Below are 65977 nucleotides of genomic sequence, written 5' to 3'. Positions count from 1 at the left end.
TTAGCAAGCTGTGCAGAACAAAATTTATCACTGATTTATGAGACTGTCATGCTCCAGGCCAGATTCTCATCTCCCAGTTTGTAAATTTGTGTAACCAAGCCCTGTCTTGGAGCATTTCTCCAGCATATGCTGCTGTAGCAGATGCAGTTGTCAGCACAGGATCCTTGACAAGAAACAAAAGATTTTTACCAGGTTCTCTTAATGCAGTGATTCATCTTTTTTTCTTTCTTTTCTTTTTCTGTTCAGGTTTCATCTATTATTAATTGTTACTGTTATTTTTTACAATTTGTTAAGCATTTACAAAGTATTTCTCCACACACATGACTAAATCATGGTCCCGATCATTGAGAACTGTATTTTCAGTAGACACATTTTTCTCACAGACTGCTATGAACTCGTCATAAGTTCTGCAATATTTACAGTGTGTCTTAAAGGTCTACCACCCACATCTTCAGCTTTCTTTTTATTTTTGTGGACATTTCTTCTCCTTCTGTTTGCAATGAGATGAAACAGACTTAGAAATCTAACATCTTAAAAAAAATGCCTGTAGTGTTTTCTTATTAATCATATGATTTCCCAGTCAATACCATGAATTTTCAAGAAGTACAGAAGACTCATGAGAAAACAGTGTGAAAGCAAATAGTGGTAAAATTACACTCTTACAGCATAGCAAAAAGAAACACACCATGTTTTATACTCATTATCATATTTCCTATACCACAGGTTATGCTGCGTGAGGGTATACAGAAAAATGAGCTCTGATGTCTCCTGGACTATGTGTTTGGTTCATGCATGCACAGGGTTGTCACTGACCTGGGGGTCTGGGCTTGACATGGTTCCTGCCCACACTCTCCATCTGACCACAGTTTCCCAGGGCACGAGTTGTCCCTGTGCACTACAAAACCAAAAACAATTCAGGCTTTGAGGCAAGGTGCTCACTAGGAGATGGTTTTATTTATTGCTTCACAGTTCTTGCACCAAGCACTGAAGCTTCTGATTCAGACTCTTTCAGTTATAATGAATAGAATCAAAGAACAGTTTGTGTTGAAAGGGAGTTTAAAGACCATCTAATTCTAACTCAAATACCATGGGCAGGGAACCCTTCCACTAGACCAGCATCCTGGTTTTTGGCTGGGGCAGTTAATATTTTTGCAGTAGCCATGAGAGGGTGCAGCCTGGAACCATGTGGGCATTTCTAGGTTTTTATTCTATAACACCTCATGTCATTACAGGGAGTAGGGGATGGAAGGGAGGGATTCTTGCATCCTGGAGGAAGGTGAGTGTGGCTTGTGGTGGTCAGGGAATGTGGAAAGTCTGTCCACCATTGTTTTTCTTTGTCCCAGGCGTGGTGAACATTTCTGCATGTAAATCACCCTCTCTTTTGTACAGTCTTGTTATTAGCATTGTTGCTGTTACTGTTCATTTCCTTATCTCATTGCTGCTTCCAGTAAATTGTTTTTATTTCAACCCATAATTTCTGCCTTTTTTGTCTCCTGTTGGAGGTGAACAGTGTCTGTCTTGGGGGGGGGGGAGAGGGGGGTGCTAAATTAGGGAGTGCCATTCCTAAACCACGACAATCATGTTGCCCAAAGCCCCACCCATCCTGGCCTTGAACACTTCTGGGGATGGGACATTCACAACTTCTTGATGATCTCAGAGGTCTCTTCCAACACAGCTGATTCTATGATTAGATGATTCCACAACTTCTCTGGGCAACTTGGTCCAGTGTCTTACTATCCTCACAGTAAAGAATTTTTTCCTCACATCTACCTCCCTTGACCTGCTGGTCAATCTGGAATAGAGGAAATCAATTGCATGGCCATGGACTGGGACAGTGAGTACCACACTGGGATCTGGTGTGGTAAAAGGGCTGGAGCAGAAAAGGCAGCTTGAAGCAAGGAATAAATGATGAATGTGAAAGTTCAAGTCAAAGAACGGTATTGCAGCTGCTCCATGGAGAAGCAGGATCTCTTTTTAAGTGCTAGGAGGCAGAAAAATAGTTCAGAGAGTTCCATAGTGCCTGATTCTGCTGGCCAAACAGCCTAACACAGCACCTTTTCCTCTCCCAGCTAAGAGCAATACTATATACAAGACAAGAGAGAGACTTGTGGTTATTTATTGTTTTAAAATGAACTGGGCATATTGATTATTTTTCCCCTTTTCTTTCTGAAAACAGGATTAAGCTCCGCTAATGGACTGTGTCAGTAACTGATGTCCATCTTGAGCTGAAGTTAACTGCATCCTTCTCTACTTGTTTCACCCCAGCGTTCCTTGCTCCTGCAGTGGTCCACATAGTGATTCATTAAATCTTTCCAGACCCACCTCACAGGACTGTCCTCCCAAAGTGAGTGTCATCATTTTGTTTCTAAGGGGCCATGGTGCATGAAAAGAGCAGACGTAGCTCTTCCATCTGTCATTGACTCTTCATTCCATTAAAAAAGCACAGAGTAGCCACTCTCAACCACAGGCTCTAGGGAGACCTTCATGCCCTTTTGGAATCTTTCTGCTGGGGGAGTACAGGAAGGTGACATCCCTCCTGGGGATCCCTCATACTGCTACCTCTCCTGCTCCCATACAGAAAACATGACAGGAGTGGGAGATGCCACTCACAAAGTTAAACTGGAAAGAGGATGACTGAGCACATCTAGTCACACAGACAATGCCCCAGCCACTGGCTCTCTGGGACCCTTCCCAGAAGACAGCCAGAGATGAGACTAAATATACTAAATAGAGTGAGAATGTCCCAGCAAAGCTCCTGAAGGCAAGGGAGGAGTGGCATTCCCCTTCCTGCTGTTGGATCCCCAGGTTTCCATCACCAAAGCATCACGGTGCCATGACTTCAAGGCCACTTTGGGGGTAGCACCTGTCAGGCTTCCAGCAGGCCACAGGGTGCCCTCCACACTTACAGCCAGAGCATCTGAGCAGGGCTAGAACAGCAGCAGCATTGGTTGCTGGATTGGCTTTTCACAGGACTGTGCACCGCGGCTGCCCAAAGGTCTTCTGTTGGTCCACGATGCAAGTTTGGTGGAATCAGCCACGTCTTTTAACTGAACTACAAACTGGTGGGACTGTTTGCACTCCTAAAATTTGGCACGTGATTCAAAGCACCATCAGGGAAAAGCTGAAAGCACCCACACCCCAAGCTGTTTTGGGGGATGGAAGAACCTTGTGCAGAGAAATGAGCATCAGGCTAAGCTGTCAGGCCGAGGGCATCAGTCATCTCTCTGAAAGGATTGCAGAGAGCAACCTTGCATATAAATAACTGAAATGCACAGCCTGGGACTTTCTGTCTCTGTCAGATAACCCTCGATAGGCAGTTGTGAGAAATACAGCAGCCACACTGTAATATAAAACAGGCTTACATTTGTCGCCTCATTGAATCCAGGTATAAAATATGATACATCCTTCTCCAGCAGACAACATCTTCCATATCATCTGCGGGCCAGATGCAGACCCACTGAGGCCCCTGAAGGAAGGTGGGGATTACACACACATGTATGCACAGGGGGACTTCAATGAGCACTGAGCATTTGTGAATTGTCCACTTGCCTGTAGAGGAAACTTCTGCACAGAGGATTAAATAACCTGTCCCATCTCTTCTGCCTATTTCTTTCTACTGCCTTCAGTGAGAACCAGGAAGGTGTACTCAAAGGCAGAGGTCAGCCTGTAAGTCTTCAACTCACCTGTCTAATGAAGCAAAAACCCTATAGTTTCAAACAAGTCGGCTGTCATGCGACATTGCCTTCTCATCACACTAACAGCTCAGATACTTGCAGAGCTACTGATGTGAATGAAACTATATTTGTACACAGTCACTCTGCCAGAAGAGCCATTCACTGTTTCTGCATGAACAAGGTACTACCGGGGAACTTGCACCTGTTGATAATACCATGTCTTTCAGGTATTTTTGTACCAAATTATGTGAGAAATAGGGCAGTTCTTCCAGAGCTGCAGGGGGACTGCAGAGCCACAAGAGCACAGCTCAATACCTCTACACCACCAACCACTGCGGCTGCACAAGAAAAACCCTACAAATGCAAATACTTGTCAATGAAGGCACAGTTTAGGTCCCAAATTCATCAGTGATGCTCAGAACCTAGTTTACTAGAAGAACACCTCTCCTGAATGTCCTGGATTCTGTCAGCACTGGGAATGGCTGCAGTCGTGCTTACTGGATTGAGTTGCATGGCTTCTTTACATCAGAGCAATATGTCTCCCTCAGATCACCTCTGAATTATGCTCAAGAACTTCCTCTACATGTCTAAAGCTGGTTTCATACAAGTAATGCATCATTTTGTTACCTCAGCCTGATGCTAGAGTTGCCCTCAAAAAGTACAATGGAGATGTGAAAGCAGTTTGTGGGGGACTAGGTTGCACTGCTCACCTTGTAGGTGGTTAATAGGGCTCCAAAATCTTGAGCTGAACTCTTTGAATCTGGCCCAAACAACTGTTGTAATATGTAATTGAGGGTTTTCTCTTTCTTTTTCCTTTGTTTCCTTATTTCAAAGGCAAGAAGAAGATAGAGACAAAAGCAATCTAAGAATCAATCCACTTCCACTCACAATCAGGTAGAAGTCCTCCACATACTCCCAGCTTGAATGAAAGTAAAGCTTTTCACTTTCATCACATTTTCATAGAAAATAGCTCGAATTCACTGACCATCTAATTTAGCCAAATGCAACTTCAGAGATTAGATGAAGTGCTGAGACAGGACTTAAAACTCTCTTTGAACAAAAACCCAAGGCTACCTAAGAGTACCTTGGCACTGACTGAGGACTTCGACTGCCCTCAACACACAATCCCCATACCACCAGAACCCTGGAAGTCCCCAGTGCTGTCATATCCTATGATGTGACCTGTGAGTCCTGTACCTGAGCCAGGAATCCTCCAAAGTGCCTGCTGGGGAAGGAGGAGAAAAGCAGTACTCTGGGGGAGAGAGGCATCAGCACAGGTCAAGGCCAGGAACATAGGCAGTGCCAGGCAGATATTCCTAGAAATTGTTCTGAAAGTCCAGCTCTCAGTTTGAGCAATTATTTCTGTTGGCACTAATCACAGCTGCCTTTCTCAAGTGCTCCCTGGTATTGCCTTCATTCATATTCCTCAGTACTGTTCTGTTTGTGGTTAAGATCCTCTACAGACTCCTCTGCACATACCACTAAAATGGGTTACTTCATGCTCCGGTGGATAGATGGGATTGTATTGTGTATATTTACATTTTTAAAAAAGATATTGCTAATGCATTTCAGTAATGATAATAAAAAAAAAGTCTTTCTAGCCATTACAGTAATGGCTTTGAGCTAATTGCTTGCATTTGCGCTCAAATATGGTTCTCCCCTCTCTGACTCATTTCCATTTTTATGGAAATCAGCTTGCTTTAAACTCACAGCTCTTGAGGACCAGCTGTTGTCTGACTTCCTCACTCAGGTAGGAACCTACTTCACTGATTGCAGTAGGACCACTTGTGGAAGAAGATGCTACTTTACACAGGTAAAATTTCCAGCACCTTGCTTACAGTCCCTGGGATGTGCTGGGAGTTGCTGTGTGCTTTCAGTGCCTGAGGAGCTATGCCCTGAGGGATGCGGGCAGGCAGAGCCATCTCCCTTTGGAATTAGCTTTCTTGCAGCTCTGCCTATTGCCCAGTGGCATTAGAAAACAAATAGGGGAGCTCCCAGCAACTCTTTCATGTGTTGGGCTGAACAGGCAGCTGCTACAGAAAGACTTTACAGTGTGGCAGTCCCTGTCCCCTCAGCCTCCTGGCTGCCCACTAGGGCAATAATTTCCATGTTAACAGGGGATTGTTCTCCACAAGGGTCTATGCTGTGCTTGGCACAAATCAAAAAGAGGAACCAAAGTTGCTTTCAATTCATTTGAACTTCTTGTTTTACAAGTCTTTGGACCCACAGGGAAAGACAAAGGAATAGGAAGCTGGAAACATTCTTTGTCCAACCTAACAATTAGAAAGCCCATTCCACAATGGATAAGGTGAGGCCATGGTCTGACAGAATCCACAGCAGCTGACAGTCCTGCTCTAGTAACTACAGGATGGCTTCTTTTCTCTTGAGCACCAAGAGAAGAGAAATGTGACTAGAACATGTATTTGGAGTCACCTTCAAGCATTTACTGATGAACACAGTGACTGACTCTGGTCAAGGATTGTTGCACATTTCACAGGAGAGCACAAACCTTGTCAGAAAATCTCTGCTGCCTAAATCCTGCAAAGCTCCCTCTGCTTGGAGCACGCTCAAACTAGCTTGGAACAACTGAGAACCATGAGCAACATACCCTGAACTCATAGGAAGAGAACTCCAGCTCTGAAACCTATGTTAGACACTGACTTGTAAAGGAAGGGAAGATATTCCATTGCCTCCCCAGTGTCCACATACTCTTTTTCCACATAGCCATGTAGAATCAGAAGGAAGGGAGAGATGTCTGAAAGAGGGATGTGTGCTGTGCAAGTGTCTTTTTTCTTCAGGGTGATTGAGAGAATAATTAACACCTGCTGAGCACTTCCACTTCATCCCTGCTCAGCCACTGTGAAGTCCTAGAATTCAACATGGGGAGGGCAGTTGTTCTTAAAATACCTATTTGTGTTGCTATCAGACTCAAGTTTGGGCTTAGTTCCCACATCTAAGTGACTGTACTGTACTCAGGTACAACTGTAGCATGACTTCAGTCACACTGGGTGAATTTCCCTAGGCATCCTAGTCAGAAACACAGGGTCTGTCCTGGTCATCTTCCCTTTCCATTCAGCAGCTCAGCTGTTTGGAGTACCAGTAATATATTCCCTACATCCCACTTTGCACAGATCTGTGTTCTCAGTGTTCTCCTTATTTCTTTCATATTGTTTATCTGTTCCTCCTTTTAATTCCAGACTTAGAAAAAACATTCCGATCTTTCTTCAGGCAAAGTGTCTATACATGTCCCCATGATCTTTGTCCAAAGTTTGCTGTGTCCACTTCAACACTCGACATAAATTATGTGACTGTATCCCTGAAAACTGAATGAAGTTACATTATTACTGTGCCCTGCTGCATAGATATGGCTCTTTTCTCTCACTCATGAACCAGTTGAGGGAAAAATTAAATGAGTGTGTTATAGATTCTATATTCTGAACACAGAGTTTGTTGCTTTATGTCCCTAAATCTATCTGTCAGCTTCTATCACACATTAGGGCCCTTGCTGGAACAACGGCTCCACCATTCTTAAATTAGCTTTCCTTGTTGATGTTTAAATGAAAAGAGACATCCAATTTGTGACTGAAAATGTTTGTCATTTCTTAGGGGGATCCAGACACACAAAATACAATTAACATCTCTGAAGAACGTCGCACAGAGGTTCAGCAGCAGCTGACAGAGAAAATGAAATGAAAACAAATAAAATCAGTTGTTCTAATACCATAACTCGAGTGGCAAGTGTAATCTTCTCCTTTTATCTGAGGCTGGAATTGCTTTTCTGCAACAGCTTTCATTATGAAAGTGCGGCACTTCTCAGCACCAGAATATTAAGACAACACATGCCCACAGGGGCCCAGATCATTTTAACGAGGAACAAACAATCCAGAATGCAGCTTTTATGTTTTTTTTTCTGAGCTAACACCTGCTTTGCAGCAAATGAACAATGGTAATGATAAGCATGACAACTCACACATGTCTGGGCTGAGATGTGCGTCACTGGCATCTTTTTCTTCCTACCAGCTAAAGAAGAGCCCAGTGCCCAGTGCTGCTTTTAGGACCACCAGAACCCTTGGCCACTGGCTGGGCACAAGCTTTGTGATTCCTTGAGCTGTTGATCTTGTGGGATGGTCCTGAACTGCTCAGAAGACTGTAAGATCAACCAGGCTACTGAAGGTCCCCCAGTCTCTCAAGTAATTTATTGTGGGCTGGATGGATCTTTACCCCTATTTTATTACTGTGGCTCAGGACTCCTAAGGCATTTGCTTAAAGTCACAGAGTGAATAAATGACCCAGGCAGAACAGAAACAAAAGGTCTGATCCCTGCTTTGTGGCAGCTCCCACAAGGTTCCCCAGCTGCATATTTTCTCCCCTTCAGAAAGAGATGGACAAAGCAGGAATCTGCATACCTATCTGTAGTTTCCTACAAGTAATTGTTTCAGATACCTTTCTTAAGGCCTGATTGAATGACATCAGACTCCAGAAAAAGAAAAAAAAAAAAAAGCAGCCTTATTAATTAATGTACTAATTGTTATTTATTCTCAAAATGCTCCTTTAGAGCATTTAGATATCATTTAGGTTTCAGCTGTGCCTGTGAAACTTATGTGCCAGAGCTCCCCAAAGTAGAATCTTCTACCCAGACCAGATTTGATATGCTGAGGCTGAGCCCTGCCAAAGTTTACACAGCAGCATGTTTCCCACTATATTCTTCTATATTTCTAAGAAACTATGAGGTAAGCCTGTTGCAGGATGGGTCCATTGCCGCACAGGGGATTCCAGCTGGGGCACAGGGGAAGGAGGACTACACAGTACATCCAAGACCTGGAGATGGCCAGAGGCTTGAAATCTGGAACAGCCAGGAGTACCATCAACCTGATAACAGAATCTTTACTGTAGAATCTTTACTGTAGCATAAGCCCAGTGAATTTGCCAGTAGCACCTCTGCAGAGAATCTAAGACTAACTTGACCTGAGGATTACTTTTCCTTGGAATAAGGACTGAATCACAGTTTATGTTATGACCAGTAAGATACTGTCATCGCTTAGGTAGTGACTTGCACAGGAATTGCAAGTAATGCCCAGACACTTGGAAAGACTTCATTTCCAGAGCAAACACATGTAACTGAAAAACCGGTCTGTGTCCTACCTCTCTCTCTGCATTTCCAGTCCCTAGAGCTTACAGGTCTCATACGGGCCTCCTACCTCAGCTCAGTTATAAAAGGGGTCATGGTTTTAAGTCCTGAATATTCCCTAATTCAGTCCTTGGTGTTAGCCAGCATAGCAGCCATCCCAGTCACATTGCTGCTGCATTATTTTTGCTCCGTGGATGAAAAGAGGATTAAAGTCTTCAGAGCTGCCAATCCAGATTTTTTTGGTTGCAATCCGCTCATTTAAGCAAACAAAACCTGCAAAGCTGGAAGGAGACTGACACATAAGATTTAGAGTGGAGTATGGAATAGCAATGCTGCATTTCGCCAAACAGCAAATCTGTGTACATCTCACTGGGAAACCAAGTAGAGACCTTGAAGATGGAGGGGAGCAGAAAGGATGCCGCAATTCAACCACACTCATTGAAAGAAAAAGGACAGGAAGACCCTCAGGGCCTACGACTGAGAAGACAAAGAGAGAATGTAAATAACTTCGACTGAGAATACACTTTGAAAACATATGAAATTACTTCTGTACCTTCTGGTTACTTCTGTTTCCCTTAGGGACTCCATCATAGTAGGTGGGATGGCAGTGGAAGTGAGAGAGGACAAACAACACTGTATTCTGTTGGCAGGACTCTGTTTTTCCTCCCTCATTTTCCTTGACATGAAATCATGATTCTTCTATTCTCCACAGCTTGCTCCATTTCTTCTTTCTCAAAAGAAGATTTCAAGGCTTTTTTGTTATATAAAATAAAAAACAGAACCCAATTCAGATGCAGGAACTACAGATGTCGGCTCTCCCTCTCCCTTTCTCCCTCTCCCTTGTCCTTATTGATGGGAGAAGCTCATCACTCCTTTTGGAAAAGGATAGAAAACTTTCTTTGCAGGACAAAGAACGTATTTTCACTTAGTCCTCCAAGAATTACTGCTCAAATATTGAGATCTGTTCAGGATTACATGCTGAACATCTGCATGTAAAAACAGAAGTTCTGGGACAATTAGGGATTTCTCAGAAGGGTTCTGAAAGAGAAATTTTTGTAAAAAGACCTACTCTTGCATGAGCTTTGTTCAGTCTGCCCAAAAAATTGCTAGCTTTGTCTAATCCATCATAGGATATGACACATCAGAAAGCATGATGCACCTTAAATGAAGGGTGGTATTTTGTAAAGCACCTGACCTCGTGCCAACACCCATCTGCATTCCCTCTCTGCTCATGTCCCTGTTTTGTCTTTCTTGTTTACCAGGGGCTGGAGCCTGCCCAGTTCACTGAACTGCACACACAGGCCTCCGCTGGCAGACAAATATGATGGAAAACAAACATTTACCAGTGGCCAGCATGCTTTAACTTCTGTGTGGGAAAATTCAATCTTGACAGAAAATGTTGAGAGTGATAGCCCTGGTTTTTGAAACTTCTCTGTAGGAGAGACCATGGAGCATAAAAGTGAAAGCAGAGGTTGTTATATATTCACAGATTGTTGCAGTGCCATTCTGTGGGGAGATGGGCCTTCAGTTTCCATTCAGACTTACCATGCTCCTCTGAGGATACAGCAAGGGAGCCAATTAGCACTAACGATGGCAGAGGTGATTTAGTGATATGGACACTTGTGTATAAGAAAATGACAGGTGTTGTCAGACCAGTGGAATAAAATATCATTCCTGGAGCAGCCCAGTCATGCCAGTTAGCTAGAGGTATTGGATGTCCAGAGAGATGAACTGCAGATCCTGACCTAAATTTAGAATGATGAGCTTTCTTTTCTATTTTTTAATTTTGCTCATTACTCTGCTGTACTGCCCTTATCCTGCCAAGCATTGAGGTATACCCATAACGCAAAGCACATCCACACCCTGTTCTTCATACACTTAAAATCACAGATGTGCTTATCTGAATTGCTACAGGAAAGACCAGGAGCATTACATGGTTATCTCAAGCACCCGAAACTCTTCTGGTCACACATCCACAAGACACTGATAGAAGTAACATTGGAACCATTCATAATCCTTTGGGGACTGTAAATGATATGATGGCAACTTCATAGCCACTCTGCACAAATAAATGAATATACAAATATTAAATACTTCAGTAATTCCCAAATACATGCCTACACAGATTGCCCTCTCCATCTCTTCAGCTTATCCTATGTCAATTTGAATCACTGATACCTTACAGATGCAGAAGGATTCTGAGTAGGGGAAAAGGAAGGAATAAAGACTTGCAACTTTTAACTTTTGCAGTTTCTAGAATAATTTGTCTCATCTTTCTCTCTGCCTTTCCTTTCACTTTTAAATCCTTCACCCCTGTATGAATTTCCAGTAGATGCTCCAAGAGCTCGTTTTCTCTCCTTGTGGGGCTGCTCACAGATTTTCTGCACAGACTGTCTCTTCTATCTGCGATTCCAAAAAGAAAAATCAGTTCTTTTGCAGTTCCACACTGGCCCTCACAGGTACACATCTACTTGCAGCATGACTCTGCAAAATTACCTGTATGCCTCATTAAAACACCCTAGAAATTCCCAAAAAACAGCTCTGAAGTCTGAGACTGTAGGTTCTGGACCTGCTTAAGACTCCAGAAGATGCCAGACTCATGAAGAATTTATGAAATAGAATAAATCAGAGTCTATGCATAAGGGTCTGTGCCTGGCCAACAATCTCCTTTCTAGTCCACAATTGCAAGACCAGATATCTTTAATTCACACTTGCTTCAGGAGTACTCAGTAGGACCAGGCCATTAGTTAGTACATTTTCAAGAGGTGATTCTGCCTGATTAAACACCTTATAAGATAGGTATCTTTTAGGGTATCCCCTAAGAAGTCCTTAATAAACAAGGAGAATTATATTCATTCATTATGGAAGTACACTTTGTACCCAACCCAAGAAGAGCACAATTTATCAGAACTGAGCATACAAACAGAATGGCTAGACACAGAGAGAAGAACAACAGAAATCACAGCTGAGAACTGTAGAGCTCCCCCAATCTGTTGTGAAATGCTAATTTTTTTAAAAGCTGGAAATGAGTGCAGGAAAGTCTCTGAGCTTTGAGCTAGAGAAGCTGAATACATGAAGGACCGTATCTCTTTATTCTTTTTATTTCTCTGGTTTCTTTGAAGTCATTGTGAAAGATTTGGATATACTGAGATGTAACTGGTTTGCTCAATGTTTCACGGAGAAAAATCCATTCAGTAGACAATGAATCATATTTTATCCTACCTGCCTGTTTAAAGACTCTGTTATAGAGCATCTGTAGTTAATAGGGCTGTGACATCTCAGCCATATCAGAAAAATTTAATTCAGAGATCACAATATAAATCCAACTACTTTGCTTTAAATGTGACCATCAAAGAAGCTGGGAAATGGAGGTGTGGTTTTGTTTCTTTAGAGGGTATGAAGAATTCTTAGAAGGGTTTTATATACTACAGCTTTTTAGATTAGAATTGTTTCATGTCATTTTCTTCAGGCATTCAGAGTTACCAGCAACTGGCTTCCTTGTTTCCTTTCTTAACTAGGGAAATCCAGGACTGCAGTACAACAGAAGACTTTGTATTGACTCAAATAATAGTAAAATTATGGTATTACAAGAGTCAAGAGACTGACAATGGGGGAAGATGGAGAGTGTCAAACTGGTCTGGTTATATTAAGTTTATTCACTATTGGGCATTGCAGATGAAAAAGAATGGTTTTGCTGAACATTCAGCATCACTGTCTTCAAAGGAGCTGCTGCAGCAGCAGACGTGTCATGTTCACCAAGCACATTAAATTTCCTACAGCAAAATCAGGAACATCGAAACCAACATTGTGGCTGCTTCATGCTTAAAAAAAGTAATGAAAAGGGAAAAAAAAAAAAAAAGGGAAAAAAAAGTCGGATTTTCTTGGTTTTTTTGTATTACTATTGGCAAATACTATCATTTTCTCAGCCTTTCTCACAATACTCTGAAACTGATAAACAGAAAAGGAAAGGAACAGTAGTTCACGAAGTCTTTCACGGGATTACTTTTTAACAAATGCCAGCTTTGGCAAAGCAGGGCAACACAGACCCCAGAGCGTGTGCCATGCTCAGCCCAGGATGCTGCAGTGATCCCCTGCCTCATCTTCTCCTGTTGTACAAGTCCTGCCTGTCCCCATTCTTGAGCCTGAAGGTATCAGGGATGCAGGAGTTTTATGCCAGAGCTGGAATTCAGCACACCTTCCATCCTGGGCAGTTTGTCCAGCAGAAACAAGATGGGACAACTGGGAAGAGCAATCAGCATTTTCAACTATTATATTTACAGCAATTCCTTTCCTCCACCAAAAAAAAAGAGGAAAACTTTGGCTAAACTAAGACATTTAACCTTATCAGATTTTTTTTTTCCTCTGAGAAAAATAGGTTGCTTCCTAAATCTGCTTTGCAGCTCAAAGCAGACAGCAACAACGTGCCACAAGAAGTTGGGTGGTGAGGGCACAGAAATGATGTCAGGAGCTCGAGAGGAGAATGAGTGATGTTGGTCATGGGAGAGATGGGGAAAACCTGCATGAAGAGCCAGGAGCAGCACAGGATGAGCAGAGGCAGCAGCGTGTTTGGATGGGCACAAAGCTGAGAGTGAGGCAAACCTAGAAGTTTGGGCTCAGAGGTGGCAGCCCAGACTTGAGGGAAAAGCACACAGGGTGGGTGCCAGGGCCCTGACAGGCACCAGAAACAAAAAAGAACCCTTACAACACCCAAGCCTGTTATCCAGCTCACTGTCAGGTTCCACTGCCTATTGCGAGGACACCTGACACACCCTGAATCGAGAGCACGTGCTGTCCAGGTGCAGGCACGACTCCTGAGCTGATTCCCAAAGGGAAAGAAGCTTCGGGAGCAAGGGCTGTTTCTAGCCTGCTGAGCCTGGAGAGAAAGACCCACGAGCTCTGCAAACCACTGAGCATCACTGCAAAAGGGGAGATCCCACCCTGCCACAGACCCCACAGCCCCATTCTCCCCACTACAAGGGTGCCGGGTGCCGAGCCCACCCCAAAGGACGTTTCTTCACAACTCATAATGAGGTCGACTTCTCTCACGCAGCGTTTCCATAGCAACAAAGAGGCGATTCTAATCTCCGACATAAAAGACGCAGCGAAAATGACATGGTTTGGAGTTTTGGGGGTTGGTTGTTTTTTTTGGGTTTTTTTTTGGGGGGGCGGGGGGGAGGTAAGGCTGTCGCTGCAGCCGCAAGCGGCCCTCCCCGGGCTGCAGCATCCCCCCCGGCCGGCAGCCCCGGCAGCGGCGTGTGTCCAGCACCACCACGCGGCCCCAGCCGCACCCGCACCGGGCAGGGGGCGAGAGCCTGGGCACGGCGAGCCCAGGAACCGGGGGGTCGGCCCCCTCCCCCAGATCATCTGCCAACAAGGCACCCGGCTGCCGCAGCACCGGGGCTGCCGCAGCGCGGACAACCGAGGTTGTTAAGAGCAGAGGGAGGCAGAAGTGGGATGCAAGCGGGATCAGGCTTTAACCCGGTGGGATGCAATGGGAAGGGGTGATTGCTGGCCTCTGTCCCAAGTGGAAAGCACAGCCCAAGACGCACCCGCGGATCGGGAAATGAATTCAGCAGTATAGGCTTGGGAGGGCAGCAGCCGTGCGGCGGGAGGAATGCTCTCAGGTACAAGGGTGATGGGAAACACAATGTTTATTATTCCCTCTCTCCTGGCAAGCAGCACAAGCCAATATCCTAATTCATGGCGTGCTATTTGCAATTGCTTAGCAGGGCTATCAGGCACCAGACATTCCTTCCTCAGCCCTGCCATGACGGACAGAGCAGAGGGGAAAATACGCTGTGCTTCATTCACTGCAGTCTAACGCAGTCCCCCAGAAAAAAAGAGCAGAATGTAAAATAAGTACACCAGCACATAAAAGAGCAAAGCACACGGCTTGGAGCAGGGCTCCTAGGCAGTCTGTTAATATAAGGAGTAGAAGTATATATAAGCAGTTGCTCCAGAAACAGCACTTGCTTATGTTAGATGAATACCAATGCTCGCACTGTGGTTCTAATATCACTTCAGGGGCTCACTAACACCGGCACCTGTGAAAAATAAGACTTGCATTTTCTCTGGCCACTTCCTGGAATAATATCTCTTGTCTTCCTGGTTGTGACATTAACACTGATATATCATCTCAGCCCTTTATTTAGGCCTGCAAAAGGTCTACTCAGATCCCACGTCAGGGTAGACAGAACCCCAAGAGCAGCCTTTGCATTCACAGCACCATTCTTCAAAACAAACCAAAAAATCCACACAACAATTTCAGGATTTTTATTTCTGAGTAGTTTTATTTATTTTATTTTATTAGAAATTACAAAGAAACTCTCTCCAGGAGAGCAAGGAAAAAAACCAACCCTGAAATATTATGAAGCAATTTCGTTCCATATAAACACAAGCAAAGTTACATATTTCGTTCACATGCATGTACAAAAACATTTTAAGTAAAACATCCTTCACACATAACACCTGCATTAGTCTCAGAACTGAGCACATAATCAGATTGGCCTCACCTCCCCTACCTAATCTTATTTTCCTGTTTTCTTTTTAAATTGTAAATTTCTATGCAGCAAACATCTCTTTTTCTGCACATCATTATGAATATTGAAATTAGCATGGATGGCCTCAGAATTAAATCACTAGGTAGCAGAGTCTGACATAGAGCTGTATACTACAGTTGTTACGCTGCCATTTATACAGACAACTTTTTTGGATAACAGGCAAAACTCTTCAAAAGGAATAGAAAGGTATTGCTAGAGGGAAAAAGGAATATGATGCACAGTGCTCTCTCAACTACAATTCTGTATGATTCCTATGCAAAACACTTCAAAAGCCAAGTAATTCACAGATCTTGGTCTCCAAATTGATATCAAAGTTCCCACCAATTTCAATCATGGCAAACTAAATCACTAAAAGACATCAATGCTACTGGATATGGACGTGGCCAATACTCAATATTCCAATTTTTCATCCACCCACCTTTGGAAAGGGAAGGGAGAAAAGATGAAAGAACTATCAAAACTGCCGACTGCTGAAGCAGGTGGGTCAGCAGAGTGCTTTACCAGCGATCAGCAAAAAACAACTGCAAGAGCAGAGCTTCATTCCAACCCACTGCATATTCTCACAGTGGCTTAAAATGTGGGGATTACACGGTCAATGAACACCTCACTAGTTGCCCTAGGCTGCATTAACACCTAGCAAAATCTTATTTGATTCATCAAAAGAGCATATTGTCTGTATCTGACTTGGTGAGCTAGATTTTGAATTTCACTATTTCATGCATGATGAACACTACTGTAAATCTAAAAACCATTAATGTTCAGAGGGGAAGGGCTCACCCAGAAGGTGAAGATTCCACATGCATAAGAGGAAACTTCAAGCACACAAATATCAGCAGCAACCCTTAGCGTAGTGTGGGAACAGGAGGTACAGCTATTACTCTGCCTTCATTTTTTAAGTATGTGAGCGATGCCGATGGATTTCTCACCTCTGCATAAACACGCATCCCAAAGAGAATCAATGACACTTCTTCCTTACACTGCAATGACACAGCCGAATCAAAGGAGGGTGAATTTCCACTGTATTTAAATACTCTCGAAGCACTCAGGCTTGGCTTGTTGCAGTGTGTGTTATAGAGTGAAACGGGTGTGGAAAAGGGATATGAAATGAAAAATCACAAAAGTAAGAAAGAACATCTGCACATACAGAGAAAGCACTTAAGATTAACACTTAGGAGGTTTAACCAAAGCCCTGGAGAACACTAGATTTTCATTTTTAGCCCACTTGAAATCTTGCAAATGAGTAAGCGATGCTGGCAGCAGTCACTCTGTCATCCAGCTCCTGAAAATAGTGCAACAGACTTTGCATAAGCACCCTGGCCTCAAGAATACTTTAATACACCTGTTTGCAAAGCATCTACAGAGAAAAGCCCAAATACAGGTGTTCTCACACAGTATCAGACACAAGGGCCAAATCAAGGTGAGCCTCGAGGCCCCAGCCTAGTACATTCTACATTCTGTGTGTGTTTTGGAGAACACTGGGTCTACTGGTTTAGCTGAGACGGGCAGCCTGCTCTTAGCCCAGGACAACCATTTGAATGGCAAACTCTGCTAAATGTGCAGAAAAGAAAAGCACGGGCATAGCAGGAGGAAGCCTCCTCTGATTCCCACACAGGAAGGGCTAAAGCCACATCACTTAGGTCAGATGTTGACGGTGTGGATGTCTTCAGCTGAGGTAGTAAAGCTGAACTCACTTTTTGAGCACACAAAGGAAAAACACACATTTCTAAAAATGCCGTTCATTTGACCCACTCTATATTTCTGTTTCAAGGCCAAAAGAACAGTGACTATTTCAGTCAGAATGAATATTTCTTTTCAGCTGCAAATGGAGCCCAGAGGAAAAAATTTAGATGCAGACATCTAAAGCTGTGAAGATACCACCTGGAATACCTGGGCAGCTGAACGGCAGAGTTGTGTTGTACTTCTTTGTGATCAGCAGTTTTGCTTAAAATCTGTATCATATAGGACTGTAACATTTCAGTGACCATCTAAACATCCTTCAGCCAGCAACAGTCCTACCAAGATGGAATAAAAGCCCAAGACTCTCTCAAAACTCTCTGAATGATCACTGTGCCTTTTTTTGCATAGTAACTAAATCTCAAACATACTTCTGAAAGGCAAATATTACTATTCTTTTTTTACAGCTGAGAAAACAGCGACATAGCAGCTTGCCTAATGGTGACTCAGGGGGAATCAAAATAAAGACTTCCTGGTATGCTCTTCTACTACTGACTAGGCTTAAAGGAGTGAGAATTTACCTCCTAGGAGAAAAACTTTAAAACTGTGATGGACAATTTTAACTCCATTGTCCATAAAAGCCTGTGGTCACACATTCTTATTAGACATTGAGGAATTTTATGTTTGGCTTCCACTTCTATAAAGTGGAAGAGAAATACAGTTAGGAAAAAAGAATTAAGGCCAGGCATGTTATACAGAAACAAAAATACTACGCCTGAAGCTCATTCTTTCAAAAGATAAACCTGCAATTGTAAGGATAAATGGGAGGTTTGGTAAATTTCCCTCAAACACCCCAAGGGGTTACAGGTATAAAGCCAGTTTAAGTGGCTGTTCATTCTTGATTCACGTTCATTCTAGCTTTTTTGAGAGAGAGACACACTGAATCAAGTTAAAGACTGAGCTGATCAACTGAGGATTGTGCAGAACAAAAAAAATGCCATCAGTCAGCTGAGCCATAAAAGCAAGCAGCAAAATAGATTCTGTTTCAGACTAAGTTGTCAAGATAACAACTTTGACTATGAAGCCTCACCCAGTCTGAAGTTGCTGCACTCAATCCAATGACAGCAAAGGAAAAGTTTGCATTGCAAGTACTGGCTCACACCAATACTAAAAGCTGCTTCCTCCTCTCCAAAAAAAATGCATCAACTTCCCTGACTACGTGATCATGAAATCAATAAGAGAATAAGCTCTGCTTGACTTGTTTCTAACAAGGAAGAATTAGTGGAGAATGTGAACGTCTTGGCTGCAGAAGACACGGAATTGTGGCATCTAAAATCCTGAGAAATGTTTCCAAGACAGAGTCCTACCTTCAGGTCAACAAATTTTGGTTTATTCAAGGAATGCCTTGGCAGGATTTCATGAGGGACTGCCCTGGCTGCCCAAAGGAACCCAAGTGTGCTACCTTATCTTCAAAGGCAGCTTTCTGAAAGTAGAAAAACAGTCCTATCTGACAAACAGAAATTAAAGCAGGCATAACAGAAGGCCAGCAAAGACAACCAGGGAACTCCTTACCGAGCTCAAACACAAACAAAAAGGTACACAGAAGTGGAAGTGAGAATGGGCTGGCCAGCAGGGATATAGAGACACAGCCTAAGTATGCAGGAAGAATTAGGAAAGCAAAAGCTCAGCTGGAGTTGCAACTGGTAAGTGATGTGAAGAAAGGCTTCTACAAGTACATTGGAAGCAAAAGAAAATATAAGAAAATATGGGTTAACTGTTCAGCAATGCAGGAAATATGGTGACAAAGGATGTTCTTTGTACTTTGAGGCTGATGTACACAACACCTTTTTTGCCTCTTTTTATTGATAAGTTCTGCCTTAAGGCCTGTCAGGTCCCCAAGCCTTCAGGTAGTATGTGGGAATAAAGCATCACCTATGGCAAGGAAGACTGAGTTGGCAAGAACTTAAGCCAGTTGGAACCGACAGGATTAATCTGAAGGCACTGAGTGAGCTGGCACTGTGAGATCACGCTACAGCATCTTTGCTAGGTCATCATAATCATCAGCGATTGCTCTCCAACTTAAAATACCCTACCTTAAGACTCTCTTGCTACTCCCAACAGTCAGCAAGCATGAGGGAAACAAGTACATTGAGGGAAATTATTATTCCTCTTTATTCAGCGCTTATGAGACTGTACCTGGTGGGCTGCATTCACTTTTGTGCTCCCCTTTACAAGGGCACTGCAGCAATTTCAGTGGAAGGCCACAGAACTGGTTAAGGAGTTGGGGCACAGGACAAGCAAGAAGGGCTCAGGGAACATGGTTTCTTCACACTTAAAAGGAGAAAAGGCTAAAGAGAGATCTCACTGTATATAGTCACTTAATACCCAGGTTGGAGAAGCCAAACTCTTCTCAGAGATGAACAGTGACAGAACAAGAGACAATGAAGACAAACTGGAACATGGGAAATTCCAACTAGATGCAAGAACGTATTTTTCCTTACTATGAGGGTTGTCAAATGTAGGAAAATGTTGCTCAACGAAGTTTGGCATCACTATCCCTGTAGGTACTCAAAACTCAAATGGACAAAGCCCTTAGCAACCTGCTCTAAATGGCTGTGTTCTGAGCAGGGGGCTGGAGCAGAAACATCATGAGGTACCTTCAAACCAAACTATTCAATGGTTCTGTGACTTAGCAAACCTCCTCACAACTACTTTTCACTGGTATGTTCCTGATAATTCTGCCAAAGCAAGCCATGCCACCATCAGATGTAATGGGTGATCTTCAGTCTCATGAGTCAGGATGGAGTACAGAAGCCAGCAAAGAGGAGAGCTGAAGTGCACTGCACATCAAACCTCTCACAGTAACTTTATGCAGGTCCCTCATACACCAGGGCCAGCCCTGTGTTAGGATCATAGCCATCACAGTACTCTCCTAGTTCATCTCCAGTCTATTAAATATCCTCGGGACTAAATAAAAAGGCTGTTCCTCTTCACATCTTCTTCATCTTTTTCTTGCAGCGTTGGTTGAAGACAGGTGAGGATCCCATCAGACTGTCAGCAGAATGAGAACCGTAGCTGCTCTCAGAGCCATTGGGGCTTTGTGGCATCCCAGCCTCACTCATGCCTGACATCGGTTCCTCAAAGACATCACTGCCTAGGACCCCATGGCCATGTACATTACCCTCCTCATTTTCCTGTGGCTCCATTTTCACCTGTGCCAAGTTCCAGAGTGGGGAAGCATTCACCTCAGCCCCTAGAGAAAGAAAAAGCACATAGTAATAACTAAGTAAAAAGATAAATCATAAACAGCATGCAGATACAAGGGACAGCAGCACTGATAAAGATGGAGCAAAAGCAAAGCCACAGGTGACCTAGGTTGGGTGGGAAACAAAATGCAACAAGCACTGTGATTAATTAAAAAAAAAAAAAAAACAACTTATTGGTTTTTTTGTTTTAACAGCCCAGCAACTGCCACTCTAAAAAACATGCTGTCCTTTCACTGCAAGCCTCCATGTGATTTTATCCATGAGAAGCAACTTCATATGACTCTCCAGGAGCACCTAAGCAGCAGTGAGTATACTAACAGCACATGGACTAGACCCTGCATAAGCAGTGCTTTGAGGCAGTCCAGAAGTCATTATGAGGTCCTTGCAACTGTCAGACATACTGGACTTCTGCAGGGCAGGTGAAGTGAGAGGGCAGAGGAGTATTTGGATGAACAGTCTCAAACACCACTTTCAGCACTGAAATGCAGGGACATCAGAGCTGCAGTCAGCCACCTGCCTGCCTCCTCGTATTTAACGCCCACAGGTCTCATCCCACACTTAAGCACAAAAGAAAGAAATCCTCTTGGCTCAACCTCACAGACACCCTGATGGGAAATAGCTCTCCCCCATCCCCCTTTTTTTATAAAAAACTCTTTCGGACTAGTGTGCAGTCTGAGCAGATTGAGGACTTTCTGTACAAGATTACGAAACCATATTGCTTGATAACAGCAAACGTTTTCTCCCCAAGAGTAGTAATTACAGATTGCATTATTTCTCTTTATTTACTGTTTTAAAATCCTATTAAAAATACACTAATTGGGCTCCTTGCTGAGATGGGCATAAACAGCCCAAAACCAAACCATGAAATCTTCTCACATTTAAATCTGGTCCCTCTTGTGTGGCATTAAATTCATATGGAAAATAAAATAAAATAATTAAAAATTAAAAAGAAAAAACAACAAATCACCCAAACCTGCCAAGCAAAACAGGAAACCAGTTTTAATGAGTCTTCCAAACCTTGTGTCTCAAGGAACATGGCTACATTTTGAAAGCACAACCTAACCTCTTGTACTGAGCCAAATGCACTATTATTCCCTATTATCAATACACTAGTAACAATAGTCCCTTATTAGTAGCAATTACAGAGAGAACAAATCTCCCAGCACATCTGTACTGACAACTCTCCTTACGAAGAAGTCAGGAATCTTTTCCAGAGCAGCTAACCCAAAGCAGGGTTTATGAGACCTCTGTGGCAACACAGCCCACATTAGCTCAGTTGCCTTAATGAAAAGTCCTTTTTATGTTAATCATAAGTAAATGCATCCCTCTCAACAACAATGGACACATCATTAAAATGCTATCAGTTCCACAGTTACAGCTCCAGTCTAGACAATAATCAGAGATGCTCACTGAACTAAACTGTGTCTTTCCACCATCAATTGCTCTTTCTCCATTCAGCTCTGTCACCTGTCACCAAGAGTGTCACTAATGACTGAAAGTACTTAAACTTATCAACACAGGATGTTTCATCTTCAAAGCGCTTTAACTTCAAAGTACTTTACAAATAAGCTAATCTCCATGTTATCCTGAGAGGTGGAGGAATGAGGTTCCCAATTTTGCACCCATTCTCCAACTGCAGTGAAATTAAGCAACTAGCCCACAACTGCAACATCAGGCATAAGCAGAAACGCAAAAAGGACAGGGAAGGCTGTAACGAGAGCTTTGCCCTCCGACACTGAAGCCTTACTGCCCTACCTCTGGGCCTCACACCTGTATTTTTGAGAGGGTGGGGTCCTAATTGCAGCAGCTTTTTCTCGCTCCTTATGGTATTACACTCTCCAGCCTGCCCAGCCCTAGACTGGGACTTCTTACAGTGATGAGATTTACAAAGGCTCTTATGAAGTGAAGAGGGATTTTCAGGAAGGAACAGAGCACTTGTATTCTTAATTAGAAAACATCAATTCGGTATCAGAGAGGCAAGAGGCATTTAATATACAGCTAGCATGCTAACCTCTGGGTCTCAAGTGGTAAATGCTAATACAAAACTTTCCAGATGAATCACTCACAATCCCGGATGGGCCAGAGGAGTCTGCTGTTCCCTCTCCCACAAAAATGCAAACAATTCACATATCAGAGGTGCTATGGAAAACAGCAGGAGCTTTCAGAAAAACATCAGATAGATTTGTGCTTTTTTAAAGCTCAGCACAATGTAAAAAAACTAATGGACTCAGAGGTATACTCTACCTTCACTATATATGCTATTTAGTTTAGGGTTAATAGGACAGGCTTAATTGTTTTTTAAGCAGATTTTTAAGTGAAACAGTTATTATTGCAGGGATTTCCAGAGTTCAGAAGGTTCTATACAAAATTAAAACTGCCTTTCTTTGGAAGATGAATGTCTTCTTCATTTCCCAGGAAGCTTAGCTTTACTAAACAGAGAACAGAATGAAACTTGTATACAGATATGCAAAAAGCACAGCAGCACCAGTATGCTTCAATGCCAACATCAAGGAATTGCACTTTGGGGAAGAGTGCAGTCTCCATAACCCCACTATGTCACACACCATTTCACTTTCCATGGCCTCAGCTAACTATGGCAGGCTTTGGGGTAGAGATGCTGGGAGGGACTCCCATGAGCCTATTTCACATAAGTCACTGATAAGCTTTCATAACACAATGACTGTCACTACCAGGGTGACTTCTGAACATGGAGAACAGCAGCAAGTATCATTTGTGTTTCCAGAACTCATTTGGTGCCCAAACTACTTAAGGAACATGACCTTCAACCTTTCTCTGAATGTGAATCTCTGAATGTGAATCTAAAACTACCCATAGGAAACAAGATCACAAGGAATTGCTGATGGACTGTTTCCAGGAGCAGCAAGAAATCCCTACCTGAAGTCTGTGGGGAAGCTTCTACTTCCAAGTTGGCCGAGAAGCGCTCACTTTGAGCTCCAAGGACTCCAACAGGCAAAGACTGGTCACCAGAAGCCAGATCTCCTTCCAGCTCCTCACTTATGGGGAAAGTAATATCACTCACAGGTTCCTCCTTAATCTTCACAGGCTTTGTGTCCTCTGCTGCCTTTTCAGGGTTGACAATCTTCTCGTATTCTTCAGAGAGCTGCTTGCTAACCTGTCCAAGATTAGTGGGTAAAGAAGAGGCCAGAAAGGTGAGAGCGACTTCAGAGACTCTGATGGCAATTACACTGCAGTGCACTCTGTTCCCAGAATGTTATTAACATCTGACCCGAACGAACAAGTAAACAGCTTACCAGCTACACAGGAAAGATTTTTTTTTTTCCCCTTTAAGTGCACCTTCTGTCCTGTAATCCTGTAACAAGGGGCTTTAATAAGAGGTTTAATCCAGACATCCCAGACAGGGACGATGAGATGATGAGGCCCAGAAACTTAAACAGAGCAGGGAACAAAAGCAAAGTGTCTGTCTTACTCTTTGTTTTTACCTATAACATTGTCCCCCATCCTCGAGTAACAAATTTACCCCAGCATTAAAAACCAAGCACCTCAGATCTTCAATAGCTCTGTAGTCAGCACTGGGCAAAGTCTGAGTACCTTCTGTCAAATGCACAGCAAAAAAACCAGAAGTTTTCTCCAGTTAAAGAAGTGGAACAAATATAGGAATGAGATTTAGAATTGCCCTGTACTTCCAGAAAGTTAACAAGAGTAGGCAATTAAACTTAAAAATTTCAGGTTTCGTCTGCTTCTAACAAACACTTGTTTATACAACTGAATCCCAACAGTCAGTGAACTGTGCTCAGGAAAATCCCAAGGCTTTAAACAGCAGAAGCAAGCAGGAAAAAGAATAGCAAAGCCTATTTCCCCCTTCTAGATATAGTTCCAAATACCAAGGCTACTGTGGACCTCAGCTCTGTATAAAGAACAAAACCAGTAAGACAGTGACCTGCTGCAGGATGAGAGAAAACTGCATCAGCAGAACGATAATTCCAAAAAGACACAACATCTGAACAAAAACGTTTGAACAAAAATGAACACAACTGGTTTTCTGAACAGGAATGTTTTAATGAAGACAGATCTTGATGATGTTATTTTTAAGCACAAACCTCAGAATCCATCACAACTTACTTACTACCCGTACTTACATGTGTCTCTGATTTACGCTGCCTCTGTAAGCCACAAGGTGTCAGCCCTGGGAAAAGCAGGGGCACAAGGCAGCTGCTCCAAAATGAGTCAACTGGCACTCATAAGGAAGAAGGAATGGCAGGTTTTGGTCTTGTTTTTGATAAGTAGGAGCAAGATTCCCACTTCAAACCCTTGCATTTCTCTAATTCCACAACAGGCAGCTTTATATCATTCAAATAAAATGCTTGTTTAATTTCTTAGAATACTTGGACCGAGAGAGAAACCATACCCTTATTCTTACAACCTACATTTATTGATGCCTCTTATTTAACAATTCTTCTTCTTTCTCCACAGAAGCACAGTCCCCTCTAGAGTGGAATGTAGCACCTGTGTGAGAAGTCAGATCAGCACAATACTACCCTATACTCCTACTAAAGCTTAAGGAAGTCACCCCTTGCTTAAGCAAACATAAGCCTCTGCACAGCTTAGTAATTTTTGTCTCCTTACTTGTTTTCTGAAATATTAACCAGCCAAATATCCCAATAAAGCAGAAAATTCAGTTCATCAGTCAGTTCTGATTTTACCTCTACTTGATATTTTTGTCTGGGCCATTCAAGAGCTGGGTGACTCTTCTCAAACTCAGGTAAGCCATCAGTAGAACATCCTTAGCCTCAGTAGGGACACAAATAAGGGGCTCTGTCTTCTAGTCAAAAAAAATCCTGTTTCTTTTTCCCTTGATGACTCCCCTCCACATCCAGTAGGTTTTTGTAATTGGATCTCACCACAGTAAGACTCAGGACTTGCCACAGGAATAAGCAATTGCACTGGGGGTACATTTCTTGGTGCTGTCAGGTCCCTAACAATCTTCTCACCTGAAGCATGTAGCTGTGATAATCCTTAATGCGGTGCTGCCAGAACTTCTGCAGAGAGAGCACGCTGCCAATGCCCACTTCATGGAAGACCTGCTCCATGACATCAGGAAAAGGGGTGTGCCCAAGTCGAGCTTCTCGATCCACAGCGAAGCGCAGCAGTTTGGTGAACTTCAAGCAGTACTCATGGGCAATGTCTGTCAGGGTCTCCAGAACACTCTCATTGGCACACTCAAAGCCTGTGTGAGCCAGGATGGTGGCCATTGACTGGTAGAGAAGTTGCCGGCAGGAGGACCAACTCAGTTCAGTCACTGGCTCCCCTTTTCCTCTAAAAACCAGAGAAGACAAAAATAGCACATTTTCAAAAATTGAAAGGAGTAGGTAAGTTGAAAAGATACTATCAATAACAAGTGATGGACAAAGGCAGAGCAGAGGGTTTGGGGTTCTTCACAGCTTCTCCATTGCACGTGAACACTACCTAGTAAAGGTTTATCTGCTTTTCCTTCTTCCCCCTCCTCTCCAAATCAGCATTTGCAATTTTCATTTCCCCTTTTAATGCTGCAAGATTCCTTGGGTGATGATGAATGTGGGATGCAAATCTTCTGAAATCTTAAGTAACTCCCTTCCCACCAAAGAGCTTTTTTCCTGGAGAAGTGAATTAAATGGGTCTTGGACGCAAACAAAAAAGGCTTTGTAAATAACTTGAATGCAAATCATTTCCCCTCTCAGTTAATTACATTTCTTTTTCTTATTACCTCTGATGTCACAGGCCTAATACTCAGATACAAAGGCTTCTGGGGTAGATAAGATTGGAATTTCTAATGCAAAAGACACACATAAAAAAGCAGGAAATGGGATATGCATATATTTTATACAGATACATTGTAGCCAAAGAGACTGTTTCCCTGTCCTCATTCCCAGCAGTCACTAAGAACAACGCTGAAAGAAGTAACCCCCTATGTAACCAAAGATGCAAACGCAAGACCCTGTGAGAAGGCCTGGAGAGGTTCTGCCATAAAGCAGCATTCCCTGGCCTTGGGTTTGAGACCTCTCTTCTCCCCTCTGTGTTGCTAAGTGGGAAGGAGTGACCATGAAGGATGGAGGACATGGAGAACAACTGATATGACCACTTCAACCAACATTTACAGTCACCCACCCAAACTATTCATCAACATGAGTTAACAGACAGAAGTTTTACACAGGAAAAAGAGGAGTCAAGACAAGGCCTCTGATAGGGAAGCATGTATCTACTAGATTTCTCAACTCATAACTGAGTGCATGTAATTGCCATATCAGTAACATGGACTTAAACACTGACACCAAAAAATCAAATTCCCTTTCTGCCGAGTATGGTATTTATATACTTTATTTTTACACTTCATTCACCACCAAAGGCATAATTAAGCTAAGAATTTCACTCTTCATTTGCTTCTGATCAATTTGCCCACCTTGAGGTTCTCCTCGTTCTCACCCTACATCACTTGTGCATCACCAGACACTCTTTCCAGTAACAGGACCTGATCAAACAGTACGCAGGCGGTACTGATGACTTGATAAAAGTGGCACTACTCTGACTCTCCAGCAACTGCCCTAGGCACCCTTCAGTCTCACTGAGAAGCTGGGCCACAGACCCTCAGGTTCTCTTGACCCTCAGAACTGACCCATAGAAAACCACTGAAACACAGTAGTAAAAAGATAACATTTCAGAGGAGTGAAAATGGAAGGTGGCACTTGGAGAGCTATCAGGAACAAAATCATTCATTTTCAAGAACACTAGCTCAGCACTTTCTGATTATTCAAATAAAGGGAGGAACTACACTATATTAAAAGCTGCATATAATAATATTTCTAAGTAGATATTAAGAACAGCATGTGGATCTCAGGTCATGGATTCATCCCAGCTATTAATTGATGGAAAATGACTCACATCCCAATTCCTTCTCAATTATGTAACTACTTTGCTAAGAATACGGCAGGCACCCTGACAAGATGAATTGGAAGATCAACAGTTCCTTTATAAATCAACTGTCATCCATACTGTTTTCACATCTCCCTCAATCCCCCTTCCACCTCAGTGACAGATTTCTGAAGTTCAGAAGCAGCCATATGTCTCACACAACACTGGGACTGGGAGGTTACAACAGAAATAAACAAGTATCGAAGAAAACAACCCTCAAAATTTATGCCTATAAAAAAGAATCTCTTTAGTGCATATAAAGGACATACCCAGCTGTACAGCAGCCATCAGTTGAGAGCACCTTACACTACCAAACCCACTGAACAAACAGGCTACTGTTAATATAGACACATTCACTCAAAACACTACGGGCAAAAAAAAAAAATCAGACAGAGATTTCGGCAAGCACAAGCAGGATGCTTAGCCACTTGCAAAGTAGAATACAACAACCATTTGGCAATGCATATCCCTGCTCAGAAGCAGCAGAGAATATTATATCTCTTTTAAACTCCCGGAGGAAAAGAAACCAATTGTGAGCATTAAAATGCAACAAGGTCACTATGCTGAAGGGCATATAATCAACCTGAAATCCAATCAATTAAAGACACAGAGAAAAGAAATTTCAGGTACTGTACTCAAATTCAAATCTCCACCTCTTGCTTTTGGAAAGGTCAATCAATTTTGGTTTGCTTTTCTTATTTTTTCTTCTCTTGTTTTCCTGTTTCCCACAATAAACAATAGAGGTATATGATTAAAGGCCAGAACAGAGAGTAGTGATTGAAATGTAGATGTTAACAGAAACCAACAAATGAGAAAATAATTTTTCTTCATCTCCTTTAACTTCCAGGTACTCTTGGGTAAGAATGCACATGAACAAAAACAGCCATATAGACGCATTTATGTTGAGAACAGCTATCTAATGTCAAGTCTTCCCAAAAAGGACAAGCAAACTTCTTCTTTTCCCTGATGATCATAGCTAAAGAGCCTTGGTTTTAGATCTCATCCATAAACTCAGCGCCTACAAAAGCACCCTTCCAGGTACTATCATTATGCAGAATGCCACCCTCCGCAGCACTTAGTTCTTTTCTAAAAGGCTCTCCATTCAGCAACCATCCAAAGCCATCCTACTTAACAAATTAGCCAGGTCATATAGCTACAAATAAACAGAAGTGTTTTAATACCTCAAGCTTCATCACCATAGATTAATAGGACAGGAAATCAGGTCGACGACTTGGAGATGATCTCTACAGAAAGTATAGTATGAAACTTCTCACAAATACTGGCCAACTTCCCACTCTTCAGTTTTGCACTTCTAAGAGTTCTATATTTTTATATATGGATCACCAACACTAGACAAAAATCTCCCTGCCAAGCTATGAATTCATTAGACCCAAAGCCCAACCTTCTCCCACTTCTACCAGCAACATGCAGAAAATCACAACAGAAGACAGGAAAATAGCGTCCATTTATACCAACCAGACTTATTTTCAGAATTTGTAAGTTTCCAAAACTCACAAAAGGCCCATTTTCTGTGTCAGTCAGTTAAATGACAACAAGCCACCCCACAAAGGCAGCAGAATCCATTCACGCAAGCCCTTCTCCTGTAAGGCTGTTTTTCTTAGAGGGAAGGGGAGCTCATGGTTCATTTCCCACACAACTATCTTCAGGGGACAGTGTTTGGGCTAAGGCAAGGATTGCCAGCCGATGTTCACTCAACTGCAGTAACGAATTGAAGTGCTCTGCTCCCTCCTAGGTGAGCATACGCCAGCAGCAGATGGAGGGAGGGACTGTTTTTCCTATGAACACGACAATTTCATGAAACATTACCCTGTGGGGTTGGATTTATACCAAATGAGGTGCAATAAGGCCACTTCAGAGCCATTCTCTCCAAAGCAGTAAAACGAAGGAGAACTTTGGAAAAACAAGACTATATTAGGCAGAAAGTGCATCAAAGAACACAGCACACTAACTTAAATGAGGAAGCTGTTTGCTTTTGGAAAAGAGCCTCGTTACACCTCATCCTGACTAAGTCTCTTTTTAAATACCTATGCTACATCTACAGGAAACTGCACAGGTATGAAAAGAAACTGCTCAATAGATAATGTCAAAAATAAATTGTATCCCAGTGGCATAACCAGAACACCAGTTGGTTTAGAAACAGGCTAAGCCAAAGTGCTTAGTTCGTGAGGGGAAGTGTGTTCTGCCTGGTTTTATTTCCACTGCTTCAAATCCTTCCCAACATTAAACCTGCTATCCCACTGACACATGCTCCTTTACTTCTGTACAGATATTTCTTAACTGCAAGTCCTTCAGTCATGAACTGCCTCCACACTGCAAGTTGCCAATTTTGTTTACAGATTACTTTTCAATGCAAAGCACACATCCAATGTGGTCAGGAGTGCAAAGGACAGATTGACTGAGAAATCTGTTACAAAACCAACCATGTACACACAAGAAAAAGCATCTGAAGAGGCACACGAGTAGGTTAGGTTTCTTTTAAAGGTGGATCCGTGCTAATCTGAGGAAGCTGAACAGAGAAGAAGGAAAAGCTAGCAGCTGTATTATGGTAAAAGTCTCATATTGAAATGACAGTTTCAAGTCTACAGTTCCTTACTCACTCTTCATCAATTATGCTTTAAGCTTACCTTCTGTTTCTACACCAACCAAAGCCAAACATCAATCCCTTATTGTGCATTCTAAGAAATGTAACATCAACACTTGCAAATCACCAGGACCAGATGGTAATTCATCCAGGAATACTAAAGGAATTCCAAGGATGAAATAGATGAATAGCTGTGGTGAGTCACCTCTTGCTTCAAACTGCATTGGTCCTTGAGGACCAGAAGACAGGAAATGTGAAAACATTTTCTTTTAATAGCCTCAGAGGAGATGTGAAGAACTGCAGGCTGGGAAGCCAAATATTTTTGGTGCATCAGGAAAATTCAAAGAATCAGAGGACACACAGGTAAATATGTTATGCTCAGAAAGAATTCAGAGAGCTTTTGTAGCTGGAAAACCTGCTTCACAAACCCAGAGTCCTCCAAATCAATCAACAAGCAAGTATGTCCACTCCACTGTGGAGTCCAGATCTTCCCTTCAAGATCTGTGCCAGAATCAAAGTTTGTTTCAACACATTTATAAACAGGCTAGAAAACTGTAGGAGAGGAATAGCATTGTGATTATAAAAATGCTGGTAGTACAGATTTTGGAGGGTTGAAAAGACCAAACCAACTGAAAAATAGCAGTAAATTAGGTTCTGCCTCTTCCTCATGACAGGAGGAGATAGGGGGTTACACATATGGGGCGGGGCAGAGGAAAACCAAAATTAACCCCAGGCATAACAAAATAAAAGACAAAGGGGCAGCATATCAAAGGATGAAAATGAATAACAAGGAAATAGAAGAGGACACACCTATACTAAAGAAACTTGCACTCTGATTCAGGCTGGCTACTCTTATCTTCCTTTCTTCCTGTGTCTGTACCTATATATTGCTTCTCAGTCCCAGGTGCCAAAAAAAATGAAATTAAAATATGGATTTAGTTGAATACAGTAATTCTGACAACTGCACCTCAGAAAGCAGCATAAAATTAAGTGCTACCATGTTTTATTGGGGGAAGAATGTTCTTCCTTAATTTGATTTTACACACTAAAAAGCATCAGCAAATCACAGAACTTCATTTTTGCTTCTAGAACAGCACCTGCTGTTCTTAATTTATGTGTCTTAAAACAGTTAAGAACAAACATGCAACGACAAACTCAAAGCTTTCCTTCTGGAAAAGCACAAATGTGTTTGGTTAAGCAAGCACACAATTAAAATCTACAATAGACTGCAGCTCATTATAAATTCACTCTCTGTCAGCCACAAAACATTTCTACCTCCAGTTTTCACAACGTAGTCCTTAAACTCCCCCACGTGGCTGACCACTAAATAACATTTCTTTACCCAGACTCCAGAGACTAGAAAGGAACAACAAAAAGACAAAGCAACCTCCAAAACAGGGACAGAGACACAGAAAACTGAACTTCAAGCTGAACTTCAAGCTGAAGGCACCGGGGAGGACAGAACAAACTGCTCAGTTTTACCAACCACGGGACCATAGAGCAGGAGTCACAGGGCCCTAACGTTATTCCCACAGGACTTTATTTCGCTTCAACCCTCTCAGCTAATTACTTTGTATCTTCCCACAAGGATGATGGTATTCCTCCACAAACAGTATTAACAATCTACCGTCCAGAGGGACTATGTTACCAAATAGAACATCTGTCAATAAAACGCATTTTTTACAACCTCAGGCCATAATATATCTCAGTGGCATTTAACTGATAAATTGTATTTTGTTGATGCACATTTACCCATCCCAAAAACTAATGTACTCTAAAATCCTCTAAAATCCTATCCCACATCATGTTCATTAGTGCACAGTTTTTCATTTAAGAACAGAAAGTTATAGTTGTGAGGATTAATTCCATAATTTAAATGCACATAACCCACAAAGTGTTATGAGACCCTGCAAGAAATGCAACACTTCCTTGTGAATTTAGTGTTTGTCAGAGGGGTAGACAGGGAGATGGTAGCAACACTACTTAATCAAAGACTTGCTGCAGAGAAAGAAGCAACACAACTGTCCTTTACATTTCCTCCAGCCCTTGGCTGGCGGAGCAAGTACAAGAGGCAAGAATTCCCTTCACCCATTCTCATTTCCACCTCCGATTGGAAGACCACTAACAAGCAAGGTGAAATGTTATAGTTACTATGTCACAGGTCCTTAGCCACTGAAATCTTCCAAATATGCTACCAGGTCATTTTTGCAAAGCCTACAGCTAAACAGCCAAAACCTCCTCATGTGTCTTCTGGGTTTTCAATTACACTAACACAACTTAGTTGAAAGCGACCTAAGTAGAAGAGACTTCACATCCTGTAACTAAACTTGTCAAAATACCACTGAAGATAGCAACACCATTCATAAACATTTAGTGTAGCAGGACGGAAATCAGCACTACACATCCACATCTTACTGACAGGGAACAAAAGCACATTTGTTTTAAATAACGTATGTTTTACTCACACAGGAAAACGCTAAATATTTCCTTTCTGAAGCCTGTTTTATACTTTACATACAACTGTTTGACTCTTCAGCCTACAGGAATCAACACAACTGCATATATATTCAAAAACACTCAGCTTTCCTTCAGCCAAAAACTAACCCAAAGAAACACCAACCCACCTGTAGAAATCACTCTCTGGGTCACTGTGCCTCAGTTGAAATGGCATTCTGGGGGTTTTGCTATCCAGAGGAAGCAGGTCATCCGGGAGAGGTGGAGAGGCTGGACAGGATGGCAGAGGTTCGTTCTCCTCAGTTTTTATGCCCTCTGCCTGCTGCTGGTTCTGAGCCTGAGCGGTGGCGATGAGGCTGCGCAGCCGCCGGTTGTGCTGGATGAGCTGGATGGTGTGGATGGTGAGGCTGCAGGGCTCAGAGGGGATGTCCAGCATGGTGGTGGGCCGGGGCTTGTTTGCAGATGGCTGGTGCAGTGGAGGATCCTGGACTTCCACCGTACGGAACTCGCGCTGCAGCAGGTCAAAGGAGCTGCGGTTGGCCTGGTTGGAGGAAACCGGGATCTCACCCCAGTATCGCAGCATTTCTGCACAGGTCACGCGTCGTCCTCAGAGCCCAGACACTGTCGTATAAAGGAGCCTTGTTGCAGGCAAAAGCACTTTGGGCACAAACAGGACCTGGAGCTGGGATGGCACTCCTGAACAGATCACGGCTGTCAGGCAGGCTGTCGCTCAGCGCCTCGCCGAGCAGCGCGGTGTCCTCGACGGCATCAGATCACCACTCTGGCATTGAATAAGTCGGACTATCGCCTGCCCTGAGGGGGCAACAAACAAACGCACCCGTGAGGCGGGAATTATATCTGTCTTTAACACCTGGGCCTCGCCGAGCGGGACCCGCGGCGTGCGCTGGTTTGCGTGGAGAAACTCTGAGGGTCGCACTCGGCTCGCCCGCCCGCCCGCCCCCCTTCCCCGAGCCCAGCTCCGAGCCCGCGGCTCCCCCGCACCCCCAGGCCGTGTCTCGCCGCCCCCCGCGCTCCCTCCGCACCCCTCAGCTCCGCTCGGCTCCCGGCCGTCCCGCCGGAACTGCGTCCCGGTCCGGCACCGGGAGCGGCTCCCCCGTCCCCAGCGCTCCCCCGCGCCGGGCGGAGGGCAGCGCCCGCCGCCGTCTCCGCCTCGCCCGCCGCCGCCGCCTCCCCCGACTCGCCCCCTACGCTGCCCCGGCCCGCGCTGAGGCCGCGGCGCGACCCCCAGGGCTGCGCCTACCCCCGGCACTGCAGCGCCGCGGAGCTCGTCCCCGGAGGACTCCATTCGGGAGCGGACCCGGGAAGATGGCGGAGCCCGCGGCGACAGAGACGGCGGCGGAGCCGTCGGAGCCCACCGAGCCTGACGCCTTCAAGCGGCCGAGCCGCCCGCTGCCCGCCGCCCCCGGGCCCGCCGACCCGGGGCCCAGCCCGCCGGGGCCCGCCCGCCCCGCCGCCGCGCCGCCCGCGCCGCGCTACGAGGAGCCGGCGTGGGGAAGCCGCCCGCCGGCCGGCTCCGGGTACGGGCTGGAGGTGCTGAAGGGCGGCGTGGCGCTGGGCTCGGTGCGGCTGGAGGACGGCAGCTGGTTCCTGGTGGGGCGGCTGCCCGGCTGCGCGCTGTCCCTGGAGCACCCCTCGGTGTCGCGGCACCACGCCGTGCTGCAGTACCGCGGTGCCGGCGCCGACCCCGATGCCGCCGGGTTCTACGTGTACGACCTGGGCAGCACCCACGGCACCTTCCTCAACAAGGCGCGGGTGCCGCCCCGCACCTACTGCCGGGTGCGGGTGGGCCACGGGCTGCGCTTCGGCGGCAGCTCCCGCCTCTTCCTCCTGCAGGTGCGTCCGGGCTCCGGCTGGGGCGGTCCCGGGGCGGTGTGTCGGGGGTGGTGAAGGCTCAGAAATGTACCCGGCTCCCCGTGCGTGTCGGGGTAAGAGTTTCTTCTGAGGTGTGAGGAGGTCTGGGAACAGCCCAGTGCTGCCCTGGTGGTTTTACTGGGAGAAGAGTAGCTGGTTGCGGGTATCCGCTGCCGCCCTGGGGCACCGGGCACGGGGCAGTGCCCCCGAGGGCTCGCCATGAGACCAGGCTGGGCGGCTTCCCTGATGTGCAGTGAGCGCAAAAGGCATTCCTCTCCAACAGCGAGGTGTATTAGCAGCGTCTTTCCGACAGTATGATGCCCCAGTAAAGTAGAGAACAAACACGTCTTTGTGAACAAGAGAAGCTTTTATTAGTAGGAACTTTGACAGCACTTCACGTGCTCTACGTGCACTTCAGAAGCTGCTCATTCTTTAAATTCACCCATGTAGCACTGACAGGAATTTTTGCCTTCAGCCTTTAAAATAGTCATATTTGACATCGACAACGTTTGGTTGGCATTGACAACATCATATCTGACAAGTACACGATAATGCTGGTTCCCCCATTCCCCCTTTGAAAACTAATATATTTTGGAATGCAAGCCATAACAAATGGTCTAATAATTCCACTTCCTGAAGAACGCGGTAATAATTTGTTCATGTTGTAGTACATAATCTGCATGTGTGTTGAAAATTCTTTTTTTTTTTTTTTGCTTTTAAAAAACACTTCTGCTAAGTTACTATTTGTGGTGTAGGGACCCAAAGAAGACCAGGAGTCTGAGTCAGAACTAACTGTGACTGAACTGAAGGCACTGCGTAAGCAGCAGCAAGCAAAACTAGAAAAGACAATGTTGGGAGAGGACTCTGATGAGGAAGATGAAAAAGAGGAGAAAAGTGAAAGGAGTCAGAACAGTGATATGAGCTGCTCGTGGGGAATGGGTAAGTGATGATGTATAAATTGACTGATATGCATTAGGTGGTCTTTAAGCCAGTTCTCAGTGAATTTCCAGCTGGCTGCCAAGAGATACAATCCAGTCAAAGTTTTTAAGTACATATTAAGCCTTTTCATTTTAAAAAGAAGGATGTGTGACAAATTAAGCTTATATTTGGTGAGAAGTATGCAAGAACTCCTTTTAAACAGGAGAAGGTAGTTCACCTATGCCTATAAAAGGCCACAAAACTGAAAGTTTAGTTAATGCTATTTAGTTAATGCTCCTAATTAAGGATGTGTTGGGCATGTCCACACTTTTGATTGAGAGGTGAAATTTAATTGCTTAAGACTTCTATGCCACATAGCTGTCCGTACCTTTAAACAGGAAGTCCACATCTTAAAGCTAGATAGATTGCTAAATTAATCTGCTTTTTGGAACAAAGTGAGTTGGGTTTTTTTGAATTGAAATGTATAAGCACATAAACCTTTGAAAGTACCAAAACTGCAGGGTCACTCATCTGCAAAACTATATCTTAAGTTGGAATAACTAACAGCAAAAAAAAGAAGTGGGATTTTTTTTTTTTTTTAGATTACGTGCAGAAATAAATTTAAGGGAAGTATTTTTAGGATGACGTAGCTGCTACTTTTTTCAAACTAATGAAAGTTGGAATATACTGGTGCTCTCTTTCTAATGTTTCACTTCTTTTTTTTTTTTTTTTTTTGCACTTTGTATGTCTTCTAGGTGAGGATGCTGAGGAGGATGAGGTTGAAGAAAATCCTATTGCTGTTGATTTTCAGGATGTTCAAGATGCTTTCTATATGAAAGATCCTAGGAAGGCCTTACAGGGCTTTTTTGATAGAGAAGGTACCTTCATTTTATTAAACAGGATTTTTTTCAATTTAATAAAATTTTACATTTGTGCTTATTTTGAGGGCGTGGGGATTAAGGTGTGGTGCAGGAGCTCAACTTTTTTGCTAATGGGGTAATTCTAGGTGCCTTTTTTTTTTTGTCAGGTTTTGGTGGGGGTTGGTAGTGGTTCAGTTTGGAGTTTTTGTATTAAAATTTGGCTCACCATTATATATCTGAGATTTAGGTACTAACTCCTAAGCAGGGAGTTGCACTGAGCACCTTGTATTCCTCTGGAGTGACACTCAGACCTCACCTATGCTTTGAAGCTGTGTTGAAAAATTGAAACCCATCAAATCCGAGATTGTTCAATTTGGAGATAGCTATAATTGTGAGACAGAACTGGAAAGTATAAAAAAGACAAAAGGCAATAATTAAAGTAGTCTAAAGTTTCAGTGGTTGCTAGTGAAATGTAACGATTGCTCTCTTACTTGCTAAAATGAAAAATCAATCTGTTGAACAATATCTGCAAATTCAGATTGCAAACAGTCATTACTTCAGTGTCATTTTCTTTAATACATACAGAGACAAGATTGTTTTTAATTTGAACTACATGTTCCTTAACAGGCCACTAGAGATTTTTTTTAATATGAAAAAGCCTTGGTTTTGGAAAAAAAAATTAGCATAATACCAACTGAAGATTCCATGGCTTTTAAAAAAAAAAGAGTAAGGCAAAATCAGCCCTTTGATATGTGACAAGGGCATTTTATCCCTTTTGTTTAAACATGACATTCTTCTCTGCTGTAGTTTATTCCTGCTTATTTCAATTTTGATTGCTATATTAACTTTCTTTTCCTTTCTAGGAGAAGAGTTAGAATATGAATATGATGATCGTGGACACAATAGCTGGCTATGCAGGATCAAGTATGTTATGTCTTCAAATTGACTTTGTTGAATTCATGAACAAAAGCTTTTTTACTTCTCATGTCACTCTCATGTCACATGCAAGCTAGAATTAGACCTAACCCCTGATTCTGAAACAGAAGGTCAAGGATCAGTGCCTAGTTCAGTGTTTCCTTTCTATTCTGACAGCATTTAGTTTTCCTTAGAGATGAAAATTGGGAAAGCAAGAGTCTAGGTTCTTTCAGCGCTCCTTGTTTTGAGAAATACGTGAAAGTGAAATACAAGAGAAACCGCCTCTTTCAATTCCTAATGGGACAGAGAAAAAAAAAAAACACATTAATTCTACTGTGTGCCCAATTTCAGTTCTTTTACGGTATAAGGCAGTTCTTGATGGGTTCCTTCTAGAGGCCACTAATGTAATTCTCTTATAAGACAGGGGAAGATGAGGTGGAAATTAAGTCAATAAAATAAGTCTCAAGTGGATAAGGTACAACATTGCAATGAGTGTACTGCTTAAAAATCCTTTGCTTCAGCATGGAAAATATTTGTTACTGGTGTTGAAATGGATGCAAGATACTGGTGTTTAAAATGATCAGGGATTGACACTTAACCTTTTAACTTCTTGTATTCCCAATGGAATAAATATAGGAAGAATTATTGTTTGGACTAGCGAAATACAAATTTAATTGCATGCTTTAAGAAATCCATGCTAATGTTTTGATGGGTTCTGTATGAAATGAAAAGTGGAAATATTTAATCCACAGAAAAAGATTAGAATGAAATGGGAAGAACAATGCCAGCGTGATAAATAAAATATCTGAGTAGCATTGCTGAAAAGCTGTTTGTGTCTGAGCTGTTCTCTGATCCTTCAAACTGAATAGGTTGCCTGTGGACGATGCATCAGGGAAGCAGCTGGTGGCAGAGGTTCTCCACTCAGGAAAGAAGAAGGAAGCAATGATACAGTGCGCACTGGAAGCTTGCAGGCTACTTGATGCCCGGGGAGTACTGAGGCAAGAAGCAGGTAAATAACTAGTCAAATTCTGTGATCATTCTAAAAGCCCTAAACTAGGGATTTGAGATTGCTGTCTTGAATTTGGTTTATTGCTGACTGGTATGCATATCATATTGTTTCTTGCCTTCTCCCTTACCTTTCCCAGTATCTCGAAAAAGGAAATCAAAGAACTGGGAAGATGAGGATTTTTATGACAGTGATGATGACACCTTCCTCGATCGAACTGGTGCTGTGGAAAAGAAACGACTGAACAGAATGAGAAAAGCTGGTAAAATAGAAGAAAAACCAGAGACTTATGACTCCTTGGTAAGAAGAATATTTATGACATGTCAGGGTTACTTTTCCATGCCTGTATTATGACTAAGAAGGAATCTTAGTGGATCACAGCAGTGGGTGAATGAAATGCCGAAACAGGATACTTTTGAAATAGTTTTAAATCATCAGAAAATAATTGCGAGCTTTCAAGTTTGTGCAGGACACATCCCAGAGAAGAATCTTATTCCACTTCGAAGAGTAAGCATCCTGGATTGACAGGCATATGACCACTAAAAATCATACACAGACAATAGGATGTGAGGGGTAGGGTGGGTTGGAGTGGTATAACACTGCTGCAGAAGAATTATAAATAATTTTGTGTTTCAGAAAGAAAATTATTTAAACAATGTGTCAAAGGAAGGATAATTTTTTAGGAGCACTCTAGACTATATTTTTTTTCAGCCCAGGAAATCCTGGTAAAAGATCAGAAGTAGTAAAGTAATTTGGTAGGTTATTTGAGTAACTCTTAAAAGAGGATTTTAAGATGATAGAAAAGTCTTCTAAGCGTGTTGTTCTCTCATAGGTCACAAAGCTAAAGGAAGCTGAAAATGAGCTTTCTGAGATAACAGAGAAGCTGAAGGCTTCAGGGAAAGGTAAGGCATGAAGTTTGTTTGATTGTAGTACTCTCCATAAAGAAAAGATATTAAAATTATCTTACAGATTTCTTGCTTCAGTGCTTTCTTTTTTTAGTGTTCACTTCTTACAAAGGGATTGGAAGTTTTGCAGGTCACTGAGTTGGTTGGAGAGAATATTTAAGCTCTTCATCCAATGATTTATGTATTCTGTGTATGGTCACTTGCTAATGAAAGCAACTTTTTCCAAAGCAAGCAGCATCTAAGTTGAAGTAGGGTGGCAAGTGTACAAGCTTCTGGATTTTAAGAGGGTGAGTATTATTACTGTTTATCTGCCAGTACTGGTGGAACTGACCCAGTTTTCAAAGTGAGGAGCAGTGTCTTTTCCACTCCCTTCAAAAGCATTTACAAGGGAAGGGGAAAAAACTGACAGAAAGGATAGTATCTTTTATTTCACTTCTCTCATTGTAGATGCACCTTAAAAAGGAAAGGTGGGAAAAGAAAAATGTAGAGTCAGAGCAGTTGGCACTTAACCCATATGTTCAGTGAATCTGCTAGCTAATGAGGGTGCCATTCAGGTTCTAGGATTATGCCTTTGTGTACAAAGGCAGAGCCTTTCCAGGCTAGTGATTGTGTCTGTTAGTGAGCTAGATTTAAAAGCATACTATACAAATAACTGCATTTTGCTTTCTGTTACTGATGATGTCTTGTGGAGTAAAAGGAAGGCAGAAAGAAAATGTGTTTAGGCTGGCTCTTCATAGAAAAAGCTTTTTAACAGAGTTGGCATTAATAAAGGTTGCAACATTAGTCAGAAGAGTTTCTCTCCAAGGACCCTAACAGCAGTGTGGCAGCTGGGCTGTGTTTTGTGCATTACATTGCCATGTTTCTTTCTGGTAATTCAGCTCCACACGAAAACTCACTTGTATCAACATTTTTGTTGTTGATTGATTTTACTGGGTCCCTGTTCAAAAAGCAGTACCGTTCCACCAAGCATTCTAACTCACGTTCAGTGTGTTTGAAGGAATTGTTTTCAGCATGACTGTTTTGATGAGTAGTTAGTGATTGACTAGCAAAAGGAACTGATGCTTATGTTGTCTGAGACGTGTAATTCCAAGCTTTTATATGTTCTGATGCCTTTGTTTCTGCTGATGCTGTTTCTCAACAAGACTGTTAAATCATATTGTAGTAGAGGCTGGGAGAAGGAAGAGCCATTTCATTTTTACACTTCTACTAACACCATATAATGCTGATTTATGTTATCATGTTTTTTAAGTTGCAAGTGGTTGCACAACTCCTTTAGAGCCTTGAAAAAAAAGTGCAGTCCTTGTATTGCAGTACAATATAATTCCATATTGGATGGGAATTTCATTTGCTAAATTGCAACAACTTTTACCAAGCACTTGGAGAAATGAAGTAGTTGTCTAAAAAAATCTCAGTATAAGTTCAAAAATTGTTTCCTGTGGTTCTTCAGAACTAGTTACTGACAGACTGACTTGGTATCTCTCATTCACTGATGCAGCTGAATGCAGATCTGAACAGGTTGCCTGTTCAGAAGAAAATAATCGATAAGTTGATGGTGCAGTAAATAGCCCTATAGCTTTTCTTCGCTGGGATATAGAGCATAATAGACATGATTGGTTCACCTCCTAATAATGTTAGATTTTACTTCAGTAGTGTAGAAAACTGCTGCAACAGATAGCGAATGCTAACTGTGAGCCTGTACTGTTGGTGGAATCAGGCAAAGAATCCGATTTGCAGGAGGGGGTGATCTGGCCCCCTGAAGATCACTCACTGGCTGAAGCACTTAGACTGTTCTGCAGCTAAAGCAGCGAGCTGTGGCTTTAACTGTGCAGCTTTAATTGTTCTGAATTACATGACTAGTCACTAAACCGTATTTTTGTAATTTGATGTTTGAATTTGATGTTTGAATCAATCATTCTGCTCCGCTCCTGCCTGCTATGAGTTTCAGACTGATTGTTAACAATACTTTTCCGTTGCTGCTTTTTGTCTTGGTTCAAATAAACAGTTACAAGGAAAAGGAGGAGTATTTCTATCAGAATGTCATTTATGACATTTTGTCATCATTTGTGCTTGTGTGGAGGTCAATGCTACAACTCTTTCTAATCTTTTTGTGCCTCTTAATTCTGTGTATCTTTGAACAGTTACTGCTATGGCTTTCTTATATTTTCAAATGGTAAAGTTTGTTCTGTTTTAGATCAGAAATACCCTTTTCAGCTGAGTCCATTTTTAGGCATGAGTCTTATTAGACTTTCCTCTAAATATCTAAGTCATGTAAAAACTGCTCAAATATGTGCTCTTTAGCATAACTTGGACTGTTTTATTTGTATGCATTTAAAATTTCAAGTGCTACTTAATTAGCTCAAGATGAACTGAAAATAACTCATTGATCACATAATTATGCTTGTGCATATACAGAAGGACACTTGCAAGGCAGCAAATACATACTGGATTTGCCACTTTTCATATGATATTAAAAGACAGAAAACTGACTGTCAAAAGACTTGTTAAGATTCCAGCAAAAACGTTTTTCCTTGTTTGCCTCCAACTTATTTTTGAACACCATATAAAAACTTACGAAGCACTGTTCAAGCCCAAGAAAGGAGTTTTCCTGGGTCTTTTGTTTGAAATTTGAAATTCATGTGCTAGAATTCTGTATTTATCTTCCTTAGTCATTTAGAGATTTAGTACAGAGCAGTGTTTTCTTGTTAGAAAATCCAGTCAAAGCAAAGGTAGAGTTTGTGATGTATGAAATCTTCATCTGCATTTTTGTAGATGTATGATATTGGTTTTGTATGCACTCTTTCAGGGATAGGAGGCAGCACCATGCATTGATTCATTTTGAGCTTTCCAAATGTTACTACTTAAATATTCCAGGAAAACCAAAATGGTATTCCCCATGCAGTGGTGTAGGTTTCCTTGTAGCTGGGATTATTTTAGTCTGTGATTACAAAAAGAACCCTAAGCCACCTTTTGAGGGAGAGCAGATCTTGGAGGGAAATGGACAATCTAGAACAGAGACACTTTCTCACAGGGAAACATGCAGTTTTAGGAGAGGCTTTGTTATGTAAGTGGATTAAAGTTTACTTTCAGGCTTTTGTTAGGAGAAATGCTTTCACATTTCCAGCGCTAACAATCGCCAGTGTTCCAACAGAAACTCTGCGGAAAGGGTAGTTGTTCCTACTGTGCCTTATTCTCTAAAGGCTGCACCTCACGAGTACAGCTTTCATCTCCCCACCATAACAATATGTATCTTCCCTTTATCTTTCCTAGTCCAGTCCCAGCCAGCAGCTCAAGATTCCTTGGATGAATTCATGACTGAAATAAAATCAGGATGCACCTTAGACAGTGTGGCACGAAAAAAGCTTCACTTGCGGTCATTTGAACTGAAGAAAGAGCAACAGAGACTGAAAGGGTTAATAAAGCTTGTCAAGCCTGCAGAGCTACCTGAGCTGAAGCCCCCGTAAGTCAGCTAAAATATAAACCATATATAAAAAACATAAAATTTTCCTCTTGTTGTTATCCATGGGCAGTTGTGCACGCCCAGTAAATGGACAGCTTTCCAAACACAAAAGCAAGACAGCTTTCCAAACTACCTGGCTCATCTCTTTAAAGAGTCGCTGTGCCTTCAGGATATTGCAGCATCTGTGGTTCAGGCAGAACCTGAACTGAAAACTGGAATAAGATGAGCCCAGGCTGGCAGAATGAGGTGGGAAAGGGATTGGAAGCATAGTGTCAGCTTCTTTAATTTTTTTCCCAACCTGCATCTAAAAGGAACTGAAGAATTTTACAGATACTGTGTACAATATGAAGCACACTTTCACTCTCTGAAATGTGTCTGGAAGTCAGATGTAGTGTCTGTCTAACTACTGCCCAGCAGCACTACTGCAATTCAAGAGGTTGTGTGCTGGGTTCATCATTTATTAGTAGCAGCTTGATTAGAGATTTAATTAATTAATTGACTTAAATTGAGGTTTGCCCTCCAAGTATGTTTTTATATATACATATATGTTATATACATATGTAAGTATTTACGCAATTGAACTTGAGGAGGAGTCATCTCCTGCAGCTTCCTCCTTGGATGCTTCAAGTGGGAGAGAAATAAAAGGATTTTTATATATCCACTTCTAATTTGCAGTTTTTATTTTTTTGATTTTTATATAGAAGACTTGTTTGATACTTTGTACACTGTTTTTCTTTGTATCTAATTTTTTTATTAGGGGTGGGAGTTACAGCCTGAACACAGAGAACAAACCTAAAAAGATGAACCTGCCTCTCTTCGGTGCAATGAAAGGGGGGAGCAAATTCAAACTGAAAACTGGAAGCCTAGGGGTAAGTTGGACTCAAGTGCTGCAAGTCAGTGGCTGTTTCTCAGACACCTCCTCAGGCTGTGGCGACTGTAGGAGGCAACCGTGTCTTTTCACATGCATGGAAACAGCCTGGAGGTGCAGCCTGTAGCAGTGAAAGGTGCATGAGCAGCAAGCAGTGGCTGTTGGATGTTGTTTGCTGCCAGCAGTGGCCGTTCTGTGCCCTTGTCCTGCAGTCACACAGCTGTGGGCAAAAGGCAATGAATGGATCAAGTGGAGGCAGTGTGGGGACATGGGGCTGAACCACTGCTATATCTCAGCAGCTGGTCCTTTTTTTTCCTTTTGTTTTGCTTGATCTTATAGTCAAGGTCATATCCAGGACTGATTCAGTTTCCAGTGTTGCTCTTATGAAAAGACTGCACTCCTTGTTTATGGACTGGACATATTTTTTCATATTCCATCTCTACTAATAACTTTGCCTTAAAACTTAACTATTTTTTCATTCTGAGAGTGTTTCCTTATCAGCTGTCTCTGACAATAGTGTGTGTGCTTTCTCCTGTAATGAGTATCTGTGGCATCTACCTCTAGTCTTTGTCTTGCAGAAGTTGCCTGTTAAGCGTCCAGACATCCCTGAAAGCTTGTTAAAAATGAAAGATGAGGGACCAGAAGAGGAGGAGGAGGAAGAGGAAGAGGAAGAAATGGAAGTGCAGCAAGAAGGAGATGCAGTAAACAGCAGAGCGTCAAACCTGGAAATGAAAATGACAACAGAGGAAGAAACAGGAAAAGAAACTAATGCTCCTGATAGTTCTCCTTGCAATAATAAGAATCTAGAATCCCTTCAGGATGGTAAAACACTGGTTTTGATTTTTTCCAGTAATGAAGTTGAGTCTGTTACTGCTGGTTTTTTTTTTCTCCTGATGTTCCATTTCTTTTCCATAGTTTTTTTGCTATGAATCCAGAGTCTGTGTGGCAGCAGCTAAGTTTCACATGATTCCAGTTGAAACTCTGTTTGGCAGTTGGCATGAAACTCTGTTTTCTTGCATTTTGGTGAAATAGAATAAATCTCCTGGATGCAAGAAAGGTCCTATTTTGATAAACCCCATTTCCATTAGATTGATTGTCCATATGAAAACTACTACAATGTGTTGTTGGCAGTGGAAGTGACAGTAAAAAACAAATGTCTGTGCAAAGCTTCAGATCCATTTGTAAGGAGGAAAAATAATTTTAAAAGTGGTAATGGAGAGATAAATTCCCGTGTCTTTGTATATTCCTTTTTTTTCTAGATCAGCTTGATGCCTTTGAAAGCTCAGTAATGATGTTTCTCAGTAAACAGTATGTTTGATAACAGAAAGCAAATTCTAACTTCTTGGCTTAATGCTGGACAGGTTGCTCTTGGAAAGTGTTTTAAGTGGTCACAGGTTTTTCTTTAATGTATTGCAATGGACTTGGTGGATGAAATAATTTGGAGGACTTCTGAGAGAAGGGTTCTTCCCAAGACAAATGTAGCTAAGAGTTCTCTGTTGTACATTGTCTGGGATGTTAGTGCTCTGCTCACGAGTTACTGCAGAGTGCCTACCTTCCTCTTCCGTTTTGCTTTCACAGGGGTTGATTTTCGGCCTGAGCCAAAGGTACTGAGGAGTGAATCTCAGATGGGACCTTCACAAGAGAAATCTCAAGGTAAGCAATATAATTTAGACTCTTTTGTATAGGAGCATGTGGGTTTAGATACTGACTAAAGGGCTTACTGTCTTATGTGGGTCAAAGGAAACTAAGCTTAATGCAGAGCCCAAAGAATCTAGACTTGAAATAAAGGATAGTGTTTTGCTTGGGAAATGATAAATGTATGGTGGAGACAGGTCACTTCCACTATATTTCAGTTCTCCTTGCTTTTCATAGTCTTTGAGATCCTTTGTTTTAAAAAAAATAGCATGGGAATAAAAACTATTTTAATTTAGGAGAGGAAGATAGTGCTTTTGCTTCCCTTATTCTTTTGCAGTAGCTCTTATAGAACTTTCTTTTATAAAGTGTCAAGTACTACATAACATTAGGTGATAATCTGTTAATGACCTAGATTACCCTTCTGCATGTACATCCAAAAAGTCAGATCCTCAAAATGAAGACTGCTAGGTGTACTGAACGTGGAGGAGATCTGTATGACTCTTCTATGTTTTCATAACTCTAGACTCCTAAGAATGTTGTCCTGTCCTCTTCATCTCACCCATAGACTTAAACGATAAGAGTCTCAATATTTCACAGACTAAGTGGTAGAAAACCAAGGAATTCTTATCAGTCATGTTATTTTAATGTTTGGGTGAGGTTTTTTTTTTTAAAAAAGCGTATTGGTCCTGCACATTTCCTACCCTTTCCTTTCTAAATTATCACTGCAGTGATTACAGATAGTAAGTGTCTTTTAGAAAAGAAACATCTGCCATTAACTAAAGAATCACACTAAAGAGGACCTTATTAAACCACAGTCTGGTGGGTCACTGTGTTTAACATAATTTAAACGTTTGAAAACAGTAAGATGTTCAGCAGTATTATTCTTAAGTATGAATTGTGTTGCAGTGAGCTGTCTTGGATTTCCTTACAGATGTATTAATTTTTTTGTGAACTTCCTGTTAATTTCTGGTAGAACTGACCATTTGTGATGTGTTATAAAACAAATCTTCTTTCTTCCCAGTATCCAAGGCAGTAAATAATGAACCTGAAGAGGCATCTGAGAAAGTTAAGAAAACCAATAACTCAAGGAAGGTCAGTTACCACACCATGACTCCTGCAGTTTAAAACTTTCAGGAAATCATGTAGTAGGATCTTTTTTTACTGAAATACTAACAAATTGATGGAGTATTGCTCTGTGATAGTAGTGCTTTTCTACTGATAAGACCCAAACGCAGAACTATACACTGCCATTCGACACAGACTTTGGAGTCTCCGAAGAAAAGGTAAAGCACAGCATTTCAGGCATGCTAGAGGCTCTCTTCAATCACAAAATTATTTTTTTCACCTTTTCTCTTGGCAGTTAATAAGTGCTGCTTCTCCTGTATCACAAGTGTTGTAGAACACGGGTGCTTTGGAATATCATTACAAAATTTCCCTTGGAGAGTAGCCTGGGAAACATGTATTGGCTGTCTCAGAATATGCTGTACTGAAGTTGTAATGAGTGTATATCAAACCTCATCCTTCTCTGTATGATGTGGGAAGAGATGAGTCGAAGAGATGATTGTTTGTTGCAACCAAATTATCACTAAATTTGGGTGGATATACCAGACATTGTTTGTCCTGTGCATGAGATCTGTATTAATATGTAAAGTATATGCGCTTTGCATATTTTGGGACTCAGGCAATTGTTGCCTTCCTAGAGCTGGGAAGGATCTTCTCTGATAGGATGCTCTCAGCCTAATGGTTATTGTGAGGGTCTTCCCTTCAGAGTGAATGCCACTCTTGTACTGGCTGCAGTCAGAGGAGATGACTGTACGTGGTGGGCCATGAGTTCTGACCATTATGACAGTTTCTTTGTGGTGACCATCTGATTTTAGCCCTGCAGCCCTTAACTCACTGCACTGAAAGAAACTGAACTCTCAGCAGACTGCATGTGCTAAATGCTGCCTTGTTAGTCCTGGCAGAGGACCCAGGGCTTGGGTAGGCACAATCTTCAGAATTGTCCTTTGTTGCTGGCCTTGCTAAAGATGCTAAAGAAATCAAGAGTGTATTTATACTGTTAAAGGCCAAGTTATACCACTTTTAAGAATATGGGAGGACAAGGCAGTTTTTCATGCTGAGACAGTCAAGTCAGCATTTCTCATCAGCAGAGAGTTCACTCTAACACTGAGCATTCTCCAGATGCCACATGGCTTAAATGTCTTCTTTCTCCCATCACAAATCACTTTTTCCACATGCTGTCTCTGCCTTTGGGCTCAGATCTTGCATGGAAAATATCAACCAGAAGTCAGCTTTTTCTTTTTTTTCTTTTAGTATTTCAGTAACTTTGAATCATGTGAAACTGGAAAAACAATTTTCAAGTGATTGTTCACAAGCCATATTTAAAAACTGTTCAACCCTGCAGTCTAACGTTTTGGAAAACAGTAGTCTTCCAAAATAACTGTTTTAGAGGTTACTTTGGGGAAGGAAAGTTTTTGAGGGAATGAAAACTTCAACTGCATGACTTAAGACTGTGTCATGATAATACAAAGTAATGCAAATCAGTGCTGAGTAACTTGGATATATTTTGAGCTCTTAAGTCTTGCCTTCTGCACTTGTATGTTTTTTTTTTATATGGCTATATGCAGTTGTTGAAAACAGAAGTTGTTGAGAAAATGATGCTGATGTGGCAAAACTTAAAAATCTAGGGACAAAGAGATACTGCTCTGTCAACAATTGCATTGGAAGTAACCTGTATTGGTTTGCTTTAAACATTTCAGTATACCAGTGAGACCTGAAAAAAATGAGTATTCTTTCTGAAAACTTAAGTTGTCCTTATGTAACAAATGAACTTTTACATACTGCAGTTTGAAAGTCACCTTAAGCCCAAACTTTTCAGTGGGATTGTGCACTGAAATCAGGAAAACACATCTTGAAAATCCTACTCTAAAGCTTTTCCCTGCATAAAGAAATCCTGTGTCAAACAACACTGCCAAACACGAGGATGATAAGATTAAATTGTCCAGAAGTGAACAGGTTCTTCTTTTGAGGGGGAAATTGGGCTGGATGACCTCCAGAGGTCCCCTCTAACTAGCATTTCTATTAGTCTGTGACTCTACTGGGAATAAACTGAATCTATTTGAGGGTTTGATCTTTCTTCTATGTTATTGTTTTTATCCCTGACTCTTGTGGAAATAACCCTTACCTTTCAGTATTTGTCTCTGCATGAGTGAGGATTTAGTGGCTGTGACACATTGGTGGAAGGGTGCAGCACCTTAAAAATCTTTTCACCTTTTGCAGGTCCAACAACCCTTTTTTTCCTCACAGTACCCAGATGATGACCCAGATTACTGCATATGGATTCCTCCTGCAGGTATCAACCATTTCCTTACCAATTTTAGTCTTGTAACTCAGGAATATACCTAGTACATAGTCAGGGTGTCCTTGTAAGTCTGCGAGAAAAAGCTAATTCAGGAATACTTTACTCAGAACCTGATGTTTTCTGCCATGTTACGCTCCATGTTTGCTCTATGGCCACACAGGTCTTGCAGTGAAATACAGACCATATCTGTAGTATTTTCATCTCAATGGACAGATACACCTGAAGTTTGTTTTTCAGATTTGTAACACCTGAGAACACTAAGTCCATTCACACATGGTGGTATGATAATCTAGTTGAAAGACATGCTCAAGCTTTCGCTAGGGCTAAATGCTCCAGCAATGTTAGTATTCTCAGTTTTCATAAAGGTCAGTGAAATCCAAAAATCTTCTTTGCAGATTTTTGCAAAAATAGTCGGAATGCAAACATTGGGTCGAGTTTTTGCAGAGAAGTTTTGATAATGCTTTGGTGAAGGCACTGAATAATGGATGCATCCAACATATGTTAAAGTTGAACGATTTTTTTACTTTAGTTTCAGGGTGTTTTTATCTTATGTTATTCTTAAACAGTGTAATGAATTTTCAGTCTTTCAAAAATAGAAAATTTATTTTCATGCGTTGAGATTTTTATAGTAAGTTCAAAGTTGAGTCTTCACTTGGTAGATTCATTACTATAATTTTTGTAAGGCTGTTGTAGGCTTATAATATAGGCAGGCTCCATAGGGAATAAGAAAAATTAGAATAAATTTTGCTGAAGAAAGCTATAATCTGGTGAATCACCCTTCAATGAAAAGACTGCACATCTCTGGCATATGAATCCACTGGAACAAAATACTGGATTCAGTAACTCAGAGGTCTGTCTGGGATAGCCAAGTGAACTGTGTCCATAAGAGGGAGCTCCATTTTCTGGCTCCGCCTGCTAGTAGCAGAACTTACCTTCTGAACTTACCAACTTACTGAGGACACCAAAAAAACCCAAGAAACCAGCCACAAAAACAGGGATACATGATGTAATCTTAGCACTATCAGTAAGGTTAAAATGAAATATAAATGTAAATCAAAAGACACATTGAATTGCAATATGCAGTCTGACTTTTTATCCTCTTTGCGCTTGCATGGCTGGTGTTACCTAGAGACTGTTTCGTACTTGGATACACATTTCTCTTAGGTGAGAGGGGAAAAGGGATAATGCACTTCTTCCTCTTTGTCCCTTAGGTCAAAGCGGTGATGGCAAGACTCATCTCAACGAGAAGTACGGCTACTAAGCTTCAAGTGCGCCAAAGGACATCTGAGGTTTGAAAGGCCGCTTTGGACTCTTTCACTACATGTAAAGTGAGGGATAAGAGAGTTGGTTTCTCAGCTGCCATTTCAAAGTCAAGGGTATCAGCAGCTGCTCTGGCTCCTAGCTCTCCCCGTGTGTCCTCCATTTGTCTTTCAGATACTTCCTTAAAGAAAAATCCCACATGTTGTTCTGCCTCTTTTTCCACTTTTTAGCCTTGTATTTTTTATTTGGCTTGAAACTGTAGGATCGTTTTTTTTCTTTTGTAAATAAAAGTATACAAAAAATATTAAAAGAATACACCTCAGTATACTTACAGGCTTGACAAAAATTGTTCATGTTGGGTTTATGCAATTAAAATAAGAAACGCTACTGGTTTGCTTCTGTGGTTGCTGTTTGAGAATACTGACATGGTAAACACAACCTAAAACTCAAGTGTTTTTACTTTCCTTTCCTGTTGTTTTCACTTCTCCCTCATGCAGTTGCTGAAATACTTAGTATGGAGTGGACAGGAAATGTTGAGTGTACAATGTTACAAAGGTGCAGAAATGCTGGAGAACTGAAGAGGCTGGCACTGCTTATCTTGAATCAGGAGTTAACTGATGAAACCATGGAAGGATATCCTGGAAGAGCTTATAATGAAGCTTGTGTCACAACATGAACAAAGTTCCATCCTAATGCAGTTTAAGGCATGCCTGCTCTTAATTTATCACTAAAATCAGTTTTGAATATTTATGTGTTTAGACTATGAAATTCTTTGCCATCAAAAGTTGTTAGAACTACAAATAAAGTCAGGTTCAAAGAGCAAACAGGCATCATTATAGAGAGGGGACAGTGCTGCAGGTGTTTATTGGAAGGACCTAATATTTGCTCCGTACCCCAGGATCAGAGCAGGCATTCCCCTCCTGCTTCAGGAAGGGATACCTCCTCATGTCAGTGAGAAAGTAAGTAATTAAACAAAAGCAAAGGGCAAGTACATGTCCTCTGACTTGCAGAGGCTGCAGACCAAGTCCTCTGGTATGGTGGTGGGGAGCTAAAGAGGGCAGGGGAGTGGGAGCAAGCTGGAATGTGCCTCAGGGCTACAGAGTCCTCCAGGGGACTGCCAGGACCTGCCTGTCCCTGCCCAGCCCCTCTGGACTCTCACAGAAAGATGAATCTTTTCTGTTTGTTGCACTTGAAGTGCAGCCTTGAACTTTTAAGGAGCACTTGGGACCTGAAACCCCCAAGGTGGTTACATGGTCATCACCCATCAGCTCATCTAAATAGTCCCTGACAGGGAGGATCCCCTGGATGACTCACAGTTGTCCCAGAGCCTGTGTTGTGGTAAAGGCAAGGTCATGCAGGGTTTCTGAGGGTTTGTGTAGCTCTAGGCACAACCATACTGGGGCAAGGAAAGCTGTAGAAATGGTAGTCTTGCATTCCTGGGTCACATCCTTTGGTGTGGTTCCACTGGACAGTGGCTGCATCCATATGGATAAATCAGAGGAGGGTGTGTCAGAAGCTGGGGTAAAGGGATAACCATACAATTCTCACAATGCTAAGTGTTAGAGCCATGGAGCCCACTCCACTTTTACCCCCACAGACTGCTAAACAAGCTTTGGCAGCTTGGCATTTTGTAGAGTTTCACTTAATAGGCTCAAGCTGCAAAACAGCATCTTCTTTCTGCCTGTAATCTTCACCATATTTAGCAGGTTTTTGTTTGCATCTGCACACCAGGCTGGGCAGTCCAAAGCTTCCTGCTTCTGGCAGAGGCCTATCTTTATTTAATGCAAGGAAAGGCTATTGCCTCTGTTCAAAATGCCAGACCTCATGGGTTTCACAGCTGTAGCCCTTCCCCAGAGCCTTGTCTAGTTCCAGGCAACTGCAAGGGACTTCTCTTCATCAGCAGCAGGCCTGGCAGGTTTCAGACAGGGAAAGCAATAATTTGCCACTTAGACTCATGAGAAGCACTGGGAAAAAGAGCCTGTGAGGTTAAGTGCACCTTTATTTTTACCATCCTAAAGTAGGTGGTCAGTGTACCTTTTCGTCAGAGGCTGCTTTGTAGTACAGACAAATGATATTGACCTGCTGCCAAAAAGCACATCTCTGGGGATCAGGGACTGGGCAGTTTGGTCCTGGCTAAGACTGTGAGCTCCCCATCTGTTTTGTTTTCATAGCAGTTCTCTGGTGATCCCATATGGACATGATGGCAAAACCTTCTTTCTTTAGGCAGTTCATCTTTTGTTTCACTGTGAAACAGGAACACTCAAAGGTGTTGGTGTTCAAAGGTGTTCCAGTCATTTTCAGGGTAGCATTCAATAAAACCATAGAAAAAACACCCATTATATTTGAAAGTTGTTGTCTTCCCACTGGTAATCACTGTGCCATCCCAGAAGCAGATTCCTACTTGATACCCAGTGTCTGTGTAACACGTGATAGGTGTGAGTATTTTCATTTTTGGCCATGTATATATGTCACTGATCAAACGTGTCTTTTTCCTCCCATAGTAGCTATAAATCAGTTTGTGGACGTGAAAGTTGAGGTCAACGTATTACACAGAAAGGGATCTGCACAGCAATAAACCTTCACCTCCTCACCGCTTTCTTTCTCATACACCGTGTGACAGGCCGTCACCATAATCTTCTCTCTGTATGATCTGCAGGCCTTTTTGTATCTTGCTGTCAATAGAAACTCAGTTTTTATTGCAAGTTAAAGCCTCCTGATGGTCTGTGTACATGTCAAGAAGTGCTTTTTTTTCCTTAAGCACCATGTTGTGCACCCTGTCATAATCCTCTTGTGAAAGAGGGCCGATATAACTTTGATTTTCAGCGGTGTTAAAAAAAATGGAGGAAATACCTTTTGCAGCCCTTGATACCCAGCACTTGGGGAAGACTGCTTAGTTTCATGGGTAAAAATAATATAAAGAGTCTATAAAAATGAAAACTCTGCTTGCACATCAGTTTAGCACCTTGGGTGATTAATTTAATGTTTTTTTCCTTTCAGAAATGTTCAGAAGCTGGCTGATAACTGAGCAGCCCTCGTAGCCTCTGACATTAAGAGAAATGTAGCCCTGAAACTGTGTCATTAAGCAGCTGACTAAAGTACATGGGTCCCCTTAAGCTCTCATCCTTCAGCTCTCATTTCCACTTCGTCTTCATCCCACAAGGCATCTGGCAGTAACTCCATGGCTAAAATGTGGTTTGGCCTTTGTGCCCAGCTTCCTGCATGTGTCCCATCTCTAGGGGAGTGCCCTGTCCTCCACCTGGGCTCTTGATGACAAGCACGGGCCTGTTGGTGGCACAGACTGCACTCCAGCCTCTGTGTCTGAGATGCTTTTCCACACAGATCTTGCACTTTCCCACATAAAATCAGAACCAAACAATCTGGGTTCCCCATCCCCGTGATGGGGCAGCAGTCTGCAGCTGGAGCACCCACTTATCGCAGTGGTGTTTAGTGCACGGTCACACAGCAAGCAAGAGTTGGCAGTAATATTTACAGCTGTGGGTTTGATATATGGCAAATCTCACAGATATTTCTCACCCCAAATACTTTTCCTGACTTTCCTAACACTACAATGTTCACTGTGTCGGAAGAGGAAAGGGCTCTGGGGATACCTAGGACTGTTCCTTGGCTTAAGAATCCCCCAGCATTTTTTCCGTTCAGATAGGAGGACAATGAGAGTATTAACATGCAGCAGGTCCTCGAACAAAGAGACCCCACTCAAGATGACCTTTCTATGGACAGAACACTGTTTTTTCATGGAGTTCTCTTGCTCTGCTCCACAGTTCCATATCAGTCCAACCCCTCGCTGCTGCAAGCACTGTGAGGCCTCTGGCAAAACAAAAATAACAATCACGGGTGGGTTTTAGCTTATCCATGCAGCACTGACTTTTATCTCTAACATTAGAATGGAGATAGGCTGCAGGGTGGTCCTGTGTACCCCACTCCCAATGGCTTTTACTGTAGTTGGGCAGAAAGTCTGATCACATCTCTCAGCTCTCTCTGACTTCGAACAAGCATGAAACTTTCTTCCGAATTCATGGTATTTAAGTTAACCTTGGAAGATTGTGGTTGAAGCTGTGCATGCTTCAACATGCACATCTTTGGGACAGAGGTGAGCAGAACCACTGAGACTGGATACCTGGTATGACTCACCAGAAATTTGCTCTACAGGGGTTATGTGAGCTTCATGCAGCAATATATACCTCATCCAAATTACCAGACCTCTACCTTTCTGCATGCTGCCTACTCCTGAACCCCTGGAATAACCATTTCCACTGCTGTGTGGAAACCACAGATTGAGCTGGTGTCTCTTCCCCAACCCCCTTTACCTTTGAATGTGAGGGTGAAGACAGACTTTCAAATGTGCATCCTGGGGACTTGGGAGGGCCATCAACACTTCCACCATAAACAGTCTAGCAGGAAAATCTTGACTATGTGCTGAAATTTCTGCCTCACGTCTGCTGCACTGACCAATGGATAAGGAAACAGCAAAGCTGCATCTCAGGCATAGCTGTAAGATCCTCCTTACCATGGGCAAATGGAGCTCATCTCACCACCCACCATTCTCTGCATGACACCTCCACATCAGCCAGTTCCTTTGGTTTGCAAGGTCATTTTTTTCCAGATGACCCTGGGTCTTGGTGACTGACACAGCACTGCTGCGTTTTCTCTCCGTTTCTTCCAAAACCACAGATTAGAGCAAACAACCTCCAGATGGAGCTCACAATGCACAGACCTCACCACATCTGAGGTTTCTTCCAACCCAAGGAGGGAATCCTGGCTGTACCTGTGGTTATGGTTCCCTGAAGGATACTTCCTCTTACTTACCTAAGTGAAGCTACATGTAGCACTCCACTTTTGGGAATGGAAAGGAGCATTCATAAGGTCCTTCGAAGCATTCAGAGGAGCAGAACATCTATTTGGTTATACCTGCTTGTCAAACTGAGTTTACAGTGCTAAAAAGCTAGAGGACACAGAGATGTCATAAACAAGCAGCCCATCCTGCAGCAGCTCACAGGCCTTACTCCAGCATTCACAAAGTGATTGTTTAAAGCTGCTGTTTCCTGCACAGAGTGCATGATTAGTTCGTATTTTCTTCGGAACATGTGTTTACCTCATTATCATACTTACTTTCCACTGCCTCCAAACTTCCAGTTCTGTATTCACCTAATAAATACTCTTAAATTTATGAGGCATCAATGCCCTAAGGCCCTTGAGCACCTAATATTTGGGCAGCTGGCTGCAAGATATTTTGCTTTGCCTTCTATGCATAAAGAATACATATTTTAATACCTGTATAGCATCACATTCTGCTGTTCTGGGGCACAGAATTGTACATCCACACTCAGCATAGCTGTAGACATCATTGGAGGGGGCATTTCTGAGTTTATTTTTTTACATTCTGAAACTGAAATGCTGTCTTAGGAACTCTCGGTTTCATTTTCAAAGGGAGTATGAGGTAAGATGTGAAAAATGTTCTTAAAGGAAAGATCTATATATCAGCTTGATTCGCTTAATTATGCTTTTAAATTGTAGGGAAGTGTTTTGTTGATTGTGCAGCTGTATGGATGTATATGCAGGTGTATGCACACTTTCAACCATGAATATATTACTTTGTTCCCCTGCTTTGACCTGTTAAACCGCTTGAAACTCAAGTTTATTCTTTTGCTGGACGCAGCCTGCTGAAACTGCAGTCTGGGCATTTCGAGTTGCTCGCCTGTTTATGCTGAGTACCTGTTTCAAACCCATTTTCTTGTAACACCTAGAAATCAGATATGTAGGCTAGGAATAGCATATGATATCAATCCACCTGCAGGTGATTGCTCAAGGGAAGTTTAGTGGAGATTAGGCTCATGAAACACCAGATCAAAACACATCTGTGCTGGTCCAAGCGATGAGGGTACTTGGATTCACATTAGAAGGCTCATCAGTTCCGCCAGACTCAAGGAAAAGAGCTACTCTTTTTTGTATGGAGATGTTTATATCATGTATATCAAGATGCACTTGCTGAAGCCTTTGACCATATGGTCAGTAGGCAGTGTGTGCAGTACTTCGGTTTAAATTCAACACATGGACTCTGACAAAAACTGATGTTCATGTGAACTGCAAAAATCTTCATACATAAGGAAGTTTTTAGTGCTGTCATGTGTAATACAAACGGAGCAGAGTTTGCTCCAAAAGGGAAAGATTTATCCAGTGGTTCCTTACACTCTCTTCTGTTTGGCAAGCGATTATTTTCTTCTCATGCAGAAGCCATGAACCAGCAGACACCTTTAGAAGCCACCCCTTGACAACAGTTTTTCCTGATTTAATTTGATCTTTTATCTTTTCTCACAGTTGGTTGCATCTGTTTTGCTGCTGCTGCTGCTGTTCCTCTGTGCTGCTGCTGCTTGTCCTGTACATTGAATCCCGTTCAAGTTTCATTGTTCCCCATGGGACAGAACATCGTTGTGCTGAGCCTCTTCCTTTACTCATATTCATCCTCGGGACAACTCCACTTATCCATATGGCAAAACATCCCTTTCATACTTATGTTCTGCTCCTGAGTTGCTCAAGTGGTTCTGCTGGGAGTTGAACTTAAACAGAAACCAGCCTGAACCATGATTTTTTCCACCCCCCAGGCAGAAACTGAATCTGAATTTGTATTTCAAAGTTTTGAGTGGAGCTTCCAGTCCCAGTGGAACCTGAACCAAATATATATTTTTTTGGTTAGGTACCTGTCCCTAGCTGCTCCTTTTCTTTGGGATCCATCTCATCAGGGCAGAACAAAGTGGGCAGTACTTTTGGCTAACCCAGGCTAGCTCCATCCACAATCTGAGTCTGTAGGCTGTGCCCTTACCTCTACCAGGAGTCATCCCAAAGGGTCAGCTCCCAAAGTGACTGCTGTCCTGGGCAGGAGTCAGGTGTGTCGCTCAAGCAGAGCTGATCAGGCTGCTGGGTTATGAGCTGGCAGTATGAAGTGGCACAACACTGGGCAGCCAGTGCCAAACCCTTCTTGTTCTCTCTAATCAGAGAGGATTCAGAGACGGTCTGAGATTTGCTCTTATAAATTTTAGGTGGGAAATTGCAGAGTCATCAGCTCATGATGGGGTGGGATGACACTTCTTTGCAAAAAGCCAGAGGAATATCGATCTGAAATCTCATTACTTACTCATTCATATCATTATTCCCCAACCAGAAATAATCACCCCGCTCCCATTTCACCTCTTCAAGAAACAGCAATTCAGGCTGCTCCATGACAGCAAGGCAGTAACACCCTAATTGCTCTTACATGTGAGGGTAACTATAATGGGGTCTGTGGTGGAAAGATGATTTATTTTCCAGTGTTGAAAGCACAGCTGTAAGTACACAGACCTTCTCTGTGTTTTCTCCTGAAACAGCTCCCTTAGCCTCTCAGGTGTCTCGCCGCAAGACAGATGAAACCATTTTCTCTCTCCAAATTAGCAGATTTGCCCGAGAACTGTCATCTGCTCTTGTGAAGCAGTCAGACAAAGAGACGTGTTGAGAAGTACGGATGCTCTGCACATTCTCCTCTGCTGCTCAAAACACACAGACAAGTACTGAACAGTTCAGGCTCCAGCGCAAGCAGAATCGACCTCTGAGATTGCACCCTGACCCACTGACTTTCCTATGGCATTTGCCTCTTGCTGCCCGTCAGTATAATGTGGCTGATTTCACAGAAATGAAGCTGTACTCATTGAGTAAAACCTTGATCTCTCTGAAAGACACTGGCTGTACGTGTAGGGCTTTTGTGAAGAGCTCCGTTAGCCAGGATTGAAAGGTGCAATCAAGTGTCTCCTGCCCCTGGAGATGGGGTTGGTGTTTGGGGTGGGAGGGAGAGAGGGGAGAGCAATGGGATCTCTCTTGTGTAGGAAGTGGTAGATTTCAAGTTATGTTTGAAATTACTTATAGAAAAGCTTTCTACATACTTGGATGGGCTGCTGAGAGCAAACATACAATTTTATTTCACAAAAAAAATTACCCTGGTTGGCTGTTGTGGAACCACGGTAAGTTAAATCCTCTCAGAACAGGGCCTTGTTCCCCAAGGACAAATGTGAAGATGCACTTTCCTCAGAGTACAACTTAATGGTTAGAGGTTACAGTTCTGACTGTATGATTGCTTTCATCTTATAAAATGAGAAAAGTGTGAATGAAAAAACCTCTAACATCCATTAGAGAGAAAATTGGCTGTGGTCCACAGCCAATACAGGTACAGATAGATTAATGTCTATTTTACTCTATCAGAAATAGATTCCATGCCTGTGAACACTGCCCATGCATTTCTCTCTAATCTTCCTTTCACAGGCTCAGTCACACCAGCTATGGGGACAGAACGACTATGAAACCTGGAGCAGCTTCCCTAGCAAGAGGATTGATTTACAGTCAACCAGCTTCATCATTTTTGCCTCTATGCTGGGGGATAGCTTGGCTTCATTCTTCTTATGGCTCTAAGCCCAAGACATATGCAGCTATGCCCAAGCAAGTCCTGTGTCCAGCAGCATTTTATGGTAACTTGTCTCCAGTCCTGTAGAGCTGATCTGTGGTGGTTCGATGCAGAGAGAGATGCAGAATATGACTCCGCAGAATATTCTGAGTTGGAAGGCACCCACAAGGGATCATCAACTCCAACTCTTAAGTGACTCTACAAACAATATTGGGTATCTAAAAACAACATTGTTATCTCGTTTAAAAATTATATAAAATCTACAGAAATTGGATTTCATTTTTGTATCCTGCCTCCTCTTTATCTGGGAATTGCTGCAGTGTGTCACTCATGACAGTAGGGTTAACCCAAACCAGTAAAACTCTTTTAATAAAGACTCATCTTTGTCTCTAATAACTGCAAAGCCTTGTTTAATGTTCTGTTTTGTTTTTTAACAAGCATCCACTGTCAATGGGACTTTATTAAAGAGGAGGTTTTAACTATAGTTCTTGATCCAATTTGTATTTTGTAATAATCATGTTTAAAGAGGAAAAAAATGTCATGTCTCAAGCCACGAGGGGGGCATGTGTCTAAATAATACAAAGGAACTAGAGCTGTGCAACAGCAGGAGAAGGAAGAAAATGCCAGATCCTCCTCACAGGCACTTGGAGTTTACTAGAAATAGAAATAGCTGCACTGGGCCAGACCAAGGCTCCACTTGCTTGTTATCTCTTGGATGCACAGAGGAAGGACGATAAGAAACTCTATGTGTGTCTGTGTGTATGTTTTTATACGCATCTATGTGTGTTTGCAGATGTACAGTCACACATGTATATGTCAGACCGTCCCCAGGGGTGCACAGTGACAGGGCAAAGGCAACAGTCACAAGGTACAGGAAAGAAAATTCCAATTAGATATTAGGAAAAATTTTTCACACCTGGAGGGGCTCAGCACTTAACTGGACAAGGGCCTGAATGATCTGACCCAGGCTGGGCTGGCTTTCGGGTTAAACATGATCACCTCCAGAGGTGTTTTCCAGCCTGAATTATTCTAATCCATATATGTGTATATACATACACGTGCACATACACATATACACTTCTAAAATATATGAACATGCACATATGCATGTATGTGATACACTCCCTCTTCATATTCCATGTGGAAAAGGGTGACTTGCCCTGTTGGCTAGTCTTTTCAGTGAAAGAAGAGAGAAGACCTTTTGGACAGGACCTTCCAGACACGTGTTCAGCAGTTTTATCCATGCAAATTTCCTCCTGAACTGAGTAGTGTTCCTGGCATGGGCCATTCTCATGAAAGGGTGTACAAGACCCAATTTAGAATTATAATTTAAAGTCAAACTAGAGAAATCATGCTACAGAACAGATTTCCGTAGCCAGCTAAGCTGCTGGACCTTTCTTTTGTAAGTCTGAGCAAGTGTTTGGCCAATGGATAAGGATGGTTGTTGTGGAACTGGAAGATCAGACACTGGGAAAAATGACGACCTTTCTTCTGTAAGAAATGATAGTATGAAATGAGCTCTGTGCATAAGGGATTGAAGGGGCTATTGTCTCTTAAGCTCTGGTTTTAGTTCTTCATTTGGATCCTATTACCTTTTGCACGGAAACTTCATTTATTTCTACATTCCCTTCAGCCTAAAGCAATTTATAGGTCATCTTCTTCCCCCTGTAAGTGGGTGGGAAGCTTTTATTTCAGAATCCTTCAAATAACAAGATTCAATTTCACCCTCATAAATTTGATCTCCTACACACAGCCCCTTACTAAATAAGCAAATATTTTTCCTAAAACCAGTTTGGCTTATTTCTAGGTTGACCTTTTGTCAACAAAACATGAAGATATTATCATGATTGGAAACACTTCTCTAAGGCCCATAAACCAGGCAAAGAAAAAGGAGAGAGAGGAAGGGAGACAGGCTGGGGCTTAAAAACCTCATTTTGGAAATGTCAACTGGAAAACCAAACAGCATGGATCATAAAAAACAGGGAAAGAGGGAGAGAAACAATGTGTGAACAGCTATTGCAGCGAAAGAGCCGGTAAATCATTGTATACTTAACAATCTATCTGTTAAGCTGGGAAACAATATTTCACTTAGTCCCATGGCACAGCCAAGGGTTTTCCGGGCAGCAGGCTGGGTTGAGCTGGCACAGTCTCCTTGGGCCAGCCAGGGCAAAGGGATGCCACCAGGGTACTTTGCAGAGGTCCTTGGCTTGTGTACCATCAGAACAGCTCATGCCAGCTTTGCCAAGAGGGACACCAGGGATGCACGGGGTTCCTCCTCCAACCCAGCTGTAGCTGCCAGCCTGGTGAGCAATTTTCATGTGCCACAGGTGAGGTAGAAGCTTCTCCAAGATACCCGTCACCTTTTTTTTCCCAGTGAAATGAAAGGTAGGGGGTATTTGCTCTTCAGTTCCCTGACAGGAATTATCTTGGCCACGGATGCCAGTTCTGCTGCCTTCTCCAGAGGTCTTCCAGAGGATCTACAGAACTCTCCTGCCTCTGCTGGTCCCCAGAGATCCAAGCACATGGGTTTCACCCATGCAGCGGCAGGATGACCCGAAGCAACCAAGGGCACAAGCTGATCTCTGTTTTTCTTTTCCCTGTCCAAGGCCAGACAAAGGTGAAGTGAGGTGAGTGGTTGGGCACAGCCTGTTCAAACAAGCTGCTTCATAAACCTAAATAAGAGTCTTCCCAGAAGCTGAGAAACACTATTCCCATGACAGTTTGGCAGTTTAAGTGTTATTGAGAGAAAAGCCTGGGGCAGTACAGGAGAAATGGTTCAGTAAACTCTAGAGTGGTATAATTTCTGTTAGGGAAAGCTTGCTACTCCTCATACAGGTCCTCAGCAGCAGCGGGAAGGTATGACCTAACTCAGTGTCCTCTCTTGGATGTGCTCTTCCAGCTGACTCAAACCCCTCTCATCACAGCAGCACAGACTGAGAAATATTTGGTGTTGGGGAACCAGGAAGGACATTTCCCATCATCAAAAGAAGTGCCTTTTCAAGGGATGGGGAGATAGTTAGATGCTGATAGAACTTTTCCTCGCCAACCACCAACACAGAAACCTTCTAGACCAACCACCAGCTATTGATCTCTCCTTTTCCTTATGATACTGAATGAGTTGAATAAACCAAAGACAAAGGTTTACTGAAGAGGAGAGTCCAGTCTGGGCTATGATGTCCTGGAGAAGCCTGGGTGTCATGTCTGTTCAGGGAATCATCCTCTCCTGACTTTTGCTTGTGACTTGTTCCTTCCCTTCTGGTGGCACAGGCTTGCATTGACACATGCACATAAGAGGCATGATGGGCCAGAGCACGGCAAGTGAAGGAGAAGAAATGTGCTGAAATTTGTTGTGGAGTCAGTTAAGGTTTCTTTCACTTGCAGAAGTTGCTCACTTGTAGCAAAGCATCGCAAGAAGGAGGCATCTAGGCAGCCATGGGGGCAGGCAAATTGGTGGCTGTTTGAGCTGAGCACTCAGGAAGCTACTCTGACCTGCTCCCATCTTCTCTTCCTTGCCTTAGACAAGCTGCATTCTGGGCTGGCTGCTGTGCATCATCACCATCAGTTAAATCATCAACTCCAAAATGACATAGAGAGTTGCTGGGAGAACAAAATGGTTAGTGCACGATGCTGCACCAGAGGCTCAAGATATCACAAGAAATACACACAGGATCGGGTGCAGGGCAGACAGTGCCTGTTACCTGCTGTGGTCAGTGGAGTGACAGGAGTCTGCCTCTGCTTAGGCATCCACGCTGTTTCCTGGACACCAGCTTTCTATGCTGTTACTGGATACCCTCTGCCATCACAGGGATAGAGGAGGGGGAGATGAGAACACAGTTCTTAACAGATTTAGGGAAATACTGAAGCTGTAAATCAAGATCTTCAATGCATTTCATCTCCTTCTCTTTCAGTATTTATCAAAAAACCAAATGCATACCCAGGAAATAAGGAACAGATGCGCAAGCCCATCTTGGGACAAATAAATTAACGTGCAAGTAAGCAGCCAGGCGAGGGTAGCAATAAAGGGTGATTAGACCACACAGACACTATCAACATGAGACTGTATCTCCAAATATTGCCAGTGCCCAAAAGGTCCACAGCAAAGTGAACTCCTCTATTTTTAGTTGTGATGGTCCCTGACCAGGATTTTGACTATGAGTGCCTGATGCTTTGATGATTGGATGAGTAGTGATGCTCCCCCAGAATAAACAATCACTGAGGGATACAAAATAGAACTAGAGAGAAATCTCTGGTTCCATCCTTTTGGGCAAAGTTCCCTCTTTCCACAGCAACTAAGCAAACCAGAAAGAAATTTGGGCAGATATTGGAAAGCCATTGTAACCTTTAGCTGCTCTTTGGTTTGACTGTGGCCAGCACCTTTCATCTTCCAGTCTTTATACAGAAAGGTGAATCTATTGAGACATTCTTCCCTTGTCTCCAATGCTCCATAAATCCTTACCCAGCAGTGTCCCAGGGCAATGCTGTGCAGAACACAACCCTGTGGTGCCTGCAGAAATGCAGTATGGCCTTGATGAACTCCTCAAAGGCCAACATCAGTCCTTAGGTCCTGTAGAGTCCTGAATGGCAGCCCTGCTTATCAAGCTCTACAGGAGAGCCTCTTGGCTCAGCAGCTCCTGAAGTGTCCTCACTCTCCACTGGGCTGTGCTGGCCCCTCCATACTCAACCCTCCAGGCAGCTCCTTTCCAGCCATACTGGAGGACCTCTGGGATGGTATTTCTTTATCCAGAACCATTTGCAAAGTTTCCCCAAGGTGGTGTTTCACAAAGGCTTTTGCCTAAGGCCTAGGAGGTCCCTGCTCCTGCTCCCCTCTGACCTCTGTGGTGCCTCTGGGGATTCAGGGAAGCCAGACAGCAATGTCCCCTGGTACCTGTGAATTAGAGAACTGGCAAAAAATACTTATGTCAGGCCTGTGACTGGCCCACCTCCCACTGCAGCAGGGAAGGGGAGCCTGCTGCTCCTGCCTCACTTGCTACAGATAACTGCATGGTTCTTTCCAGCAAGAGCAAAGAACTTTGTTTGCTTAACACCTTAATTCCTATGTTCCCCAGATAGGGAAAAGATCAGGTGCTTGGAATAAAATGTCTGAGCAAGGCTTGTCCCAGATTACAAATTACACAAGCATGCTCTTTCTTTCACCCCATCCCTCCAACCACAAGTTGTTCCTCCTTTATCTGTCATCTACCTCCCCTGGCCCTTGCTTTTCATGTCCTAGTGTCATTCTTTCCTCCTGATCCTCCCTCCTCAGCAATTCTGATGTACATTGCACAGATCACTTGATCCCATTCTTGGCAGGAGCCAGACTTCACTAGGTCTCTAGAGTTACGCTTTTTCATGGCCTGCCTGGAGACATTCTGGAAGCACATTGCAGGACACCCTTTCACGGTCAAGGATTTTGGTGGGGTATTGGCATGAAGTCAAGTCAGCAGGAGAAGTCCAAAATATAAGTAGCACTGAATCATAGAATGTTGGGGTTGTCAGACACCTTTAAAGGTCACCTAGTCCAACACTCTGCAGTGAGCAGGGGCATCTTCAACTAGATCAGGTTGCTCAGAGCCTGATCTGGTGCTGAGCCTGATGGGATGATGCTGGCCATCTTCAGCACAGCATGCAGGCAAGAGGGAGGTATGATGTTGTCAGAAGATGCATTTTCCTCCAGGTCCTCCAGCCTTTTGCCAATGGAAATATTTATTCTTTCCTCCATGTCTCCAGGTCAAGAGGCCTGTTGCCCCCTCCTGCCAAACAGACCATCTTAATGCACGTGCATGTGCTCTCACAAGCTCACTCCCCTGAGCAGCCTGCTCTGGGGGGTCTCCCTCTTTAACAACAGGCAACATGAATGGACGGGATGTGATGGGCTGTACCTCATCCTTTGCTGTCACAGACAACTAGCTCACAATCTCCTCTGCAGAGACTTACCCTCAGCTCCATGGAACTATTCTGGGGAATGTGTGGTTAGCAAGAGGAATATTTATGTTAAGCATGAATGAGAATCAAACATCAAGTGCAGGTTTCAGTTCTAGTTTGGCATTTCCTGAGCCAAATCCCAGCAACATATGAAATCTTTAAGCCTTCAGGTTTGCATTTCACACTCAGTCTCGTGTAAGTGTGTGCCTCCAACCAGGCTATTTTGGAATTCTGCTGTGTAGGAATAACAAGTTTGCATTTAGCTGAAAGACACTGCCCAGGTCTCCCACGAGACACACTGAGTGGGTCCAAGGGTGCACGACTGGCTATGGAAAGATTTCTAGAAACCACTTGGGGTCCTGTTGAGAAGCAGCCACCTCCGAACACACTGCAGCACTCACTGAAAGGCTTCCAACAATGTGAGCGCTTCATTTGTGAGACTCCTAAGGAAATTGCATCCAGTTGTCATTGCAAAAGGGGGAATTTAAGGCATGCACAATGTAATTATTCCCACTGGGAACTGCCAAAACCAACAGGGGTGTCACTCCATTGCTGTGAAGGCAAAAAAAGAGAAAACAAAAAAAAACCAAAAAACACGTGCTGTAGAACATCTCCTGCTCTGTGTGGCCAGGACTTTGATGTCCCATCTCCTCGGAGCACAGCCCATCCCCACAGCCTCCCAGGCCCTCCCAGTGCCACACAAGAGCACCATCTGGGCTGGAGGCAGAGGCAAGCGTCACCAAGACGCCACAAGCTGCTTGGCTGCCTGGTGTGGGAGCAGGGACCTGTACGCTGGCAGAAAAAGATGCCTTGGGGCTTGGGCACCAGCAAAAGGTTTGGAAGGTCAAAATTTCATTAACAACATTATATCAGCAAATCACTTAGATCCAGCTAGGCATTTAGGTACTGAATTCTCTTGATTTAACTGGAAATTGGATGTCTAAGCACTTTTGAGGATCTACATGTAAAATATAGCACCTCAAATTTTAACAAAGGTATTTTTGAGGAGACAGAAGCTCCACCTGGTGAGGTGGGCAGCACTAGCAGACACAGAAAAGTATGCCTGAGGGGTGTTGCTCTCCTTCACTGGGAGACCAGCTAGGACCAGCATAGGAGGCTCTGTGCCACCACACCGCTGCTGTTCTGCCATCCAGAGCACTGCTTGTCATTGTTCACAAGCTGCAAGGCTTCTGACTTGGGTAGTTCATTCCTTTTGCAGAGGTCCTGCTGCAATGAGCCAAAGATAGCCATCATTAGGCTGTCAGACTGGAAAGGCCAGGGAAATCACACATCTGTAAGCTGTCCCAAGCCTTCTCACCACCCTCTGGGCTCTGCAAAACATCTTCAATTGTCACCACCACTTGAAAAGACCCGGGAAGCAACACCTGGATCAGATCTAGGCTTAATTAATCTGTAAAATGTCCTTTTTTTCTCTACCCAAGCTCTTCTTCTCCCAGCGTACAAAGCAAAACACAGCAAAGAGCTCTGGGGGAGGCTGGCCCTGGAAGAGGCTCAAAAGAACCTAATCTTGTCCTTCTGTGTATGTTTTTGCTTTGGAAAGTCTTTTGTATACGTTTTTGCTCCAGATGTCAGCAGTAGAACAGAGCAGGCGCCGGAGCAGCCAGAGGAGAGCTGGTAAGGGCTGTCAGGGGCACTCTGACCAGCCGGTGGGCACCCCGCACAAAGGTGGCATCGCCCGCACTGCCCCCATGGCAGCACCCAGCCTCACTGGCATCTGCAAGGCTGTTCCCAGTGCTGACCCTTTTGGTATGAAAGACAGCCTGGCCACTGGCTGTTAAGAGCAGCTATGCCTCATCTGATCTCCCATGAGGAGGACAGCTCAAGTGAAACCATTGGATAGGTCTGAGCGATGGACGTCACAGGCACGACACAGTCCGCTCAGCTGCCAAAATGCAGGAAGTGTCCCACAAATATCAGTTGCACAGTGAAATAGCCAAAACCCACATTGATTAATCTCCAGCACCAGCTCTAGATTTCAGTAGTTGTTTTGATCTGTGTGTTAAATAATACCAGTGTCTTACTAAAAGTACATTTGCAGAGGTTTAACAGCAATTAAATGCATATGTATTTCTTGCATGGTAGCTCAGCTTCACTGAATATGGTTTCAATAATCAAGTGGTATTTTGTTTACATGCTGTAATTATGATATTAAAATCTACCCATAAAACTCACTGTAGACAACGATATTTTAATGTATGGCAGTCTTTGGAATGAACAGCAGGATGCAGAGGTAAAAGGTGACAAGAATGGATGTG

The 65977-nt window shown here is 42.9% G+C and overlaps 2 protein-coding genes across 3 annotated transcripts; one reads left to right on the top strand and one right to left on the bottom strand.

The window, feature by feature from the left end:
- Positions 1–15064: 15064 nt before the first annotated feature.
- On the bottom strand, positions 15065–33630 carry SUPT7L (SPT7 like, STAGA complex gamma subunit). The gene is made up of 5 exons (XM_027887071.1): positions 33544–33630; positions 32453–33090; positions 25273–25597; positions 23198–23435; positions 15065–20289 (listed from the first exon to the last, which is right to left on the bottom strand). Exons 2-5 carry the CDS (start codon positions 32863–32865, stop codon positions 20027–20029), a joined length of 1239 nt encoding a protein of 412 aa, XP_027742872.1. The 5' UTR covers positions 32866–33090; positions 33544–33630; the 3' UTR covers positions 15065–20026.
- Positions 33602–49729, top strand: SLC4A1AP (solute carrier family 4 member 1 adaptor protein). 2 transcript variants are annotated; one of them, XM_027887069.1, is made up of 14 exons: positions 33602–34136; positions 34910–35093; positions 35828–35950; positions 36796–36856; positions 37717–37856; positions 37993–38153; positions 38686–38755; positions 42026–42215; positions 42973–43084; positions 43662–43905; positions 44662–44736; positions 45740–45810; positions 47998–48070; positions 49291–49729. In XM_027887069.1, exons 1-14 carry the CDS (start codon positions 33609–33611, stop codon positions 49338–49340), a joined length of 2082 nt encoding a protein of 693 aa, XP_027742870.1. In that variant the 5' UTR covers positions 33602–33608; the 3' UTR covers positions 49341–49729. The 2 variants fall into 2 exon arrangements, with proteins under 2 accessions (XP_027742870.1, XP_027742871.1); XM_027887070.1 differs by lacking the exon at positions 45740–45810.
- The last annotated feature ends 16248 nt before the right edge of the window (positions 49730–65977 follow it).

This window comes from Empidonax traillii, unplaced genomic scaffold, assembly GCF_003031625.1.
Source record: "Empidonax traillii isolate 1590-97213 ecotype Southwest subspecies unplaced genomic scaffold, ASM303162v1 scaffold202:size1011777, whole genome shotgun sequence".
In the NCBI taxonomy this organism is placed as follows: Eukaryota; Metazoa; Chordata; class Aves; order Passeriformes; family Tyrannidae; genus Empidonax; species Empidonax traillii.
This window is presented reverse-complemented; position numbering and strand designations above follow the sequence as displayed.

Coding starts and splice junctions, on each gene's coding strand:
- SLC4A1AP (XM_027887069.1), top strand. CDS start 33,609: ATGGCGGAGCCCGCGGCGACAGAGACGGCGGCGGAGCCGTCGGAGCCC. Junction 38,756..42,025: donor GCTGAAGGCTTCAGGGAAAG/GTAAGGCATGAA, acceptor TATCTTTCCTAG/TCCAGTCCCAGCCAGCAGCT. Junction 44,737..45,739: donor TTCACAAGAGAAATCTCAAG/GTAAGCAATATA, acceptor CTTTCTTCCCAG/TATCCAAGGCAGTAAATAAT.
- SUPT7L (XM_027887071.1), bottom strand. CDS start 32,865: ATGCTGCGATACTGGGGTGAGATCCCGGTTTCCTCCAACCAGGCCAAC. Junction 25,598..32,452: donor CCAGAGAGTGATTTCTACAG/GTGGGTTGGTGT, acceptor TCTGGTTTTTAG/AGGAAAAGGGGAGCCAGTGA. Junction 20,290..23,197: donor AGCTTCCCCACAGACTTCAG/GTAGGGATTTCT, acceptor TTCTTTCTCTAG/GGGCTGAGGTGAATGCTTCC.